The 63,877-nt window shown below is 42.2% G+C and overlaps 8 protein-coding genes and 1 pseudogene across 11 annotated transcripts; 5 read left to right on the top strand and 4 right to left on the bottom strand.

The window, feature by feature from the left end:
- Positions 1 to 20,319: 20,319 nt before the first annotated feature.
- On the top strand, positions 20,320 to 21,760 carry LOC108011415 (fatty acid--[acyl-carrier-protein] ligase ScoC-like; annotated as a pseudogene).
- Positions 21,761 to 29,186: 7,426 nt separating this feature from the next.
- LOC108011416 (B-cell lymphoma/leukemia 11B) lies at positions 29,187 to 30,980 on the top strand. The gene has a single exon (XM_036815071.3). The coding sequence runs from the start codon at positions 29,239 to 29,241 to the stop codon at positions 30,640 to 30,642; it is 1,404 nt and encodes a 467-aa protein (XP_036670966.3). The 5' UTR covers positions 29,187 to 29,238; the 3' UTR covers positions 30,643 to 30,980.
- A 14,014-nt stretch (positions 30,981 to 44,994) lies between these two features.
- On the bottom strand, positions 44,995 to 46,715 carry PolE2 (DNA polymerase epsilon subunit 2). Its single transcript, XM_017076557.4, has 2 exons — positions 45,970 to 46,715; positions 44,995 to 45,916 (listed from the first exon to the last, which is right to left on the bottom strand). The coding sequence occupies exons 1-2, from the start codon at positions 46,673 to 46,675 to the stop codon at positions 45,045 to 45,047; spliced, it is 1,578 nt and encodes a 525-aa protein (XP_016932046.3). The 5' UTR covers positions 46,676 to 46,715; the 3' UTR covers positions 44,995 to 45,044.
- Positions 46,716 to 46,912: 197 nt separating this feature from the next.
- Positions 46,913 to 48,919, top strand: LOC108011417 (solute carrier family 22 member 3). Its single transcript, XM_036814511.3, has 3 exons — positions 46,913 to 47,619; positions 47,669 to 47,861; positions 48,133 to 48,919. Exons 1-3 carry the CDS (start codon positions 46,977 to 46,979, stop codon positions 48,917 to 48,919), a joined length of 1,623 nt encoding a protein of 540 aa, XP_036670406.3. The 5' UTR covers positions 46,913 to 46,976.
- Positions 48,920 to 49,154: 235 nt separating this feature from the next.
- LOC108011422 (ribosome biogenesis regulatory protein homolog) lies at positions 49,155 to 50,538 on the top strand. The gene is made up of 4 exons (XM_017076547.4): positions 49,155 to 49,370; positions 49,430 to 49,682; positions 49,742 to 50,235; positions 50,298 to 50,538. Exons 1-4 carry the CDS (start codon positions 49,222 to 49,224, stop codon positions 50,449 to 50,451), a joined length of 1,050 nt encoding a protein of 349 aa, XP_016932036.3. The 5' UTR covers positions 49,155 to 49,221; the 3' UTR covers positions 50,452 to 50,538.
- QC (Glutaminyl cyclase) lies at positions 50,256 to 52,141 on the bottom strand. Its single transcript, XM_017076548.4, has 6 exons — positions 51,981 to 52,141; positions 51,772 to 51,867; positions 51,404 to 51,709; positions 51,044 to 51,199; positions 50,780 to 50,987; positions 50,256 to 50,720 (listed from the first exon to the last, which is right to left on the bottom strand). The coding sequence occupies exons 1-6, from the start codon at positions 52,065 to 52,067 to the stop codon at positions 50,539 to 50,541; spliced, it is 1,035 nt and encodes a 344-aa protein (XP_016932037.4). The 5' UTR covers positions 52,068 to 52,141; the 3' UTR covers positions 50,256 to 50,538.
- A 301-nt stretch (positions 52,142 to 52,442) lies between these two features.
- LOC108011439 (glutaminyl-peptide cyclotransferase) lies at positions 52,443 to 53,720 on the bottom strand. Its single transcript, XM_017076570.4, has 4 exons — positions 53,201 to 53,720; positions 53,035 to 53,145; positions 52,743 to 52,953; positions 52,443 to 52,680 (listed from the first exon to the last, which is right to left on the bottom strand). The coding sequence occupies exons 1-4, from the start codon at positions 53,669 to 53,671 to the stop codon at positions 52,475 to 52,477; spliced, it is 999 nt and encodes a 332-aa protein (XP_016932059.3). The 5' UTR covers positions 53,672 to 53,720; the 3' UTR covers positions 52,443 to 52,474.
- A 158-nt stretch (positions 53,721 to 53,878) lies between these two features.
- LOC108018324 (beta-alanine transporter) lies at positions 53,879 to 56,431 on the bottom strand. 2 transcript variants are annotated; one of them, XM_036815534.3, is made up of 4 exons: positions 56,222 to 56,431; positions 55,347 to 56,167; positions 55,073 to 55,265; positions 53,879 to 55,018 (listed from the first exon to the last, which is right to left on the bottom strand). In XM_036815534.3, exons 1-4 carry the CDS (start codon positions 56,320 to 56,322, stop codon positions 54,040 to 54,042), a joined length of 2,094 nt encoding a protein of 697 aa, XP_036671429.3. In that variant the 5' UTR covers positions 56,323 to 56,431; the 3' UTR covers positions 53,879 to 54,039. The 2 variants fall into 2 exon arrangements, with proteins under 2 accessions (XP_036671429.3, XP_065721020.2); XM_065864948.2 differs by having other exon boundaries at positions 55,347 to 56,151; positions 56,222 to 56,342.
- A 925-nt stretch (positions 56,432 to 57,356) lies between these two features.
- On the top strand, positions 57,357 to 60,649 carry LOC108011434 (uncharacterized). Of its 3 annotated transcripts, none has more exons than XM_017076564.4 (7): positions 57,358 to 57,849; positions 58,686 to 58,809; positions 58,927 to 59,012; positions 59,083 to 59,241; positions 59,939 to 60,025; positions 60,117 to 60,345; positions 60,418 to 60,649. In XM_017076564.4, the coding sequence occupies exons 1-7, from the start codon at positions 57,775 to 57,777 to the stop codon at positions 60,522 to 60,524; spliced, it is 867 nt and encodes a 288-aa protein (XP_016932053.4). In that variant the 5' UTR covers positions 57,358 to 57,774; the 3' UTR covers positions 60,525 to 60,649. The 3 variants fall into 3 exon arrangements, with proteins under 3 accessions (XP_065720884.2, XP_016932053.4, XP_036672109.3); XM_036816214.3 differs by lacking the exon at positions 57,358 to 57,849 and adding an exon at positions 58,551 to 58,625; XM_065864812.2 differs by lacking the exon at positions 60,418 to 60,649 and having other exon boundaries at positions 57,357 to 57,849; positions 60,136 to 60,293.
- The last annotated feature ends 3,228 nt before the right edge of the window (positions 60,650 to 63,877 follow it).

Below are 63,877 nucleotides of genomic sequence, written 5' to 3'. Positions count from 1 at the left end.
GGCATCGATGCTGGTGGCAAGTTTATCTAACGCTCGCGATCTCCACGCTCGGCTCTTCAGCCACCGTCACCGTCCCCAAGGCCCAGCGCCAAAGTGTGAGCCAATTGGTTGCGACTCCGAGGCAACAGTTTTCCTCGGTGGCAGACCTTGAACGTCTTAGAATCACAGTCCCACAGAATCTCCCTACCTCTCTATTTAGCCTGACCATTTCTTTGTTAGGGTACTCGGGGTATCCTAGTTAGGGTTACAAAGCTACGACTTTTCTTAATATTTCTCTAAAGATAGCTACCTCTAAAAACGTGAGTTAAAAACCTTTTACCAAACTACTCAACAATTTAAAAACAAATGTAAAGGTAAATATGTAACAATATCTTAATAAACTACCTTAAAATTGGATTAAAAAGAGGTGTTTTTTTCCAGATCCAGAAAATTTGAGAACGGAAAAAATTAGGTATCATGTGTTCTCAATTCAGCAATTCGTCTTCACACTTGTTCGAGAAGAAACGTTCTTGAAATCATGATGAAAGTTCACTTGAGTTTGTTTTTATAGATTAAGTAATCTTGAAATGGAGATGAAAGTAGTCTTGAATGTCTTTTTCAAGTAGCTTAGAACACTCTGTCTCGACTTTTAAGATCGATAAACGGGATCATCTACTTTCTATGCCAAAATCTATTTATCAATATGTGGAAGGGTATTTCTTCTTTGTGAATATCTCAATACTTTTCACTCTCCTCGATTCATTATAGGTATACCGGGCAGCAGGCACACTGGTGAGTCGGCAACCGGCCGGCAGAATCTCGGGGATGTGAGATACGATGGGACTGGAAGTGGACCCTGGCTTCTACAGTGGCTGCCTCGGAGGCAATAGAAATCATTAGCAGCAAACGGCGGCGCTATCTAATCTGCGGTTTCGGGGCGACAGTTGCCCCCAGAAGAGCCACGATTTCGTCGTGGGTTGCGGCTGAGTGCCTGCCTTGGCTGCCCCTTGATTTCTGTTGATTTAAGGCGCTGATTACTAATTTTATTAATTTTTCAACGATCGCCAGACAACACTCATTGTTGTTGCTTTTGTTTCTGTTTTTTTTGGTGCGCAGTTCTGGCCAAGAAATTATGGCCATGGAAGGCAAGAGGGCCTTAGGTGCTGTTGTCGCTTTTGATTTAGTTGATGTCTTTATGAAACATTTGAAATACGACACTTTTTTATAGCGATTTTGTGTGGTGTTCGTATTCTTTATTTTTTGGGAATCTGCGCCAGCCAAACTGAAATTAAAAGTGATTTCATTTAACGGTAAGACGAGGCGCCTTTTGAAGTGGCATCGAATGTTTCTCTTGATTTTGTGAGGACTCCTTTGGAATGCTAAAAAAAAAATAAGGAGCTGCCGATTTGGGCAGCTGTCTGTGATCTTAACCCCTTGATGGCCAGCCGAAAAACGGCGTTAATCAGATCATTTACACAAACGACACGCACACAAGCGCACACATCTGCCGGCAGCAGCTGACCAAAAGAGGAGAAAAGAAAGAGGTCCTGTGTGTCCTACAAGTGGGAGAGGAGACCACCACCACACATCGACATCCTAAGATGTCCTAATAGAGCCGAAACGTACGAACCGATCTGAACCAGTTGCCCCTGCCCATTCACATCCACTAAATATGAATCAATGTCAGTTTGAAGCGTGTGCTGGACAATGAAGCAGCTTGCCGAAGGTCCCGGCACGTCCTGCCAGCCAGGATATCTATCGTTCTTAGGCTACCGAAAACCAAGGTAAACCGAACCGAACGAAGGGAAGACAAATTGAATGCAAACAACAAGTCAACTAATTCCTGGAACAAACACACACTGGCAGGGGAAGCCTTAGTGAAAACAGCCGAGTGAATGAATGAAAAACGAGGCGAAATGCAATGAAAGGAAGCCAACTGAGATGAGATCGTGTACGCAATATCAGCGGATAATTGAGCCTAATAGGATTTTAAGTGCACACGCACACATAGAGTCCCTCTATATGGCCAGACGATCCATGGACATGGACAGCCAGACTACCAGATCTATGGGCGCATTGTGTGGCTCTGGCTCCCACTGTGCCATCCTACCGGGATGTTCGGCGGACAGAAAAGGACGGCAGGATAACGGCTGCCGGCTGGGGCGTTCTGAAATCCGTTCCGCTCATTAAACGCACCGCCCAGACTCCAGAGGTCCGATCCGAGGTTCCCATTTCCATTCCCATTCCCATTTCCACTTCCATTTCCGAAGGTATCTCGCATCCGAGGAGTTCCAGGTCGCCGTCAATTTCTACATGAGTCAGCTGACTTTGTTTTTGTTTGTGTTCGCTGGCCGAGGCAAATTGTGCGTGTTGCGGCATAAAAAATACTCATATCACAGGCAGAGGAAGCCAGCCAACTCTACACACGGGAAAATTTAGGGTAAATACATTTTTAAATAGTAAACAAACAAAAAACGAACCGATTTTTAATGCAGAACAAGAGGAACTCCTAATGAAATATAATTTCTAAACATTCGCGTCGGAGATCATGTCTTCAGTGGATTTTCACCAAATTTTATAAACAGCACGAACGAAAAAACCAAGAGAATTTGAGTACTCTTCTTTAAGACGAAACGTTCTTAATATCAAGATGAATTTATTTTGAGTTTTGTTTCGATTTGAAGATCAAAGAAGAGTCAACTTTATTTTTCGAGACGAAAGTAGACTTGCAATCCGATGACGTTTCAGATCTTGAGATTTGCTTGAGAGAAATGCTTTCAAGAAAATGATTTTTTCTTGAGAATATAATATTCTTAATTTGGCTTCAAAGGCTACAATAAGAACCAAAAAGTATAAATCTAATTCACCTTTTTAGGCACCTGAAAAACAACAATTTTCTGAATATCATTACTGGGATATCTATCTATCTATATCTATCTTAAAAAATGAGCTCTAAAAGGATTTGTTTAGGAATTTTCTAGAAGTTTAACAAAAAACTCAAAGAAAAATTTATAAATTGATCAATTTCTCCCTGTGCAGCTGAGATAAACAGGAAGAATGACCTGCTGCTTAGACAGACACAAAAGAACGAAGCACCGGGACCGGGGCAAGAAGTTGCTGCAGCAGCGGCGGCTTATGACGCGCACACAGGCCAGGGACAATTAGCGACACAATGAGATTGAGATGCCGGAGGAGACGGATGGGACGGAGGAGTCGGAGGTCGGCCTGTGTCCCAATGCGCCTTCCGGCAACGGAAGCAGACACCGGGCACCACACACACAGTTCGGCAATGGAACCATCGGCTAGATAAAGTTGTCAGCTGATCTGGGATTGCAGCAGCAACAGCAACAGCAATAGTCATTGCATCTCCGACAGCAACATCGGCTGATGAAAGGCAGAAAAAAAAGGGGGCGTGGCTAGCGACTACCGAATGATGCTGCACTTATGACGCATTCGATATTAATTGAGCCTCTGTCTAGGTCCCCGATCCTTGGATCCCGAGGAATTCTTGAGATCTGAGTACCCGGGCAATCAGAGGATTCGTAAGGCAGACAAAGCCCCCAAAGACCCAAAAACACCGAGACAATGGGGCAGCGCTGAGATTTATAAGTGGATATCGAGAATATATGGCCAGAGTCTCGCAGAAATTTCAGAAATTTCCGCACAAACCGAAAGACATTCAATCAACGCTGACTGGGACATGATGAACTGCCGCCAGGGAAACAAAACCGCATTTTTTGGCTCGGGCAAAACAAAAGAAATTCCATTCGAATTTATGCAGATGATTTATGCATTAAGCCGAATTAGAAACAAAGGATTATATCGATTAGGAAGGCTCTTCGAATGCAACTTGAAAATCGGATTGACTCAGATTTGCCGCCACTAATCGTTAAAATAGAAGTAAATTAGCTGCAGCTGCAGCAACAACTCAATTAGGTGCCGCCGTGGCAGGGCCGTAAAATTTAATGACAACGCTTAATTATAAAATCAATAATGGAATGCCGCACACGCTGGCTGGTTAAAAAGGCTGGCTAAAAAGGGGGAACGCGTTGCCATAAGTTTGTCAATTTATACGGCTGCGAAAAGGGCCAAGACTCCAACAGCCGGCAGAAATCACGTTAAGCGCAATAAAAAGCGCGAAACATTTTAACGCATCCCGGCGATAAAGTATCTGAAAACATTGCCCCAGACAATGTTCTCGGCGATTTCAAGGCGCTAAGCCTCGACGCGAATTATCTTATGTTGCCATATCCCTCCGATTCCATGTGAACACATATATATATATATATCTGTGTGCCCACCCCGAAAACCGATAAGTGAAAAGCGAGGAGGAGATGATTTGATGAAATGTCTCAATTAGCTCATCATCAACCTCAATCCGGATCTGAATGCAATTGCGTGTGAAAGACTCGTCTGGAGTGCGTTTCCAATTTCCAATTCCCAATATATATCCCCTTTGCACAGCCGAACCACCCCGTCGTTAAACTATTGGGAAAATATTTTGCCAATTCATTATCGGCGCGCTGTCCAAACACTATTGAATAATATCGAAGCAACCCCAAGGGGTTTCTCGAAAATTTCCATACATAAATCGTAATTAAATTAAAACGCACAAAGCGCTAAGGAGAGCGGGTCCAAACAAAGGGCCGAACAATAATAAATAATGACAACTCCTCGCCAAAGTAAATGAAATCAGAAACACGAAGGAAAAAAACTGAAGAAGGAAAACAGGAGTTGCAGAAGGAGCATACAAAGCCGGGCAAAATAGGGAATATTAATGGTATATAAGGAGCAGCTGCCACAAGGATTCAATAGCCGGGACACACTTCCCGAGTGACCTTTTTTTTTGGTTTTTCTTTTTTTTTTGGTTGTTGGTTTTTGGCAGGAGCCAGTGACGTTCGCTTCCCTTTTGCACCGAGGATTTGGGGAAGCGAACGCCACATGCGCCACGTGCTAAGTCGTTGATCCTGCCCAGGAAAACAGCTGCCATAAAAAAAAAAAACAGGACACAAAGGAACCGTCTGAATCGACTCGATCGCTCCCTCTCTTTTTGGCAGGACCTGCCTCGTCTCGAGATCTCCTTTTTTACTTTTTATTTAATTTTTTTTTCGGATGGTAGCACCTGCTTCTGTATCTGTATCTGTGTTTCGAATACTTTTTTTTTGGGGCGTGCTAAGTGAGGTGCTGGAATGGTAGTCGCTTAAGCGGAGCTGCTCAATCAGAATGTCACCGCAGTTGGCAACAAATGAGCAACAGGCCGAGTTCCCTAATTAATGAAGGTAGCCGCCTTATCGAGGACCACACACAAGCAGTTGGTTGTTCCCCATTCCCAGTTAATAAATAAATGCAATCGAATCGTGAGTCCTGTGGTTAACCCCTGGCTAAATGTTTCGACCACGTGGCTTGGTTTTTGGGTAGCCTAAGCTCTTCTCTTGGTAAATGGCAGCTGCGCCAGAGATGCACCTGCCCATTAGTCCTCGATCCTCCCCAACTTGTTGTTTATTCGCATTCAGAAAGCCGCTTTATAATTTGAAAGAGCTTCACCTCCTTCTGCCGGACTAACTGCATTTAACAGTTGCACAGCTGGTGGGTTTTAGTTAAAAAGTTAAAGAAGTGACATGCAATGGGCTTCGGGTTAAAGTCAAAGGCAGTGCTGACTAATTTGGAGGTATACGGTTCGGCCGTTAAGGGTGGATCCAATTGCTGAGGGGTTGGGCTCACCCTAATTTCATTAAGTTTGGCAAGATAATTATATTTTTACTTTGTATACTTGCACCATGTACATTGTACACATTCATAAAGGCTCTATAAAACTTTATAGGAACTTTAATTGTAACTTAACTTGTTATTAGCCCTGGAAGATTTTATAGAGGAAATATTCCAATATTTTTCAGTTTGTCGGAGGTTTCAGGAGTCTTTAAAAAATGTTTCCGTCAATTGGTTATCATAGAAGTTTTAGGGAATTATGCAACTTCTCAAAATATACAGTTTTATCTGTTAGGATATGAGTAACAAGCCTGTTTATTTCCTATATAGATATAAATATAATTGGATCTAAAGTGTTTAAATGTAATAAACCTATACATTTGATTAGTTTATCCTATAGCGGAAGTATTTTCCTCATCCAGCGGTATTTAACCAACCAGAAAACCCGCCCAGCATTCCTTAGCTTTCACCATCTTTCCCTTTCCTTTTGCCAACTTCTCACCTCGAATTCCTAAGCGGTGATGCTCCCCGGCCGACGACAAATTGTCTAATAGAAATGTCAGAACGAAATCTGTCCCAGAAACGTCGTGGGGCCCGTCATCTTTCTATTTGCCTAGCCCAGGTACAAGTAAGTGGGGTTAAGACGACGTCTGCGACTGTGGGGAACCGTGGCCAATGCCAATAAACAATAATTCCCATGACTGCCACATCGGCGAGACGAACACAGCGACTTCCCAGACACTGCGTCGACTTCGGGCACAACAAAGACGGTGGTCTACTAGACCCAGACCCACGGAGGCAGCAATGCCAGCAGCAACAGCGACGGCAGCAACATTACCACCACCAGCAGCAGCAGCAGCAGCATCAACAACCTAGGCAACAACAGGTGAGAGATCTTGGCTGTTTACTGCCCCACCGAAGCTGGTTTTTGTTTCTACTTTACTTTACTTTACTTTACGATCGTCATCATGAGCAACAGCAACAGCAAAAGCAACAGCAACTGCAACACCAGCAACATTTGCTGCACACTTTCGCGACTTTGAATCCTACTCTCTAGTTAGTAAACCCAAGTGAAGTGGACTGAACTGAGCTTGATCTTGTCATTAAACGTGGCTGGCAATGATGATGGTGCCTTTGGCTGATTGGCCGGGTCTACGAGCCACAAGTTGCATGACCGATTGCCACCTGTTCGCAGCAAGTTGCTTTATTGAAATTGCAGCTGTCGGCTACTGGTTTTTGCCTTGCATTTCCTAAATCAAATAGTTCACAATTTTTCCCGTCCTTGAGGCTGGCAGCCCTGTAGTAAGTAGCTCTCTGGCCAATTCGATCCAATCAAAGCTCGTCATAGTAAATAACTTGTTATGGTGGAATATCTCAGTACCAGTGCTTAGTCAAGTTGACAGGCCTGGAAGCCACGGACCTGGCCTGACTGGACTCGCTAAATATCTGTCTGCGGTATTTGTTGATAAGCATTCGCAGCCCAGGGAAGTCTGGAGCTCGGGATCTCGGAAACTCTGAGACTGGGCCTGAAACTGAAATGCCAGACAGAACAGCCGGCAGCGGAATATGGAACTGGTATGGGTATATGAGTATATGAGTACATCGTGATGCAGTTCGTCGCCTGGCTTTGTTATTACGCTCTAGACTGCACGGCGTCCCCCATTACGAGCCAGCTCTCTTTGGCATCTGGATTCTGGCTTACTTCACTTGGCTCTAGAAATGTCGCCAACTCGCCAGCTCGGTTATAGGCTTCAATATCGTACGGGTTATAAACCGAATCTGACGTTTGCCTTGGAAATTATTTGAATTAGTCGAATGCCTGGGCAATTACCGAGCGATTCGGTAGCTCTGAATTCCAGAAGAAGTCGCAGATTCAGGCAACAAAATCAATTGACTGGGCTTAGAAATGGGGGATTAAGCAAGTTCTTAACTTTTTTGGATTCCAAGCCAACAAAAAGTTTACAATTTTTAACTTAATCTTTTAACTACAACTTATTATTATTTTATTGTTCTTATTTTATTATTATTATTTTAATATTCTTTCGTATTAAACATATTTATCGCCTAAGAAACATTCTAGAAATCTTTATTTTCAACTAAGTTAATTTATTGCATTTAATGTCAATACTATATACCCTCTTTAATAACGTAACAATAAATTCAAGTTAGTTTAGAAACACTTTAAAAGTTAAGATCATTAATCTAGTTCCTTTAAGCCGACTTTAATTTTTTTGGCTTTGGAACAGAACGCTGGTTAATGTTTTCATGTGCCTAATATCGTTAAAACTATAAAAAAAAACCTCTTTTAATTATTCCGAAATTCTTAAAAATCCGAAAATCAAGTTCTTAAATGTTTTAATATAGAATGTTGGCCAATATACGAGTATGTAGGGCTAGAAGTCGTTCCAACCTAAAACGAATCTCTTCTTATTATTTCGAAGTTCTTTAAATCAGTTCCTCGTGTATAATGCCAGAACCTGAGTTCCATTTTCCTTTTCTTCGATCGCCCAGGCAAATCAACCAAAGCAGTATTGGTAAGAGGCCAGCCAAGATCGGAGCCCAATTGCCCACACACGCGCTGACTATTCAGGGTCTGTCCCGATGTCCCCCGGTCCGGAGCCCCAAATGCCCCTTCCTGAAGCCCCTGCGCTGTGCAGCTCGCTACCAAGATCACATAACAATCTCCAACGTCACGTTAAAGATTTCACTTGAAGCTCGCGAAAAATCACCTGATGACTAAATTAAAGTGGCGCTGGTATGCTCTGGGCCTCCAAGTTAACCAGCTCCCCGTTTGCCCCCGATCCTGGCCAGGTTGTGAACTAATTTCGTAAATTTTTCGAGCTGCTCTCATTCCATGGACAATGTTTCTTTCTTCTTTTTTTTTCTTGTGCTGTTCTCAGATGCTGGGCCATCGTTTTCAACCGGCTTTTTGGGCAGACGACTCACACACATACACTGGTGAATTTTTAATGAATTCCAATGAGAGCGGCGGCGGCGGCGGCGGCGTTGGCCAAAATCGCGGTGTGCGGTCGCCTTCTCATGGATGCGCGTTTGCGGACCCAATTGCAGCTCCCCAAGCTCCCAGTTTTCAGTTTCTTAGCTTCCAGCTCCCAGTCTCTGAGTCTCCCAGCCTCCCAAAGTCCATCCTTTGTGCCCCAAAAAGGGGCAGGCGGGCGGTCACTTCACTTAACTTGCTGCGACTGCGATTTGGTTAGTTAGTTGGACAACGCGGTGCGGTCGACGTCGACGGTGCTGCATTTTGTGCGCCTTGTTAAGAATTTCATTAAAAATGAAGACCTGAGACCCAGAAGAATGTCTCTTCCTCGATGTGTGTGTGTGTGAGTGTGCTTGCCCCAGCAGGCTGAGACCAAAAAATGTAGTTGTTGTCGCTTTTTGTTAGCCTGCCACCGTGTAGGTAGTGCGCCGGCGTTGAGCCACCCCTTTCCTTGCCGTACCTCATCCTCCAGCCAGCCTTCCCTCGCGAAGCCTGAACTTGCATATCTGCAAGACAATCAACAGCAGCAGCAACTCCACGTAGAACTCACCCAGTGGCGCTCAGTGGCCACAGAAACAGATACTCCTCTGGCAGTGCCACCAGCGCAGTCCCAGTCACAGTCACAACCACAGCCAGGCACTGAGAGAAAAAATGTGTCTTAGACATTGTAGGCCGCCCAAGAAAAAATAGTACAAAATTGAAGCAAATAAAGAGAAGTCTTAAAGATTAACTGGACTTTATAGGAGAGACTTAGAGATAAAAGGAAAACTGAGAGAAAATCCTCTTTTAAAGGTTTTGAAAAGAACAAAATAGAGGATAATTCCTATAGACTTAGTGGACTTTATAGGACTAAATCAGAATTAAAGTGAGAATGCTTGAAAAATGCACTCAAAGTGCTTGGATTTTCTAAAAAATAACAGATGAAAAGTTTTAGCAAGTGAGAACTTGTAGGATTTTACTAGGCAGAAATAAAATAACGTGAACATTTTGAAGAAGTTTTTAATTGCATATATTAGGGTTCTTCAAATGCTATCCTAAGACATGGGAGGTGAAAAATAATATCGCACAATTTTTAAATATTTTCCTCCTTTTATTTAAACTATGTATAAATTGATTGAGCTAGGACGATTCATTTAAACTCTTTTTGGATTTCACAAACGCCAAAATTACACAATTTTAAATTAATGTTGACTAAAACTTAGAAATAGTTATAGTTTTAAAAAATTACTACTTATTACAAAACATCCTATAAAAAGGCCTCCATAAAGGGTATTTTAAAATATCGTTTTTGTTACAAAATTTGATTATTCAAAATGTTTAGTAAAATTTACTTCTTGTCTTCTTTTATTCGGTATCCAAAAATGCCTTAATTTTTCACAGTGCTGAAAGTTCTCCCTCATGCACCGTTTCCCCACCCCCAAAACTCCCTGCCAGCGGCCAGCGAATCTTCGTTTTTGGGTGCAACGAAACATTTTTAATTGGTTTTGTTTCATTTTGCGCCGCCACAGTCCCGGACAGACTGCCCCGCCACAGTGGCTAGCGTTTTGCTGGGCTTTCAGCTTTCGGCCCGGCCATTGTCTCGCAACTTGGGCTAAAACTCAGATTCAGACTCGGGCTCAGACGGCAGAAATTGACGAACTGCCTTAAATAAGCAACTCAAGGTTGGCTGCCAGTTTTCCCTGAAGACTCCACGCAAACACGGACTGATACTCGTACTCGAACTCCGACTGCCAGTCGATCGGTGGCCACATCAAGTCAACAAAAGATTGAAAACTCAATATAGCACCGACGAATGGGGCAGGCCCAATGATGGGATGGATATGGGTATGGATGGGTATGGGTATTGGGATGGGATGGGCTTCGGGATGGGCATGGAGATGGGTATGGCTATGGGAATGGTAATGGTAATGGGGGAGAGACGCGCCAGGGACAGACACGCAAAACGTTGGCCAGTTCAAATCCCAAAATTGGCAATTTATCCTTTATGAACTTACAAAATAGCCGCCGTTTATACCAAAACAAGTTAATTCGTCCGGGAGTCGCAGCCGCCGCTTGGAAGTTGGCACTGGGAGCTGAAAGTTGGAGCTTGGGAGCATTTGCAGAAACAGAAACCGAAACAGTCACAGGCACACGAAGATGCCTTGGGAAGCAATGGGCACTGAAAAAAAGCTCAAAACTAACTCGATTTTAATCCTTATATTATTTAAATCAAAAAGTAAATGTTATAATTTTTTTTTTTTAGAAAATTAGATGTAATAATAAGTTTAAAAGGTTTCCATGTAGATAGGAGTACTGGTGACTAAGAAGTTCAACTTAAAAAACAAATGAATAATGATCAGAGTTCAACATCTGGACTAAAATCAAATTTTCTTTAAATGATATAAGCTTTAAAATTGTATTTATTTTCCCTTAAAATATTTGTTTAAGAAGGGATTTCACGAAATACATTTTTTATATATAAAAAATTTCAGATCACCTATTGAATGACTGAATAGTGTGATATCAGTGTGTCTAAATTAATACCACGAACATATGATATTTTTAAGTTCTGTAAGGAATTATTTATTTGTTCATTAGTACAAATTCTTTACTAGGCGAGGTAGAATTTTCAACAAAATATTTAGATCCTCGGATTAAGTTCATTAGTTGAGTGTGAGCAAACAAATCAACATGGAAAATGTAGAAGCTTGTTTTTCTCAGTGCTTAGACTGTGGTTACTGACGATGACGAAGGGCCGCCAAGAAAACAATGAAGCCAACACAGACGGACGAATTGCAAGGAGCTAGGTGGGCGAAGAGTGAAAGGAGGAGGTGGAGGTGGACCAGGAGCGGGCTGGCCAGGAGCTGCACAGGCGGCGATGGCGGCGCATTAAAGGCCAAACCGAAAATGCAACGCTCTATGGATCCGATCGCAGTTGGCTGCCGCCGCCGAGCATGGCTTTAAATAGATGTGCCCAAGTTTAGACAATAAAGCCATAATTGTGCATAAGTGCGCTACACGTAGACGTGAGCGAAAAGGACGACGCGTCGTCGGGGGAGGAAAGCCAAAGGGATGACGGTGCCAGCCAAATTTGTTAAGGTTCCCACAGTAGCCAAATAAAATTAAAGGGCAACATTTTGTAATGCTGTTGCATATTATTAACAGCTCCTTAAAAGCAGGCTACATTTTATTAGTGAAGTTCTTCTTCTTCTTCTTCTTCTGAAGTATGATAATCGTTTAAGAAATATGTTTATATACCGAATTCTATTTACATATTTCAAAAGAATCAAAATATTTATATATTGTATAATAACTATGAAAATAAATGATTAAGAATATTTAAAATGGTAACCAAACAAGGTAATTTGGAAACGCACTTCTCAAAAGTATGCTACAAAAATAATGCTATTTTTAAGACAACTACATAATATGTAAAAATAAGTAAATCGAATTCTTAGACAAACATATTAAAAAAGTATTATAAACGCCTTAATTTTATAGTATGAAATCACTGGCTATCTTTCTTGGAAACTTGGAATTGTAAATTAGGCTTTCAGCGGCCACGACTTAATAAAATTCTTGGGAGTGTTACTTTCAACTCCCCCTGTTTAGACTCACTCTCCATTTCATGTCGCCCCTACCCCCACGATCCCTCTTTTGGGGCGTCAAAATCAGTTGCAAGTTTATGGACACCGCCTAGCCGAACTATCGGTCCGCCCGATCTTTATTTGCCATTATGCTCGACTGCACTTGGCCGGCATGTCATTTGCCGAGTTCCAAGTTTCCAGGTTCCAAGTTTCGAGTTCCCAGTTCGCAGTTCCATGTGCCCCATCTCCGCACCGCATTCTTCCCTTTTATACCCCTGGGCAGCAGATGCTCCCATGGCGACTGCCTGGCTAATTGCACACAAATCTGTTAAGGCAATTGGCAAGACAGTAGGTAGAAGGTAGTTGGTAGTGGGTAATGCCAGTACCACCAGCTGATGATGATCGCTGCTGGTCTGGGGCCAATCAGCGGCGGCAGCGACAGGTGCCACACGAAAGCGCCAAAAAGGCAGACTAGAACACGACATGCTCCCAGCTACCAGTCGATCCTATCCAACTAGATCCCATCGAGATCCGCAGACTTATAACCAGACTGCGGGCAGACACAACATGAAACAGTCCGCACTGCGGCAGTCACAGCAAGAGTCGCGGTTTCAGCTATGATAATGTATATTTTATGAGTTAATTTCAAGTGCTGCCTGCTGCCTTTTGCCAACATGAAGTGAAGAGATCGCGTGTTGCACATACAGTAAAGCCTGGGCTGCCAACACTGCCGCATGTTGCCCATCCAGCTGGGATCCCAGAGCCATGCGCTCATCACGCTTCACAAATTCGCAGCTTGGGCAGACGCTCATAATTCTCAGGGCCTCCTAACAAGATCGGCGACTAAGAAGGGGTAAACCGTACCAGGTTTTAGGTCTCGGATCCCAGGTCCCACATCCACATCCACATCCTCAAACTGCCGCGGCTGCTTTGTTGCGGTCTGTTTTCGGTTTGTCTGGCCATTTCGCTTCGCTTTCGGCTCAACATCAGCTCCAACTGCGAATGCGACTGTGCAGCAGAAACTCACTGTGATTCCGATTGGGAAGACGACGACGACGACCAAGACGACTCCTCCAATTCGCACTTTGGTTAAATTAGTTGCGGTCTGGGAAGTTTGGCCACCATAATTTCCCGTGGCGTTTGCCGACCCGACAAACTCCAACACTCCACTTAACAAGCCGACAGACGCCGCAGTTTCTGCTGATTGAAGCCGCCTGCATCAACATCAACGCCATCTCCATCGCCATCTCAGATCTTCATCGGTGTGGGGATGTTGCTGGTGGTTGTGGATGTTGCTGGTGTGCCTTTGGTGTTGCTCACGTTTGGCTGGCCCCGAAAATTGCAGCAGCTAAAGGATTAACCTCAAATTTCTGCTGGCGGTGTTTGGCTTTCAACGCTTAATTGGTTGTGAAATCATCATTATCACATGGCCGACGGTTTGGCGTTGGCGTTGTTAGCCCACCTCTCATCTTCATCTTCATCTCGATCTCACTGCCAATGTTGTTGTTGTTGCTGATGATTGTTTATTAAGCAGCGCCAGCAAAAGCTGCGTGTCCTGCCATCTGTCCAGGTTCCATCTCCATCTCCTTGTCCATCGTTCAGACTCGAACCCCGACTCCAACTCCAGATCAGATCGGTCCACCAGTCTTGGCCATATAATTTGCGCATGATTCATTTATGATTGAGAGCTGACTTCGACTTGTTTATACAAAACCCGTCAGCGTCGGCATCAGATGTGATGATTTCTATCCCAGCAGCAGCAGGCAGGCAGGCAAGAGCAACGGCAGCAGAAGCAGCAAATTATAGGCCAAGACCACCAAAGCGTTAACTGAAATATTTAGCGAGTTTGTTTCTTTGATTTCCAGGAAGCCTCTCGGGCCCAGTCAAATGAGCGCCGCCGCTCTTTAATTAAGCTCCTCGGCACCGACTTGGCCGCCAGCAGGAAGTGCATTTTATCCATCCCATCCCACCCCGGCCCATTTCGCACACAAAAAGAAAATAAAATGCTAAAAAATAAAGAAATACAACTGAATTGCCCGGCGAACTCAGCGAAGCGTTGACATGAGTTCACCTCTGGGCAGCTACTCCTGCCGCCCACAAGTACACTGCAAACTATATGTTGTTACTAGCATTTACAAAAATCTTTTCTGGCAGATCCGGAAAAACTTCTATGGTTAAAATGAATATTATAAAATTGAAAAGTATTTGAGTATTAGAAATATCTTTATTAATTTCTTCCTTTTTAAAAATGTTAATAAAAATGTAAACGACATTACTTAAAGTGAACTGAAATTTTAATCAAAATTTAAGAGATCATTTTTAAATTAAATAAAAATTGCTTTTCAAAGATTTTCTTATTAAGATTTTAAACGAAATATTTCTTATCTATGTAAGTTCATAAATATCCTACATAATTTTGTTTAAATCGTCCGACCATATCCTAATTAAATATGTATAAAAACATACATTTTTTCAAAACAATAAAATAAATGGTGAATGGTTTAAGCTACCTTAAAAATAAACAACATTATGTGATTTTTGTAAGTCTCACTCAATCCCTAAGAACTAATTTTTGATATATTATTCCAAGTTTTTGCTATAAATCCCTGTATATATTTTTTCTAATTCCCAGGACAAACTGTCCATATATTTTTCTTAGTGTTTAAATGCACACAAGTACCTTTCTGGCATGCCAATCGCCCAATCGTAATAAGACACAACAGGAGGGTTGCCAAAAATGGTACGCTCCGATTTAGGCCCCAAAAAGCACTAGCAACAACAGCAACATTTTCGACGACAGCGGCTGCCCGGCATTAATCATAAATTACCAGGTCGTTGAGTTGGCCAAGAAGTCAAGTGGGGGGAGGGGGGTGGCAGGCGGGCAGGACGAGGAGGAGGGCCAACATCGAAGTAGAGACGCCCCAACGTGTGGCGAGGTGTTTGCTGTGCGCGTTTATAAATTTTGCCAAGCGCCAGGCCAACTTCTTTTTTTCGGCCCCAACCAGACAGACTCTGGCCAAAGAGCAACAGAAAGAGCCAGGGCAAAAGAAATGATCATCTTCATCATTGCCGACCCGGCCACGTACTAAAAAATGTGAGATATGGCGGCAGCAGGCCAAGGTTATAGTTATAATTGGCCCAAAGCGGGCCCAAAACGAACGAGAGGAGCAGCCCATAAAGCAGCGAGAGGAGGCGGTGACGTGCCAGCATCCCAAGAGCCACCAAGGAACCGAGAAACCGAGAAACCTGGTCCAAACCAAACCAGAGATGATGGCCAGGATGCCCAGTGGTTGGTGTCTGCCCTATGCCCACAGTGATGCGCACGTGCTTAACCTCTGACTTTGTGTTCGGCCATCATCATCATCAGCCAGCCAGCCAGTCAGCCAGCCAACTTCGGCGGCAGCTTCTTCAAGTGGTAGTAGTAGCCTGGCGATTAGCCGCGGATTGTTGGAACCGTCGAGGAGCAGAGGCCGTGAGAGGTTGTTTATGGCCCGCCCCGGGCACGCCCACTTGGTGGGGCGGAGGAGGGAGGCGGGGGGCGGCAGGCTGGAGTGCGATACCTTCACAGATGAAAGGCATATTGGGTATTACTTTCGGATGGGTTAAAGGGATGCAAGATGCAAACTGTGATGGGTTTGGTACAGATATGGACAGGCGGATTATTTGTCTAATTATTTGCAGAGAGTGATTTATCCAAGGAGTTTTAAGGGTGGTTATGATAAATTAAGCTGTATTCGGTAGATATCCTTTTTTAAGCACAAACTAAGCTAACAAGGTTTTAAATAAGATAATATCTTACTTAAGGAAGACCTCGTTTTAATCACAAATTAAGCTACCAATATTAAGAATCAAAGAAGAAAAAACATTTTTTTTAAATTAAGTTAGCTTAAAGTTAGCTTCTGGGACTAACCAAAATCTAAATTCATTAAGTATCTACTAGTTTAAAGGGTACAACTTAAAGAAACCTAACTTAAATACTGTAGGTTTTTCTTAAATAAGTATTGTAGGATAAATCAATTATTATTACAAAATGTTAAGCAGTAAAATATTTGTTTCTTTTCCAAAAGAATGATAATGATAGATTAATGCTAAGCTGATCCTAAAAGATAAAACCCAAAATTCATTTATTAAAGGACACCAAATAAAGAATTTTGCTACGATTTATTATGTTTTAGTTTTTTACTGCTAAAGAATACCGTAGTGCCATAAATATTTATCCACTTGATTGCACTGCCATATTTTACCATATTACTGAATCAATTTCTCATGGATTCTGATGAAGTAACTTGCATATGAAGCCACATTTAACTATTTGAGGCCGACGTGTGGCTGCACATTTTCCAAGTCAGTGAACCCCAAAGAGATTTTTTACTGGAGAAAAGGAGCTGAAAGGAGTCCACGTCCACCCACGCACCTCGAAAAAGGACATCTTGCAGCATCCATCCATTGGCAGACTAAGCAATCTATTTTGCGAACCGATGACAGGCATTTGTAATACCCATTCGAAGAGTGAAGAGCGACGGTCATGGCGCAGTGACCAGTGGCCGACAGCCAAAAGGACAATTCGCAGGACATCGACGCCTGGCTGGCTGCAAGCCAACTGTATTTACTGCATATTTACAGGGCAGCTCATAAAAAAAGGGAACAACTGAAGGCAATGTGATTGCTTTAATTGCGCCACAAACTGCACTGGAAATTCAATTTAAATGGGAATTGCTGACAAGGATTTCTTCTAGAGAAGATGGCAGGCACACAATTTCAATCTGTTCTTTTCATAAATACGCAAATTTGTCCACTGATGCGGATGCAAATATTTTGCCAAGACACTTCCATTTAGTCGTGCCATCCGTTCTTTGCAGCCGCATAAAAATGCCAGCATAGCCAAAGTGCAGGGAAAAATCACAGAAACTGTCTCCCAGCAGCAAGGATACAACATAATCATCATCATCAGCAGCAGCAGCAGCAAGGATAACCGGCAATGCTGCGTTTGTAGCCGACTTACAGGAACTGCGGCGCCAAAAACTACTAAAAATAAAGTTTGCATTTTGTCTATTTGTTTCCTGTCGCCTTGTCCCAGTCCCGTGTCCATGTCCTCATCCTTTGGCGACATTTCTCGCTTCCCGCCAGCAACATAAACACAGAAACTGCCATAAAAACAGGTTGATGTAGCATTGCAGCTGGCACAAATCCGAAATATAGCTTATCCATTCTGAGCGAGGTTAAATAAACCTGTTTTTTACGGATTCACTAGAATTTTATTAACAACAGAAAGGTAAGAATTTTAAAAATGGGGAACCCTAAAAACTGAGCTCTTTAACTAACCTTCCTCCTAACTGAAAATGTGGAGCAATCGGCATATTTAATTCATTAAAGTACTCTTCATTTAAAACCTGGTGCCACCCTGAGAAAATTGGTTAGTTATATTTGACCACCTATCTGGTCACTTTTTTCCCAATTCTTTTTCTATAATTATCTTTAACTTTTTGGAAAGAATTCCCCACGACTTGTAGAGTAGTTTTCGGTGAATGTAAGTTATTAATACAAGGAAATCCCTTAAAAACTATACATATTCAGGATCATGAGCCGAATCTCTTTGTAAGAACGTGAATATCTCGATAACTCGAACATTTTTCAAGATTTGTTCAGGAGTAATGCAATTAGTTTTCCAATAGAGTTGCCCAAGCGCCATCTATGTAAAAATATTTCCATATTAGTTTTCCAAGTGTCCAACAGAGTAGCGGATATCTGACTTTGAATAGCTGACCAAAGCTATGAAATATAAAACTCTGTCACAAATGTATGTATAATGATGTAAAAGCAACAAGTTCAGCCAACAGACACTAGATGTCGCTCAATAAATGTAAGTAAACTTTTATGTGGCGCCACCTTTACATGCCAAACTTAAAACATATTATGTAAGTAGAATGTAAAATGTAATATAAGGATTTCACATCGATATCGATTTAATCATCGATAGCCGCTCACTTGGTAGCTGAAATCGAAAAATGGCGCCAAAAATACAAAGGCGCCATTACATAAAATTTGAAAGATTTATTTAAAATTGTTTTATATGTAAAAAAAAACCAACTGACCAAACGCGGGTTGGCGCTAACATCCTTTCCGTACATATATGATTCTGAGCCCCATCTGTCCTAAAACGAAATGAGGTACATAAATGCTAATTCCATTGTTGGTTGATATTAATGATATATTTCTTTGTATATGTATGATAAATCCAATTTGCTCTTACTGCAAGATTATCTGGTCGTTAACTTCTTTTATTAACTAGCTGACCCCTTAAGTGGCAGTCTAGAAAGAAACTTAACTTTCTCCTTAACAACAGGAAAGTTAGTTGTGCCTATATACCCAGCATATCGGAAAACAGATTTCGGTAAATCCCCTAAACCACACACTCTGCGGCATTTCAGGTAAGTTTCAGCGAGCAAACTTGAGAATCCTTTACGGATGCAATTTCGAATTAATTATGCGACGCTTGCTTGCCACTTGGCCGGGAACTTTTGGGGGCAGGGCGGAGGAGACCAGCTTGTGCTGAGGTTACAGATTCTCATATGTCGCCACACACAGGACGAAAAGTGATGGACAGAAGGATACTCAGGGAGGGGTCGGGGGATTGGGGATTGGCAACAGTTGACACAAGAGCATTTAACGCTTCAGCACGTTTTCAATTCAATTTCCACTGGCACTACGAGTAGACCGCACCAAGGAAGCCGAGGCGTTGGAGCGTGCGAAAACTTAAGCAGACGCACCGAGCATGACAAACGAGGCTAAGGACAATGCCGGCAGGATAATGATAATGAAAGCGAATTATGGGCGCTGCAAGACGGTGGGTGGGTGTGTTTGGCCGAAAAAGAAACGGAAGCCAGTGCTTAATGAAGATGCCTTGCAATAAATCAACAAATTACGCGGAAAGGGCTGCCCGAAGCCTTTGTGTATCTTGCAGATACCAAGATACACGGCCATATTTGTGCGCAGAAACAATAAGTGAATCGCTTAAAAATGCATAAATCAAGGCGCAAAACGCAGCCAAGGGTACTGAAACAAAAGCGTAGCGAGAAGCAACTGTCAAAATGATAATCGCCAACAACTGTTGAGGCTGTCTTGGCCTTATGACAAATGTTGTCGACTCGAAAAGGGGGTGTGTTTCAGCACCCATCACGCATTACTAACCAGAATCAATGTACGGCTACAAGTTTGAAAAACACATTTTTCTTATTAGTTCGCTTTGTTTGAGGGGGACATGCCAGGGCTCATTTGATCCATCCATGTCGGTCATAATCGTAAAAGCAAATGCAAAACGCAAAAGCCAAATTCCTGACAGGACGTTCCCCCAATTGTCAACCCCTTAATCCACTTGTTTCCCGAGCCCATAATACTCTCTATGAGTGATGCCCATTATCATAATCTTATGAGTGGTGGTGGGTATTCCAATCAGCCCAGCTGACCATTTGCGGAAATACCTTCCGATATCTTTTTGAGTATTTTGTTTTGGGATGAAATCTCGCAATCGGATTATCAGAGGAACCCGAAAGCAGTCTTGGCAATTAATCATTGCTTAAGTAAACATAAATAAAGAATTGATTAGTATAGCAACCCAGTCAATTTATGTATCCATTGGGCGTTGGAAATTCGCACTTGTCTACAAGTTAGGGAATACTTTATGTCTAATATCTTTCTTAACAGAATTCAGAAGTTTTTATCGCATCATCATTCAAGTGGAAATCGTCACTAAAGCGGATATTTAAAAAGAAACGAGCCTTTCGGGTATGGTGAAGGTATCCAAATATCTTAGTCAAAAAAACGTAACTTCGATTTAGGGACCCTTTTGACGATCTTATTACATTTGGAAAAATATTTATACGGGAAAACATTGTTTCGAATTTCACTAATGATCAAAGTAAGACCTTACTTGGAGCTTTTAATTGGAGTTTTTCACCTATTCTCTTTCATCTTATGTTCTTAGGTAAACAAATAAGAAGAATAAACCTTGAGATTTAAGAAGCTACAAGAGATATGTAAAGAACGCTTAAAAATACAAATAAACTAATTTTTATAATGGAAGAACTACAAGCAGGCAAATCGTCGTTCAAGACAAAAAGCACTTACGATGATACCCTGAAAGTTTGGAGCGGTGGCGAAAAGGGGAGTTTATTTTCCGCCATCGGAGAGATTATTTTCCGGCAAATGGAGCGGCATCCAAAACTCTTTGCTCAGGTTTGTGTTACATTTGGCAAAACTCTTAGCTTTCCGAGGGCACTGTGCTCACTTAGGAAGAACTTCAGGCAAACTCAATTTGAGTGGCAAGTTATATGGGAAACTTGGGCTTAGAGCAAGGTGATTTTGTAGGGATCATAGGCAGACTCACCACACACTTGATGGCTCTGGCTTACGCCTGTTTCTTCACTGGAACTCCGTAACATGCTTTACACACTGAATACGATCAACCGACCATCGAAAGACTATTCGGAATTACCAAACCCCGTCTAATCTTTTGTGATGGAGACGAGAAAAGGGTCGAGAAGCTACTAAAGCCCTTCAAGTGAGGATAGTTACAATGCGAAATCATCCGACGGGACCACTACGGATCCAGGATATTTTAAACACTCCCGTGGAAAGGAATTTCCAGCCAACCCGTTTAAAACATGGTAATGACCACACACTGGCCATTCTTAGTTCTTCCGGCACCACGGAATTCCAAAGGCAGTTACCATCAGCAACAGTCAGCAGCTTATTGTGAACTTTCTGTAAGTATACCTCACTTTAGATGATTACCATTCAAATTCTTACCTTTTACAGCCCCATGAACAACTCGTTAATCCAGTATACATCAAGCACCCTGGACTGGTTCTCGGGTCTATTGATGACCATTGTTGCTGGTGTGTTCAGTACAACAAGTATTATTGCAGACAGTGACTTCGATCATAAACTTTTGTGTAGCATAATTCCGAAGTATAAGATCTCGTTGGTGCTATTAAGTTCCTCAAAAATGGGTTTGCAACTATAGAAACCCAGAGGAATCTAAAATAATTCGAAACTCCCATAACTGGCTTCACACTGAAGACCTGGGCTACATGGACGAGGACGGCTACCTATTTGTTATTGATCGCTTAAAGGACATGCTGAAGTATCAGAACATCATGTTCTATCGCAGCGAGATAGAAAATGTGAACGCTGAAATACCAAATGTGATCGAGGCTTGTGTCTTTGGCTGTCAAAAAACCGGGAACCCAACTGGAGGCCCAGGACCACGTTCGGAAACATATCACTATTAAGTACAAGCCGCTGAATGCAGGTGTTTTTATTGTGGATCAAATCGCAGGAAGTGGAAATAGAAAAGCAAACAGATCAGTAGCAAAGGTATACTTTTGACAACATTTCAACAATAATTAGAACGATACACATTATTATTATTTTATTTTGCCATTTACTAAGAGCTTTATTAAAATCAAATAGATACTTTATACATTCAATTCCAAACAATATATCAACTAATTCCTCACGCACTTATTATTTCATTAAATCTATACCAGAAATTCAATACAAGTCGAACCGCTCCCTTAGTTTCCTCCAACCAACCCCTTGTCGGAAAAACTCCAGTCCATTAAAATATGCGCATATGTAATAACTAAACCACTGAACAGACACCAAGGAGTCGCTACCAAAATCGAATCAACCACTTAGCACCCAATTGAAAAGTGTGACCCAGTTTTAAAGGGCTTTTAAAAGAAGATTTGGGAAACGCTTAATGTAATTGCCGAGGTCCATTTGCAGCGTCAACATTTCGACATATGAGGAATATTCGAATGCTTTTATAGGACCCAAGCACATATGGGAGAATCCTTCGTAATGGATGCCATAATTCCGCGCTAATGTTGCAAAAATCTGCCAAGCTGGAAGAGCAGCAGCAACAACAACACAGTCCCAATAGTGACAACAATAGAAACTAAGCTCATAAATTACCATGACAATGGAATTATGCTCTAATCCACCCCGAAAAGTTATTGAACTCTCCGGCAGAAATTGAAGCCACAAGCGTAAATCTTGCCTGCCTGTCATAAATTTCGCTGTTTTCGCATTCGATTTTGGTTTTTCGATTCGAATGGAATAGAATATTATTTATACGCATGAAGCAATGGCAAAAATGAAATCGCAATTTTAATTCAATTAGCCGGAGTAGAAATAACCAAAATGGATACCATTATTATTCCCTCTTCTTTTTTTTCAACAATTATTTCTCGTTTAAGGCAGGCTTCTAGAGGAAATCTAGAGTAAATTTATTCCGCATGATTAATTCAAGATTCGATTTTGAAAATCAACAGCAAATGAAGGTGGACTTGTGGGTGGTGTACAGCCCCAAAAAAGACGAGCATAGTAAAATATTTGTTCAAGGTGTTTGAGCTCGAAGCGCAGGCAAACGAAATCAAAGAAACGACGTCATTACATATGATAATGCAGCCAAATTGACAGCAGAGAGAACTAATGTTATGAAAATTCGATGAGCACTCAAGACACAAAAGTTATAGATTGTTTATTGGAGCGAAGGAAAACGTTAAAGTAAAATATTTAGTGATTTAAACCTAAAAGAATGGTGGAATGGAAATGAAAAATGTTGGAGAGGAAATCCTATGATTTGTGTCAGTTTCAAGTTTGGTAGTTAACAAGTTCAAACCCATTAATAGGATCAAATAAGAAAGTATGTGGTTTTGTAAATATATGAGGGAACAAATAATGCAAAACTTTAAAAACATAGAAACTCATTATTATTATCAAAGAATTTACCCTTTTAATAAGTTCTATATGTCATTAACTTTAAGTGTTAGAATTGCAGACTAGAATAATGAACCAAAGATAAGCCAAGCTTTCAGCTGATCTAAATGCGGTGCTTTACAAAGATGCCTATCAAATTAATGGCATCCCAACTGCAATTCGAGTAAAATCCAAAGCGTAGATCAATCTAAAGCGAAGTCAATTGGGAATTTAGCTACAACCGCAACTGATCGAAGCACGGATGGTTGGGTGTATATGCCCAAAGGGACCAGCATATGCTGATGCCACATTAGATCGACGACTCACTTGTCAGTCTGTGCGCCTTTGTGGCACCAGCTGGTGATGTTTATCACCCAACTATGGACCAGTTCCAATCAGAGAGTCAAAGGGCGAAGGATACTCGGGGGAACTGGGAACCGGGAACTCGTAACTCGCAACTGGGATCTCGAGAATCCCGCGGCGCAGCGCATTTTTCCGCGCATATGTCAGCATTTTTCTCAAATTGGAATCGAAAAATGCTGCACTAACAGCATTTTGTGGTTTTCAGGATAATTAAAGGCAGACGGAGAGAACCCCCGACAAACGCCCCGGACAGATCGTAAATGTCGAAAAACGTAAGGTGTCCTTGCGGACGGGGTTGCGAATGAAACGAGATTTGGGATTCATGAGGAGTTGTTGCGATTCGGGTGGCAGGGAGTGCAGTGTTCGACGAGTTAACAAAGCCATCAATGGACCATAAACTAAACACTTTTTAAATGCCGAGCGGGGGCTGGGCGAAGGACCTCGGAGAGTCCTTGTTACCATTGTCGAAATCGCACAGATGTTTGCTCAGCGCGAGTGTGATTTCGTTGCCCGGGATAACTAGCGACCCTCCCATTAAAGGGTAGTTTTCATCATTTTCGAACCGCTCACAGTGGGACTCCACTCCCGGCAATTGGAACTGTGCCGCATTCGACCCACTGTACCCAGTGCATTCCAAGCTGATTAGATCTGATTTCGCAAGCCGATTCCGCCCTGTCAGTTGGACAGACAGAGACAGTGAAACAGGTTCCGGGGCAGGGTCACAATTTATGGCACCAGAAAACGTATTGGGCAACTTTAAATGCGGGTCATCCCATCCATTCCGCAGTGGATATTCTGAGGTGGTGGCAACTGGTGGTAATGATGGTGTTCTCTGGTGGTGACTTGGTGGTCGCTTCATTTGTGCAGCTTGGCTGAGCATACGCTGCACATCCGACTCAAAACGCGAAATCCGCCAAATGTTGCATGTTTTTCTTATGAATATGTTTTACAAGTGGATGTGGGCTTTTGAGGACCGAAGCTGATATTTCCTTTAGGAATATAAAAAGAAAATAAAATATTAGTATTAAAAACTCTACATATAAAATATTTTATACTCTCTTGTCAGTTTTCCAACTTTATTCTTGATTCAGACTGATGAAGGCAGCAATGTGGTGATCATGAAGTTTTGGCCATCTGTAGTATTAGAATGGTGAATTATAATCTATTCATAATATGATTAATATAAGATATATTATTATAATTAAAAGACATAGAAGAATATTTGTTTTCAAAATATGTTTATTATATTTAAGAATTATGATACATGCATTTCTCTACCAAACTTAATACAAATGCTATTACGCCCGAACACACACCCTGCCAAGTTTCAGAACCCAAAGTGGATGTTCCGGTTCCGGTTCTTTGCCGCCTCTTCTGGCCCACTCGTAGAGCTCTTGACATTATGGTTATCCAGCAACCAAGTCCAACACTTGGCAACTGTTGCGAGTTCTGTTTGCGTTTCACGAGTTCGAATTGTGTGTTTTGGGCTGCGGAAAATATTGCCACATCGAGGCACATAAATATTTATGCCGCATTCGATTGAAAGCTTCTCAAGCGTAAGCATTTTAGATAAAGTTCCAGCCACCACCCACCACCCACTCAGGTGCAGTTGTGGCATCGTTGGCGTTTTGCATATGACAGCAGAAAATGTTTTTCCTGGCTTGATTGCGGGCGAATGTGCGTCTCGAACTGATTGGAACGCACAGGGAACAGGGCTGGAATCGAATCGCAATCGACATCGTCATCAGCCGATTTGTTAACCAAAACAAGGCCTCTAATCCGACTAAGACTAAACCGGAGGCAACCACAAGATCCACCACCAACCAATGCACTGGCCCTCGGGCCTTGTTAGAACCAAACGAGCGACCCTCGTTCGCGCATTTTTAATCCGTTTAAATGAATGACAGTCTAATTGGAGGATTTGGCAAACTGAAGGACGAGCCGGAGCCAGACGGCTCCTTAATAGTGACAAAGTCCTTGCCATATGCTTGGAAAAAACCACATGTTATTCACGGTATTTAAACAAACAGCAACAGGGACGTTCGAGGTAGAGGACAACTACCCTCTAAATACTCCAGTTCTAGATCCAGATCCAGCCCTCAAAACGCATAGTCCTCCAACCCTCATACAATTAGGTTCTCGCCCTGCTCACGTGAAATCCAATTCGAATTTTTATTTAATGCGCGAAAAGCACTTGATTGGATGAAGAACAGGACTCGGGTTTTAGTTTACTCCGTACTCCAGGGACGTTCCGAGCTCTGAGGGGTGGCAAGTGCAGGATGCAATCCGTGTCTGTGTACCAAAACTACTAGGAAACTTTACCATCAGCACAGCAATCTTACTGAGAAAAAAACTATGAATATTATATTTCACATTTCAAAAACCTGTTTATATTATATGGGTTAAGTTAAGAACTTTACACTCGATAATATCAAAATATTAAGTCAGGTTTGAAAAAGTTGTACAATTATTGTTTCAAGGTTAGATATTTCTATGTGCAGGCCAAGATAAAACCAGATTGCTTAAAACTATTTTAAACTTAAGGTTAATCCATACAGCAAAATGATTAAACATAACCCATAGAACAGAGACCAATAAAAATTTAAAGCTTAGACACCTCTAACTTATCTTAATAATATAGAATACCATTTTATTTTCTGTGCAGAGTGAGTTTAGAGTTCCAGGCGGCAAGAAGCTGTTTCCTCCAGGAGTTCCACACAAACCACTAAGATTACAGGAGACAGGCAGCACATTAACATCAACCAAGGCCACAATCTCCACGGAAAAGGTGTCTGCTGTCTCCGGAATAAACGTAGCCAGTTCTACGCTAAAGTTGAAGCAATTAGCATTTACATTTCGCTATCTTACCAGGGATAATTGAAACCCGCCGAGGATGCCATGCCCCGGCATAAGGAGCACGTAGCTGTGTGTAAACTCTAGTCGGAAGATTGTCATCTTAGTTTTTAATTCGTTTCCTGGGAAATTTCCTTTCCTTCCTTCCCATTGTCCCCGGGCTTGACTTAATCACACAAAGGCAATTTCACGCCTTTTTGCGCTTTGTCTCAGCCTGACAGCGGGGGAATCACTTTGTCACTTGGCAGTTTGATGTATCGACAGTTGCTAGACCAAACAGCCATCCCACCTAAAAGTCCATCCCCTGCCACAATGACAAGCCAAAATCTTTTAGTTAGCAATAGAGGGAGATCAGCAGGGGTAGATAAGCCTTTGGGTTTAGTGGAAATTTTGTGCTCGATTTGTATATCTGAGATTTTCGTTAATTTCTGAAAGAAATAAATACATCAATGGGCCAAGAATGTATTAGGGATTTTCACTTGACTTCAATTGTGGACACGTGTCACATATGAGGAAGTGTAATTGAAATGGGGGCAATTCTTGGTAATTCATGGTGAAAATACGTAATATATTGAGACAGTTTAGATAAGATATCTAGTCAAAAAGAGAGCAATTAAGAACTATAAAAATTTTGTCATAGTAGAATCTATTTTTAATAGTTTTTATAATATATTTGGTTTAATAAATATGTAATTCTTTTATTAGAAACCCCAAAGTAGTTTATAAAACAGCTAAAAAGGCAGAGACATTTCACACCAATTTAAAATCGCATCAGCTTATGGGCTGAGCCTGGATTGTTCGATCGGCAATTAATTAAATACAAACTAAACAATATTTTTAATGAAACGGCCATGGTCGAAGGCAATCATGTGTTTAATATTAATTTGGTCGACAGCCAACATGGCGGCAAAGCGAATTATAGGCTCCAGCACACAGATACTCATTCGAACCCACACACATGTGGCGCTGGTGGCTATAAATATTAATTAAAAATGCAACTCATATGGCAAGTGGAACAATTAGCACCTGAAAATATGCAAACATTAAATTGCCGCTGCAGCAGACTCACAGGACACACAGTCGCACACAAAAACTGCAACAAAAGAAGTGAAATTTAAATAATATATACGGATAACATATATATAGATTCGGGGTAGCTCCAAACCTGGTCCACGACTGACCATAACAGACACATATTTTGTCCTGGCAATGGCCACATCCTCACATCCGGTCTGCCAGGATCTAGGGTCTAGCCGGGAAAAAAAGGGATATGAGGGGGGAACAGAACGAGACGGAAAACGAACGGAAAACATTGCACAATTTGCTATTGTTGCATGTGTATATTTACGGGGCAGTTGGCACTTTTTCCACATAGAGCCAACGTAACTGACAAATAAATATTTCAGTCCGTTGAAATCTTTCGGCGCTCAACAGTCGCCCACAAAACGGGGGAACCCCTCTTCGCTGAGAGTGTGTGTGTGTGGTGCTCGCAATATGTAAAAGCTACGCGCAGCATATACTCAAAATCCAGAGCAGAAACAACAAGTGCAACAAATACAGCAACACAAAACATGGCCACATATTCACACAATCTCGCTGGCGCTGCTAAAAAATCGACAAAAACAACCTGTTCGGAAACACTTGCAACAAGGATATCAACGCCAGCAGAGACGGGGATAGAGCTAGAAAGAGAGGGCAGGTCCTGCCATATTTTTGGGGTGGCGAGGCAAAGAGAGAGAGCTAGAGAGAGATAGAGAGAGAGAGAGCTACCAGGACCAAGCGCCGCCTCTTTTCGAAAAGTTATCTGCACAGAAATAGTTCACAGTGGGATAAAACTAGGATATTTTGGAAGTAAAATCCTTTGGGTAAAATATTTTATAAAATTCCCCAGCAAAAAAATTCCTAATTAAAAATGGTATATTGTCTTAATAAATATTTTGCGATAGTTATAATCAAAGTGCTATGAAAGTAATCTTTTCAATTTGTGGTTTAAATTCTTTTTATTCTAATTTTATGTTTCTATAATGGTTCTTTAAGGTTTTCGCATTTTATATTATTTATTTTTATTATGTTGGTATTACTTACTTAGACAAACAAGAAGACTTTAAGCATAAGCTGCCAGGACCATCGATTGTTCATTTCTATTATATTTCAATGATGTACAAAGAAACATTAGAAGAAATCGATAAAACATACATTATTTAATAGCATAATCGCTTTTTGATCTAAGCTTCATAAAATTGAAATTCTTTGTTGGATTTTCAGCGGCTAAGTGCTATATATATAAATATAGCACTTAATTAATTTTAAATAAATAGTTTTAATTTTGAGAAAATAGTATTTTAGACAGCCTATACCATTTGTTTAATATAAAACACTTAACCATAGAGTGCCTATCATTAATTTCTAGTAAGTTCCATTAAAATTTATTTTCAAAATCAAAAAAATTTAAAACCACACTTAAAATTTGAAAATATACAACTGCTTACATCCCACTGTACCTGCATCTCACACAATTCAGCCAGGCTTTCGAATGGGCCAACCAGGACTCGTCCTGGCCTGGCCCGCACAATAAAACCACAGAATATGTTCGCCAACTGGCAAAGCAGATGGACCGCCAAGAGACAGACAGAGTGGGCCAGAGAGAGAGAGGGAAGACCGCTGGAGAAAGAGAGGGCAAGCGAGAAAGCGAAAGAGCAGGAACATAAGGGTGGTGACCACCGCTCTCTGCAGGACCTGAATCTGAACAGACTCCGAGCAGAATCAGGACAGATGGGCCAAGTGCCGCGAGTGCGGAGAGTTGCTTTTCCCATTTGAATGGGACAATATGAGAATACGAGAATTCCAACTGGACGCGGTGGTGGCAGCGGGTACTTAAAGAGGAACAGATTGCGGGCGGCCAGCAGTCGAAACTGGAATTTCGAAACGCAAGGAACAAGAGAACCCAAGACCCCAGAACACAAAGCCCAAGACCAAAGGCCAGTGAAAGTCGAAAAGTGTTTTGAAGTGAAAATGAATCTGCTCATGGATAGCCTGCCGTCGCATGCGAATCCTGGCCAGCGTCGCTCCACGCCACCCCAGCACGCCGAGCTGAGGATCTCCACATCACCGCAGCAATCGCCGCAGCAAAATCAAACAACTAATCACAACAATAATAATGAGTCACACACATCGCCAGCCGGTGGAAAGACCACTCTGAAACGAGCCTTTGATGTGGCCTTTCTGATGATGCCCGATGAGCGGATCAAGCAGAAGCAGGCGGAGAAGCAGGCCCGTCTCCAGGAGGCACTGCAGCATCATCACCACCAGCAGCAGCAGCAGCAGCAACAGCAGCATCAGATGAGCCACTATCCCACGGATTTGTCTCCCCGAGGAGCTTCCTCGCAGCCACCTTCACCGGCGGCCTTGGAGTACATCAGTCTGTTGGAGGCACGCCAGAGGTATCCACAGATCAGCATCCGTTCCCCGAGGGTTTATGATGATCCCAGTGTGATCATACCCCTGGTGGATTCTCCAGAGGCTCCTTCAACTTCCTCGCCACCACCTCCCATGCGCAGTGCTTTCACCAAGGTGGCCTCCTCATCGCTGTCCACTGCATCATCCTCACCCTCAACCACCTCCCGTTTGGAGTCACCCGTGGATGTGGGAGCTCCTCCCCTGAGTCCCGACCAGCTGAGCTGTCACTCGATGAGTCCGCCTTTGGTAACGCCACCGCCCAGGACCAACAGTGGTGGCCAGAACCCAAATCCCCTGCCGGCTAATCCCATTGTGTACCACAACTTCCGGCCGGAGTATCAGTTTAATGGAGCCTTCCAGGCGGTCAATCCCATGCAGGCTTTGCAGGCACAGCAGCGACTTAAGCAGCAATTGCTGTACACCCGTCCTCCAGGACCAGGAAATCCCAATGGAGGCGGAGTACCCATGCCGGGAAATTCCCCACCAGGTCCACCGTCGGAGTTTCTGCATGGCTATCCCGGATTTGCTCCGCCACCACATCCATTCGCCGTATCCCAACCTCTGCAGAATCCCGCTGCTGCGGCCATACTCTCCACACTGATTCCACCCACCTTGGCATCCACTTTCACCCTGACCGCCCAGAATGTCTGCGCCAAGTGCAATATAAGCTTCCGGATGACCAGCGATCTGGTGTACCACATGCGATCCCATCACAAAAGTGAGGTAGCCTGCGATCCCAATCGCCGCAAGAGGGAGGAGAAACTGCGATGTCCCGTCTGCCAGGAGACCTTTAGGGAGCGACACCACTTGACCCGACACATGACCGCCCACCAGGACAAGGCCAGTGATCACCAGCCGCAGCTGGAGGACTCGTCCTCCTCAGCCGGCGGAGATAACGAGATCATCAACGTAGTTGGAGGCACACCACCAGGTCGCCGAATGGGCGGCATGTCCAAATGATCGAAGCATTTCTTCGGATATTTTTAAGGCATCTCCCCACTACCCCCATCCGTTGGTTTAACCCATAACGCCCGTTTTCGATTGTGATATTAATTTTAGTTTCCCTCACGCTCCGATTTCATTTCCCTTAGCCTTAAATGTAGTGCAATTTGTATCTTAAATATGTAACTGGATCTCCCTGTATGTCTATTAATTCTATAACTTATCCAGGGACCCGCAAGGATCCCGAGTTTGATCATTGTAAAATATTATAGTTAAGTTGCAGATCTGCTAATATTAGCATTCAATGTGTGGCTGAATGTTTCAATAAAAATCTAATTGTTATGCCAATCCAATAATTATGATGTGTTATTAAAAAAATTGGGGTTAAAGAGCTGCCCAAGTTTGGGTTCGGGATCTATACATTCTTCAGATAACAAGTAGAGACAACTAATTTCTAAATATTCTTCAGACATTTTATAAAAAAAAGTTTACATTCAAACATACATACAAACCCTTATAACGAATCTTTATTAACAATAAAAAAAAATATTAAAAATTAAATTTTTTTGAAACAAGATGATTTTTGGCCTTAATAAAGAAAGCATTTGTCTTACAAAAGATCCGACTACAAATAAAAGTTTTGAATATCTACCTTCCGGGAAAAAGTTCAAGAAAGTCATGATCCATATAAAATCGTTATCAATTTAAACACTCTTGGCAAAAAATCTGAAATTCATTGAATTTAATTTTATATTTTTTGCCATAAACGGGCAACGGGCATAAACGAGATGGTCCTGTTCTTAGGCACAGAAGAGATTGCATTTTAAGCGGTTAGTACGCTTTTATTTCCTTGGTATGTGGGTTGATATTTAAATACAAACCTTTTATGAAGCAAAATGTAAGTCTAGGGACAAGAAAATAAATTAAACCAGACAGCTATCTTTCAACAGAATACCTACATGGATATTATAAAAGTCCTTTTACAATGACCTGTAAGCATATGGAGTTCTTGAAAGTCTTTTTCGACCCGGAGACCCATTCATATTGTAAAAACAGACCAAAAACATAGGTTCCCAGGCTTAGAAAAACCACCAGAAATCCGCGGGCACATGCCTTCCAACGAGAGTAACATACGCCATGTAAGTAGAGTGAAGAATATGTTCAACTTGTTAGCGCAGTGAAGCCGAATCCTACAGTTGCGATTCTCCAGGATTCATTTTGGCTGCATGCAGCAATTAGATGCGCACACAAAAACTGCGACGCCGACGCTAATGAGCTGGGAACCGAAATGGTAACAAGATGAAAGGATACTCCAGGGTTGTCCCGGTCCCAAAAGGCAGTCATTTGCCCAGACGGCGCGACGAATATGCGGAGCTTCCAGAGTAACCCATCTTCATGGAGTGTTCGTGCAGTTTTTGGCAAAAATGTAATTCGAATTTCAATATTTCCACACTTGCCAACCCCCCTGAATTCAGTTCCCATGAGCCTCGAATTTGTAGCATGGCAAATTCCTACAAAGCGCAACGAATTCCTTGGGTGGTGGTGGTGCTGCTCCCCCTGCGTTTTCCTTGGCTCGTTGCTGCACTCAAATGAGCCACAGCGAATTGCGTTGATTTAGCGTGGCCAAATCCTGTTAGCCCCGTGCCACAAAAGCCAAGCCGCCAGCCAGGATTCTCACAGGACGTCTTGCCGCCTTATCGACTGATGTATCAATTGACGGCATCACTAAACGGCAAACGTTCTGCTCCGATCCGCTCTGCTCATTGTTCCCATGATGGGATTAGCATTTTATGGCTTTGTGTTCGCTGCTTGCCACTTGATAAAGACATTTTCCCTAGCTTCTTTCTCATGGTTTGAAGGGTGGGGTGAAAACAATTGCTGGAAAAGTTAATGTAACCAAATTGGTGGGGAGCATAAAGGTAAAATGATAAAGAGAAGGTGGTTTACCAGCCCTATGATAACCTCGGGTTCAATGTGGGATGCCTACACATCATTATAAAGTGCGGGATAGGAATCTCAATGTTAAACCGGCTATTAAAAAAAACAATTAACTGAAAAGTGATTTTTTGGAAATACAATTTTGGTTCAATACTTATTATAGATTGATTTGAAATATATTTATATTTTTGGAACCCTTGAATAATAATGGCAATGCTTTAAAGAAATAAAAGTTTAAGACACTCCACATTTAGTTCTATTTCATTGCCCATTCCCAGACATCCCGTTTATAGTCACTCCGTCTGATTTATTTCAAGCATTTCCCCAATGAGCAATTCAGGCTTCCTTTAAAAAACAATTACAACTTCCGACACCCTCGAAAACAAACAAGAGCCACCCACATGAGCTTCCACAGCCGTAAAGCGAACACATCGTCAAAATCACATTTCCTCATTTCATTTACCAGAGGCCACCACATCCAGGATGGAAAGACAGTCCCATGGCAGCCACTCACTCAAAACGACGCCCAAGGCAACCGCAGATTCGAGACCAAGGCGAAGGCAACTTCATAATAAGCCCCATCATTATCCTGGGTTGGGTGCTACATAATAGCAGCCATAATCACATTTCATATTTATCACATTTTTACGCCCACCATGGAGCAATACGGATCCGGGGAACTGGCAGTATGGGGGGATCCCATTGCGACGCTTTGTTTGCCTTGCCTAACCTCGCAATTTGACCGTAAATAAATTGCCTGCTCATTTGCTAGAAGCGGTGCTGCGGTCCTCCCCCCCGTTAACCATCCAATCCTCATCCAATCCCCTTGACTCAAAAGCCGTGTTCAAATACGTTTAAGCACAATGCAAATACCGTCATAATAGTAGGAGCAAGAAAATCCGACAGCTGGAGTAAGCCTGAGCCCTGGGCCTTGGCTCCGCCCCATCATGGCCATCATCCCCCCTTAATGGCCCCCCGTGCGTATGAGTGATTTCTGCTCATCTGCGCTTAAAAGTATGCAAATTCCAGGGCGGAGTTGTTGTTTTCGACGGGATTGGGGGGGATTGGTAACATCGCCGGCGGAGGCGTGGGCGTGTCAGGAGATGACTTTTATTACATTGTTGTTACTGGTGGACTGGTGCCTGGCCAAAGTGTTTTTTAACTGCAGGCAATTTAATTTCCACTTGCTCCCGGTCGCTTTTAATTTCCACCACAGCCACTGCAATCAATGTGGTTTGAGTGTTTGCCCACTGATTAGCCCTGTGGTTCGGGGCACTTAATTCCCTGCCACACGGAGAAAAACCAAATAACTACTCTATTTCGTGCTTAATCAATTTTTAATTTTTAATTTATTTAAAGTGGAATTTCTTGTCACATTACGAACAAAGCTTATTTTAGTGATGCTTCTACTTTAAAATATATTATATTTATTTCATCTGAGTGAACAAAGCGATTGTTCTATTTTCGAGGTTTATGTTAAAGTTCTCGTTTATGATTAAACTTATATTGAGACTTAAGGCTTACATTTAAATGCATATACTATTTTTAAAACAAAATGAATGGGATAGTAAATATAGCTATTATTTTTAACCTTATTGGTTTCAAGTTCTCTCATAAAATATTATTATACATTTCTTTATTGATCATATAAATATTTATCTACGTTTATTTTATGGATTTAAAAACTCAAAAAAGTGTTAATTAGCCCTTTTACTTAAATATTCTCCATATTATATGGAATTGATTTTAAAGGTATCTTTTTTCAAAAAAACTTTGGATCTTTTCATATGTATGGAATATTTTTTGAAGGTGATCTTGAAAAATATAACATATTTTTGTGAAAAACAAATAATAATACTATATTAAAAACATGGTTTTATGCTTCATTTTATGTTGAAAATTTAAAAACTACCGAAGCTATCGTGAAATATTTTCTCTGCACCGAGCGCGGCACTATAAGAGTCCCTGAAAAACTGACAGCCAAGCCGCTTAAACTTTGAACTTTGTCATTTCAATTTTCGCCAAACGGATGCGCTTTGTTTCAGGCCACATCCACAACCACATCCAGAGCCAGGGAATGAAGGAGACTGAGACTCAGACACTGTGGATGCAGGATGGCTGGTTGGCTGAGAAGGAGAACGAGAACGAGGATGAGGATGGGACTGAAACTCGGGCCGAGGACATCCATGAGCCGACCGGAAACATTGAGCCTGACAATGCGACTTTCATTTGCCGAAACTGCGGAGGAGCTCAGCCATTGTTTTGGCCACGGACAGGACAGGCTGAAGGCCTTTTGGCCAAGCCACTCCCGTTGCAGGAAGTTTTTCATGCGCCATGACACTTTTTGTGCGCTCTGCGGTGGCCATTTTGTGCCGTGGCAGGATACCTTTGTGCCAGGAGGTTCCAGCTTCAGCTCCAGCTCCTTTTCCCGCTCCTGTGTTCCATAGAAATTTTCGAATATTTTTTGGATGCATGGAAGCTGTTTGCCATGGCCAAAAGACAGGCGGCGGCTTACCGCACATACATATTCATCCAGGAGCAGGAGCAGGAGCAGGCACATCCTTGCTCTCCATGGCCGTGTCCTGGCCGTAATTTATGATGTGCGCTTCCCTTTGCTCGCTGGCAGTTGGCAGTTTTTAGTTTCGCTGTTCGCTCTTCGAGTTCTGCGGCTGTTTTCTGCTGTCATAACTTTGGGCCGCATAATTAATAGTTGTAAGCCGCAGCGACTGACTTTTTAGTTGGACCGATGCACAACTTTCGTGGCAGCGGATCCTGCGAGTCCTGCGGCCGTTGTTTGCTCAATTAACTTAGCAGGTAGTTAATTTTCCGAAAAAGCCGCAAGGCAACAGGAGTTTGGTGGTTGGTTCTTTTTTTTGGGTACTTGTTGTGGGTGCTAATTGATTTACGAGTGAATGTTTCTGTGGTCGCCATTTAAGCTGACTTTAAGTGTTGTTCTCCATCACTCGAAGGTTGTTCCGCATTCTACTTAATGTTGTGTCATTCATTCATTGATTTACTGAAGCATGAAAGGCATTTGCAACGCAGTGAAGTTAAAGTGACTGGAAATACGCAATCAGTTTGCCACGCATTCGATATTTCGACACTTGTTTGTTTCAACAAGATATTTATATGTTGCTGGTCAGGGATGAAAATAGCACTAAAATCAACCCCAGTTCCACTGTCTATAAAATATAAATAAACTATCCGCATTCAAAGCTGTCAAGAAGGAATACAAATACAAAAGGTATTAAGCACATATGATCATTATTAAGATCATTTAATTAAATATGGTTCTTATTGTAAGAGTCATTAAGTACTAATAAAGTTAAATGCTTCATTTATTTCGATAAATAATCATTAAGTCAATAAAAATCTGAAAAAGACTATCCACATTCGAAGCAGACTACCCACATTCAAAAGTGAAGTTTTAACGTTCTTTAGAATTATTCAATTAAATACAGTTCCAATTGTTAGAATTTTCTAACCATCATGGGTACTATAACTTTTAATTAACAAATATTCTTTTTTTTCGTGCGTACAACAATCTATTTTCTATTTAATTTAAGTACGGATCCTAGCTCCTAGAAGATAACAATATTTCCAAAACGTTTGCCATAACTTTCTGCGACACATTGAAGTCCTGTCCCCATAAATATTCAACGAACGCCAAAAACCATTTAATTAAGTTAACTTTTATGGCTCGTAAATCAGAGAAACAACGTGGAAAAAACACATATTCGGTCTCTCCACTAGCCTGTTCCATATTCATGTGAGTTCGTACCCCCGAAATGGGGGGTTCCCCGGGATCCCAGAGATCCCTTTAACATTCGCATTCATGGCAAGGTGGCGCTGGACTAGCAAAAACAAAAACTCTCGCCAAATAAAATAAATGGCATAACCAAGGCACGACGCTGACCATGTTGTTTGCTCCCAGCTCTTAATGCACGATTTTAATTTGGAATATTCTACGGATCGGGGTGGGGGTTGCATATGGGTGTACACATTATGAAATTATGAGCATTAAAATGAAGAATGGCCACTTATCTAAATTACACCATGTGTGGAATGGGCGATGGCGCCGTGGGGTTGCTTGTCATCGAACAAGTGACACACTGCCCGGGGATAAACGATCCCTGGCTGGGTTAAGCACTCTGCTACTCTGGCAGCCATATATCATGGCAAATATGCTGAGTATATGGAAATCCCGCCGCCAAGTGATAAATGAAGCACGAAACGGCAAAAATGGCAGCGATACAGGGCAAACGGAGCACACATATGTCAGGTAAAAACCACGGAAAGAGAGCAAAAACTGGTTGGGGGAAACCAAGTAAGACACTTACATCCTTGGCCAAATCGCGGTTGTCCTTACCCTCCCAAAAAAAAGGAATGGCAACCCGCAAATATGTCATTTGACATGCTAAATATTTTTCCTGCGACTTTGGCAATACAAGGTAAGTCGCAAAAAATCCAACAGCAAAGCAACATCAGGCAAATCGCGTATACGCCAAGTAAGCCAAAAGTTGGTTGCCAACTAGAGTGGAAGTTATGGTTCAATTTATGAGTCAATTTAAATGACTCTTTAAAATAAGGTAATGATTTGATTTACAAATAATAAAATAAGGTGGTGAAGTTATTTTTAACTACTGCATTACTAGGTATTTCCACAAATTTAATAAAAATACATCTTGTTATATTTTATTCGAAAGTCTTAGGATATGAATATTTTAATTTTACGTTGAAGTCAATAAAAATAAATTTCTAGATACTTGTTTGTACCCTTAACTTGCAGTCTAGACAAAGCGAATTCAGACCACATATTAATTGATTTGCCTTCCCTTTCAGACAGTTAATGGGCTACTATTATTTGTCTATCTAAATTATTTACGATGACAACATTTCTTGATACAGCCAAAGAGAACAAGTTTCCATTTTAATAGTTTAAAGATGCAAATTTTAAATAGCGGCTGAGATAAGAAACAGGTTCGCCAATAAATATTGACACCATTTTGTGTGTTTATAGAACTGGAATCGGAAGAGCGAAAGAGGGGGAAAGTTGGCCAGATAACGGTGGCTATAATGTCTTTCCCCAGACAAAACACAAATTGAAACTGAAAAGTTTTATTTTTCTTCCCTTTCATAAGGGCCAAAAACGGGGGGGCGAGGGGGTGGTAAAGAGTGTGGCATGCGTATCGTAAAAAATAAAATTATGCAAATTTTTATTATTTGATTATGCAAATGTTCGCGCTTGACGACCCTTGGCATAAGGACGACAATATAGCCCCATCCCTTGGTTTTAGCCCTTCACCATATCGCGGTCTCGGAACTTCCGCTGAAAGCATGCGAAAGCGAAAAAAGCGCGACAGTTAGTTGGCCACTCCGCTCTTCTGACCCACTACTTGGAGTAAATTTGAATTTTTTGCCGGCGATTCCACGCGAGGATCCTGAAAATGCGCGGGGTATACGAAGGAGCACGGAGGGGCGGTCTCCTGTGGAGCACTGTCATATGTGGTTGGAAATTTTGAATCTGTTTGCGACCTCTTCGAGCGTATCCGTTTCCTTCTGTCGCGTGCGTTTCCCATCCCAGCACGCTTTTCCATTTCCCTTTTCCCCTTTTTGTCGCACTTGTCGTATGCGTATTTATATTTTCCCTTGCCATGCTTTATGCCCATTGTTGTCTCTTTCCCGCTTCTCGCGCGATTTGAATCTTTTAAGTGAAATATTGTTGAAATCATTTATGCTTGACTGGGCCAGCTCTTTTGGGGTCTCGGTTTGCAGTCTTCTGGTTTTGGTGGAAGTACGTGGTTCCACCTCGAACTCCCTAATTGATAAACACGACTTTCTCGCGGAAAAGTCACGGAAAATGAGTTTAAATCAGGGGACAGATAAAAAACGCCAGGAAAAGCCAAAAAGTAGATAAGACTTGAGCATAAAGTTTTACGAGTCCTGGCTGTAATCAGTTTGAATAATTACCAAAACGTGCTTATTGTCTTGAGACAAAATAAAGGAAAGAAATGGTTAGCCATGAAATTATAAATTTAACTAGAAAAATAAAGGATATAAAATAAATGAATCTAGAAGTTTAAGTTATAGTTAAAATACCTGTATTAAGCACAATAAAATATTGTTATACAACTTATTTTCGATAATCCTATCCCATAAGGTTTTTATTTTTGACCATATGACTAGTTCTATAAGTACGTCGAGCTGTCTTTATCTTTTAAATATTCAAAGAATTTATGTAAATTAACAAATCCAGTCAGCTAGTTGAAATGTAAGCAAGTTTTAATACTTTTACTTCATTTGAAAACACCTAAACATATCCAAAATCTTCAAATGAATGGCAAAACTTTCCCAAAATCAAAGTGTCAAAAATGTAAGCTGTCAGGCAAACAACCTCCACGACTAAGTCCCACTTGTGGACAAAAAAGTGCGAGCCAAGTTAAGAGGAAAGCCATCAATCATCTGGACAGCACAACATAAATCAAGCTGAGAGTCAAAGGAAGAGGTTTAGTTTGGCCGCCAGGCAACTATTGATAGGCAGGTCCATCAGCCTGATGGACACTTCACCGATTTAGGGCTTAAGCGCCATTTCCGGCGTTTGCCATAACCGAAATTCAGAAATTCAGATATCCAGAAACCCAAACCAGCTCCAATAATAATAAAACAAAATGCTTAGAGCAAAAGAAGAAGGAACGAGGAAGTCGCTTTTGTGGTGGCAGTCTGTTTATTTACGCCGCATTGTATGTAGAAACTTACATATGGGTGTGCCTGGAGGGCAGCGAGGAGGAGTAGGAGTCCGGAGGAGGATCCGCAGAGAAAGGGGCTTCCATACGGCGGGGCACACATCACACATGTTGTTGCGAGTACACACGTATGTTGCCTGCAAGCGATAGCGTCGGGACGTCGCCATTTTTTTTGGCAGCCGCTCCCTTTTCCACTCGCAATCTTGGCCAGCAATCGCAGCCGGCACATATGTGCACTCATGTGCAGGCCACCCGTACTCCGGACTCTTCTGCTGGCCCCCAATCAATTTCCTGTCCCGCTTCAACAGCGCTGTGGCGACTCCATTTTGGCATTTTCCATTGGCGCTTCACCGAAACACGCCCCCTGGTAACTTGGGCGCATGCTCTGGATTTTCCACAAAAGAAAACTCTCTGCTGAAAATCCTGTCGAGCTCGAATATCGAAAGAGATAGAGAGAGAGAGTACGGCACATGGGGCATTCTCAGACGCATCTGCTTAGTGTCAAATGGGAGCGCCAGCGGATGGCGGATGCTTTTTCAATCAAAAAATGCCCAGATAAGATAGAGCTGCCAGTGCAAGCTGCACTTGTCAAAACTCACATGTCCAGGAAATCCCAACAGGAAATCATGAGAGCGTTAAATTGAAACTTGGGATTTTACGCAGCTTAAGTTTTTTAGCAATTACAATAGAGATCCCGGTGGATGCGGGACGTCGAGGGCGAAATAATACACAAAACAGGCGTTAACACTTGTCATTCGGCCGGCAGGAATATGTCACCTGTGCCGGTCGCATCCTATCCCAAACCAAAATCAAAATCCCAACCAACCATGGGCAAATTCAATCAACAGACTGGACATATACATAGCATCCCTCATCTATAAATCTCGTTGGTCCGTTCTAAAAAAACAATCTCGCATAAATTCCTATTTATGGCCCGACCATTTGAACCTTTTTGTGCGACCCACCTCATACCGCCGGCAAGCACACACAATCAAAAGTCGATTAGCATTCAGGACGGGGCGGACAGCTCCCATTCCAATTTTGGAGGACCGAACAACAAGCTACAAATAGGCAAGCGCAGGTAATCGCATTTCGAATTTCAGCTACCCACTTTTCCAACCCCCTTCTCGTGCGGAAAATCTGCTGAAACACAATGAAAATATTTTGCCATGTTCGCAGGGGGGGTGGGAAATGGGTTTGGTATGGGGTCTCTTCGTAACTCCGACTCACCAATGCCGTTCTGTGTGTGACAAGTACAAGCCACTTGTGCGTTGATGATAATTTTCGAACCAGTTTTTGGGGGCTGCGAGGTGGGACGTGGGTCGTGGGAACTGGGAAGTGGGAACTGGAGCCCGGCAGAGATATCCCTGAAATCGGCTTATGTCGCCTGTGCCATTGTGCTGACACGGCTGCAGAATTGGGGCTTTTGTCTTAACGCCAACGGCCAGTGAGTCGGGGTCCAGTCGAGAGTCCTGCCCGCTCAGGTGATTTATGCTGAGTTTTAATTTAAATGCAATCAATTTGAAATATATAACCGAAAATAGTTAGCAGCAGAACAAAAATTCAAGATTAGATTCCGGTTGAAAATTGGGGAACTATTCAAAATTATATTTGAGACCATTTCCCATCGGCTATCATTTCATTTTTCTGAAAGTTTCTGTGAATAGAAAAGGGATTTAAAAGAATACGCAAAATTAAAATATTTGATAAATAATAATATTTGGTTAAATTAAACTACTTAACGATATAAGAAAGCAATGTTGGTCACCTTTACGTAACTTTATCGATATTCGTACCAGCTATTCAGTTATGTGGTGCGTTGCGATGATGTATTTTTGTTTGATAAAAGAACGATTAATTTATATTAATTTATTTTTGTGCATTTAAGTTTTGATTTAAATCTATCTATCTACCTTTTTATCTGACTATTTACCATACTAGGGGATGCAACACAAATCACAACGGGTTTAGAATCACTTTTAAAAGACATTTTAGGTGCCTAAAAGTATGCAGTGAATAAAAGATAGTCGTGTTTCTGAAAGAATTCATTGTACTTCTGAGTACTAAAAATATTGAAGCGTGCTTTTAGACACCTGACTTGTTTTTGTAACGTAATTTTAAAAACTTAGTTATTTCTGCACTATTCTAATTCTTATTTATTCATTTATTAGTTAATATCATACATTTTGAATTAAGGAACCCCCATTAACCAGTGTTTAATAAAATAATCCCTGCCAAGTGAGTGGCTTTGACTAGAAGAAAACATCATTAGCATCATTAGCTGGAGAGCTTAAAAAGCCAAATTCAATTATGTCAAACATCGCGGTGTTATCTAGATGCATTATCCTTGGCTAATGAGCCGCGCTTAGCCGCGGATCCTTATCGCAAGACAAGGAGTCCGGGCAAGGGCCACACAAACTTAAATGAAATCAATTAAAATTTATCACATGCCAGTCGCTTCATTAAGACACAAAGGAAGCAGCCAGCAGCCGTGTCCCCAAGGTGCAATTCGTTATCCATTCCAGGGACAATGGCGGTCAGGATGCGGCTGCCTTGTAATTTGTCCTGCCACCGACTGACTCCCATAGACAGTTGTTATCGGCTTAAGGAAGACAATAAAACGGCGTCGCTTTAAATAATAAAAACATTTGATTTGCCAACTTTGGCACGTGGCAGGTCCTTCGAAGTCAGCCGATTTATCCCAGGACTGGCTGAGAATGCGCAAGCAAATCGCAGATAAAGCCAACGCGTAAATTAATGGGCGGCACGTGTCACTTGCTGCTCCGGGATTGAATTGGATTGGATGGTTTGGGATTGGTTTGGCTTTGGATTGAATAGATTGAATGGCTGGACACGCTGGGTGGTCGGTGGTCCAGGGTCTACTGTTACAGCATGTGTGGGAGCAGCTTATGGCTGGCAAATTATCGCCTCTATATGATGCCAAGTGGTGACCCCCAGTGTGTGTTTGCTGTGCGGCTGATAATTGTGGCGTAAATGTCGGCACACGTCCGGACTCCAGGACGCCGCTCGTCCGGGGCTTAAGTTGATACATTGTTGTCATACCCACAGTGGAGTTTATGGAGCGGATTTATTCGCAATCCCAGCAACGATTACTCCTTCCTCAAGTGCACTTCCCCCGGAGTTTTAGTGGCCTGCCACAGCACACAATGTTGATGATAACCCTATCAAATTTTGAATACCGACAGCAGCTATAAGGATGCAGCTCATTGTCGAGTCCGTAAAAAGTTAATAAACCCTCCAAGTATCAATGGCTGCGAACAAAAGAAGGCGTCCATAAACAAAGGCGAGCTTTTGATTTTCCAGTTGACGTTGTGGTTTCAAAGCGCCGGGCCAAACCTTTGACCATATGCGCCAAAAATATTGCTGTATTTATACCGCAGAGGAGTTTTTTAAATGGTATTATATATTCATAGAACATACAAAAGAATACCCTTTAATACTCTGTATTATTTAAAAACTTGTGACTTAGTTAAAATAGTATAAACTCTTTTAAATTTAGAAATCAATGGTTTTTTGACATGTTTATTATAAATATACCATCAGAAGGAAATTTCAATTTAAAATCCTAATTTTATTCAAAACATCTCTTCATAAAGCTAAGGTTTTAGTTTTCTATAATTGTTTTACGTCTAGTAACTTGAGCCTCTACAAAATTACAGTTTACATTCCTTTAACAAAACCACAATTAGGCATATATTCATACCTCCCCGAAGGTTATCAACAGCAAACGCTTGAAGCCACCCTAGTCAAGAATATTTATACAAATCAAAATCACACCACCAAGTCAGGGATTACTGGATGGATTTGCAGGGGACGCCTGGCATATGGCCACTTGGCAGCACCAAAGAATCGGTCTAACAAAGCCAAAAGATGGGTTAACAATTGTTAAATAACCGCAGGACATGCACATGAGTGCATCGCCGTTTGATTGCCAAGCATGTGTGTGCGAAAGGATAACCAAAGGTGGGATATGATGGGCAGTTGCTTTGATCCTTGATTGGACTGGGTCCACTTGGGGGCGCATCTGGTCGAGTGATTGATGGCCAAGACACAGATTCCCGCATTCCGCATCAGCGATTGCTTTAATCGAGTCCCCCGTCCGAAATGTGGGGAACGGGAAGAGCTCCAGCTCCAAATTAAATGGTGTCAACTTTGCGGGGAGGACACCATAAAAACTGATGACCATAGCAGATAAAATGTTTTTTTATGTTATTGCCCTGCGCTGCGGCCAATCCGCAGAGAAGCCGCAAAACAATATTTAAATTTCAAAAGTTGCCACTGTGTACCAGTTAAATGAAGCAGAAGCAAGATTGTTGTCACAGAGAAAACATTTCGAATCTGGGTTTTGCATAAAGGAGCTGGATGGAGGGCCAGCATAAAAAATCTACAAATACAGGGGAAATATAAATGTTTAAGTTGGCAAGGGGGATGGCACACAAATATATAGTTAGCACTCAGGGCCGACCACGCCTCCCAAATCGAATTGACACCCATGGCGGGCACATTTTGGAAATTGATCCCAGGGACGTGCGGCACACAACTCTCCAAGTTGCACTCATAAATCATAAATCAATAGGAGAGAAAACCCTCGAAGGCAAAGGAAAAACCTCCCCCCTTCTGCGAATGACCCGGCTAATGATGTCTTAAAAAACGATTCGGCAACTGGTCATGTGACAGCAAATGGGGGCCATCGATGTCCTCAGGTCAAACGCATTATCAAAATTGCCGTTTCAGCTACCGAGGAGCTGCGCGCCAGTCTGGGAAATTGAATTTCCACGACCCAAAGCGGGCAGCATTGGGCAGAGTAACAATATTTTTCCAAATCGGCTTTAAGTCATGAAAAGTAATAGACAACCCTCGGTCGCCGTAAAAAGCAGATTGCGAGGAGCGTCAGCCGGAGAGCCAGGAGACGATTGTGGAACACATGCTGTGCGCATATGATGACTGACGATGGCGATGATGAGGCTGGGCCGCTTATCACAAGGGAACAGGCACACGCACGGGTGGCGCAAATCCGGGAGGAGCTGGCGGGCCAAGCAACATGTGAAGCCGGAGGATACTAAGCCCCCGAAACATGTTTATACTCAAGTCATTAAATGTTCAGGTTAGGCTTCAAATTGAATAGGAGGTTTGGTTGGAAGAGTCGTCAATGGACATGGCTTTGCTAACAAGAATTTATAATAACAATGTTTTTATAAAATATTTTATGAGGCTTTGAATAATACTTGTGGTCACCCATTATAAAAACACAACCTTTTCAAAAAATATTTCTTTTTAAGGCATCGGTTTATGTTTAAAAACCAAGTTCAAGCCTAGACAAGGATAGATTTCTAAGCACCCGCCGGACTTAACCTAGTTACTAAAAACACTAGGGCTCTGCGAAGAACGAATATTATGGTTTTTTTTATGACTTTAAATGTAATAAAATAAATAAATTTAATAAATAAAATAATTCTTATTCACCTTGATCAAAAATGTTACGAAAAAAGTTTCTATACGAAAGTGACCAACATTTACATGGAATTCTCCATTTTAAATATTATGATTGAAGAATTTCAAAAGCGTCCTGTGAAACGTCAAACATTTTTCTTCAAAATACGCAAGAGAAGAACAATTTTCGTGTACCTTTTCCTTCCCAAATAGCCCAAACAAGTAGAATAATCAACGATTGAATTTTAAATAATTATTTAACTTACGTTTAGGTTAACTATATCATAACTACTCCACATCGTCCGGTATCTCCGAGTCCTCAATCGTTCGCGTGGCTGGTATGTACACTTTGAAGGCGAACTTGGACTTGACAAAGGAGCCGGTATTGAGGACAGTGCACCCGTGTTGATTGCTGCTAAAACTCTGGCACGAGTCCCCCATAACTATTAGATCTGGCAGTGGATACAGCCACAGGGCTGGATCGTAGTCCCAATGCACGGGCATGGCAATGGGATGAATAGGCACCAAATGGCCCTGGCACACAATGGTTCTGGCAAAGTGCTGCTCTATCTGCGACGTATCTTCGGGGAAATGCAAGGTGTTTCGGCAAAACTTGGCCATCAAGTCCAGCCGGCAAACAACTATCTGCTGGGTGCAGTACTGCAGGCGGCAGGGATTCGTAGCCAGCTGGGTTCGTGGCCAGGCCTTCAGCAGTCCCGCTGCCAGGCATTCAGGAATAGGGGCACGAGGCAGAATATTTGGAGCCGTGGGATCTTCTGATGAAGGAACAAGTATCAGATCTGTTTGCTTCTTCAGCTGCTCGCAGCCGGCTGCCAGGCCACCCAATGCATCTAGGTGATGCCTAAGCTCGTGATGATTCCTTGTGCTGGCCGTGAAAGGTCCCATGAGTACTATAGCCTGCGGCGGGCAGGAGTCGTATCCCACAAACAGCTGCCGCAGCTTGTCCATGACCACGGGCAGATCCAAACGGACATCGGATAGGAAAACTATGGTTGTTTCGGTATTGGTGCGTTCTAGTTCCTGCAGACGGGGTGAGTACTTCAGCAGCTTGCTGGACTCACCGCCCCAGGTGTTGGCGGTACCGAAAAAGGCTCGACTGCTGGTGGCGGGTTCCGCGGGTGGAAAGCACAGGCCATCAACTGGGGAGAATATATATGCTAAATAGCCGTTTTATATATTTCTGTATACACACCTTTAAGTATTCCATCTTTATAGTTCCCCTCAGCCAGGACAAAGCAGCCCTCGCAGAAAAAGCCGGCATGGAAGCGGGCACCAGTCAGATCTAATTGGACACAGCCGGTGGGATCCTCCACATAGAACTTGCCCTCCTTCAGTTGAGTGAGCAGTCCCAAAACGACGGCCTCCTTTACCGACGAGGTGGCCAACAGGTTCTCCGCAAACTGGAGCTTGAATTTCTTGGCCTGGGCCTCGGCGCCAACGCCATCCTGGATGACAGCGGGAGCGAATAGGTCATGTCGAAGGGTTTTCTGGAGCAACATGGCATACCGCTGTTGCATGTAGTCCGATTTCATGCGAGGAGCGGTCAGCAGCTGGCGCGGCTGAGTGTCCAGTTCAAACTTCTTGACCCGCTGATTGTACCGATATCGAGGCACCGTGAAGGCATCTATCAGGGCGAATACCGTCTCCCCTTCGTCCAATCCAACCCGGTTCAGTTCATTGATGGCCTTTTCCAAGGCTGCCCGCTCCACATGCGGCGTCAGTAGTTTCTGGCTTTGCAAATTCTCGGTGATCACCGTAAGCCATTTATCCCGTTCGGCGGGGTCGAAGGGCAGCAGCTGCTCCGCCAAGTAGGAACTGTTCTCCGATCGGATCAGGAAGCCACATAGCTTAAAGGTGTTTGTTATTCGCTTCCTCAGCGGCAGCAAATCTGCATCCATTGTTATTGAAGAAATTCGCGCGCAAATTAGAGATGAGACTTAACGGGTAAATCAAATATTCGATATATCTTTGAGATTAGTGTGACCGAACGGAGTTGACAGCAAAAATACCGTACTGAAATAAAGATTTTGTCGGAAACTATCGATATATTTGGCGGGAAAAGGAATTGGTTTAAAAAATGGCGGGTTTTAATTTTGAATTATTCTGACAAATCTCTAATTTTATTAAGGTGTATGCAAAGTTGGCGTTCAACGAATTCCTTTTTTGTTTGATAAATTATTTTTCTGACTCGACGATAAAATGCCGACACAAGATTGTGAAAAGTATGAGGACTTCCTGCAGGTTATCGGAGAATTCGGAACCTTTCAGAAGCGACTGCTCCTTTGGATGATGCCCGTCGCCTTTATTTTTTCATTCACCTACTTTGGGCAGATATTCATGATTCTCGTGCCTAAGAAACACTGGTGCAGGATTCGAGAACTGGAGGATCTGCCCATGAAGGAGCAAATCGATCGGGGCATACCCAAAAAAGAAGATGGCGATTTTGAAAGGTGTTTCATGTATAATGTCCCCTTGGAGTCGGATACGACTAACATGACCAACCAGACTAGGACCAAGATACCATGCAACAACGGTTGGATTTACGATCGTGAAGAGATTCCCTACGAGTCCATTGGAACTGAGTGCAATTGGGTGTGCGATAAAAAGAAGCTTGGCACCTACACCCTCATCGGCTTTTTCTTAGGATCCGTTGTGGGTTGTCTTTGGCTAGGATACGTCGCTGATCACTATGGTCGCTTGGTGGCCTTATTCCTGGCAAATTGCTGCGCCTTGATTGGCGGTCTCGTTAGTGTGGTGTGCAAGAACTTTTACTGCTTTGTTTCCAGTAGATTTGTGGCGGGAATGGCAATGCTAAACTGCTTTATGTGTTTTTATATTCTAGGTGAGTACTTTAATTTTCGTGCCTTTCTCAATCACTTTTATTTAAACAGTTCTGGAGAATGTTGGCGTTAGATATCGTACTCTGATTGGAAATTTATCCTTGGCAATTTTCTTCACTTTGGGCGCCTGCATTCTTCCTTGGCTGGCCTATGCCATCAAGAATTGGAGACACTATGCGTTGGTCGTTTCACTGCCAGTGGCCTTGGTGATATTATTGTGTTTCCTGCTTCCCGAATCACCCAGGTTAGTTCTTAACTACCTAGCCTAAGCTGGCTTAAAAAATGAATGATTTAAAAAAGCAGAGCTGAAATTATCTCAATTTAGGAATTGGAAAGAAGTTCTTGAAATCAAGAACAAAATGGTCTTGATTTTGTTTTCGAGACGAAAAAAGTCTGGCAAATCGAGAACACTTCATCTCCATTTGGAGAATGTTTAGCATTTTTGACATCAACAAATCGGCTATGAGAATATCTTATTTCTTAGTGTATACCTTTAACTTGTACTTTCATTGCAGTTGGCTCATATCGGTGGGTAAGGTGGAAAGAGCAATGAAGGTCCTGAGAAAGGCGGCCAGGACAAACGGAAAAACCATTTCCGAAGAAGAATGGACAGAGATGAAGCAATGCTTTGAGCTCAAATTCACCGATGGGCGATCGACCAAAAAATACACCTGCCTGGATCTCTTCAAGAACTTTCGCAGGTTGGTCGTGACTACGATTTTGATCATAAGTTGGATGATCGTGGCTTTGGTGTACGATGCTCATGTGCGGGTGGTCGAACTATTCCACACCGATGTCTTTATTACCTTTTCTCTGGCCTCGCTTGTGGAAGCCCCGGCAGGAATTTTGCCAATCTTCCTGGTAGATCGAATTGGTCGCAAACCCATAGTGACCGCTTCGTTGCTGCTGTGTGCGGTATCAAGTCTCTGCACTGGACTACTGAAAAGCCAATGGGATGTCACGATAGCGGCAATTGTAGCCAGATTTTTCGTCACAGTTGCGCTCAACGTGTGCCAACAGTGGGCCTCTGAAATCCTTCCCACTGTAGTGCGCGGACAGGGACTGTCTGTCGTCAATGTTATGGGTCAGGCTGGTGTCATGATATCCCCAGTTGTTATTTACACCCACCACTATTATCGTTCTTTGCCTATGTTTATAGTCACATTACTTTTGGTGATCGGCGCTTTAGCAATCCTAGTTCTGCCAGAGACCATGAATGCTACGCTGCCTGAAACTCTGGAAGAAGCGGAAAAACGGTGGATATTAAGTTGTAGAAAACGAAAAATTAAAAATGATCAATAAAATAACAACTTATTTTTTTCAATTATTTGAGGTCTCGAAACTTCTCAATATTTATGTTGTGATTTCCCAATTTTTTGAATTAGAAAACTTAAATATAAATTGAAAAAATTCATAATTTCGAAAATAGCGCTGATTTTTCGATAAGTGAGCATCAAAGTTTCACCCCATGGTTCGAGTCTGCGGAAGACATGTAGTATTTTTTGTTCGGTAATTCGATGGTTTTTTTTACTGCATACACTACGGTCACATCGCGCAGCACGTGTAAAAAATTGAAACCGAATTTTGCTGTTTATCCCCACAAAATGGATGTTGTTAAGGAAGTTTTAGCCAAACACCAAAAGGAATTGGACAAATACAAGCCGATCACAGTAGAAAAACATCTAGAATGTCGCCTGGACGTGGGCACCCTGCTGATCACAGATCCCAACGACTTCGATGACCGGGAACTAAGGTAAGCAATGAGGATCTGGCGAGGATCATAGATTTTTCACTGATTATGGTTGTTTTCAGGGACAACAAGGAGGAGTACCTGACCGCACTGACACGGGAGAACACCCAACTCCTGGTTAACGCCATCTGGGAACTACCCACGGAGCGGGTAGACGAGAGCATTGTGGCCAAGCTGCCGGAACCCACGACCGTGTTGCCCCGTCTCCGGAAACCTCCAGGTCCCCGTCCCCTCACCAAGTGGGAGAAGTTCGCCAAGGAGAAGGGCATCAGCAAGAAGAAGAAGGACAAGAAGACCTACGACGAGACCATGGATGCAAGTTTAACCCCTTTAAACCTTAGAGTAACGCAAACTAATCCCTTGAATCTCTACAGAAATGGGTTCCCACATATGGTTTCAAGCGTGCCGAGGCTGAGAAGGCCAAGGATTGGGTGCTTGAGGTGCCACAGAACGCCGATCCCAATACGGACATGTTCCAGAAGAAGATCGACCTGCGCAACGAGAAGGTGGCCAAGAACGAGATCCAGCGCATGAAGAACATTGTGCGGGCCAAGAGGATCGACATGCCGCGCAGCGGTTACCTGGGACCTGAGGCTGCCTCCTCTAGCCAGCTCTTGACCGCCGTGACTGTGGCAAAATCCTCGACAGCCTCTGTAGGTAAATTCCAAAACAAACTGCCCAAGGAGAAGGAGGCTCGTGGTCTGGGCATCAAGGAGCTGATCCCGGGCGGCAAACGCAAGCAGTCGCATATCACAGAGACGCCCGAGAAGGAGGCCAACCTGGATCTCATCAAGAGCGTACTGAACAAGAAGCCCAAGCTGGACGTGAGCAAAGCGATATCGATGGAAAAGCGCGACAATCGTTTGGCGTAAGTAAAACACCTGGCTATTATTGAATCCAGTATAATTAAGACCTTTATTTGCTCAACAGACGCGAGGCAGAGGGTGAAAACGAGCCTGTCAAGAAGGGCAACAAGAAGCCCAAAGGCAAGGGCAGTCGCAAGGCGGTGGGCAAGAAGTCCAAGGGCAATCACGGACAAAGGGCTCCGGGAAAGAAGGCTCAGGCCGGTCGCAAACGTCGCTAGAACGTCTATTTTACATGCCTTAGGACATTTTAATTAACGGAAAACACTTTACACTTATGCTTAATAAATCTTAGACATAAGACAAAACTATGTTCGATAAAAACGTAAATTCACTGGAGACGTGTGCCGTTTTAGGTATTGGTAAGCAAAGTTACGGAAAACACGGTTGAAATTGCGTATGGAAGGCCAGTGCAGATTGGCTGCATTGTCCCGAGGTGTGTGCCAAACGTCTGGGAAGGGAGTGGCCACCAAGTGCAGCACAGGAACATCTGCGTGGGAATGCACTTGATAATTATGGTCAATTAGATGGAAAGCTAATAAAACTTACTCTCATCCAAGAACGGACGGTGATCGTCATCGACCAGACCGCCGCTAACCCGATTTAGGAACATATTGTTATTGCCCTCTAGCTGACCGGCGGAGCGCAGGGATTTCTCAATCTGCACAAGACTGGAATGCAATCCATGGGTGTTTTCATAAAAACTGGAGAATTTTGGATTCTTCGCCCCAATAAGATCCAGCAGCACTAGCACTTCCTGTTATTAAATTAATTTTAGCAAGCTGATAATTCTTATTAAGGTCATTGACTCACAATTCGATCTATGTTTCGTGGGGCCAGTTGAACTTGGCTGGCACTCTGAGAGCCACTGCGTGTTTTAGCCAGTTTCGATGCCAGATGCTTTGAGCCATATACGGAATCAGCATTGGTCCATTCCTTAAAGGCTTCCTCGCCATCGAAGAATATGAGCTGAAATTCGATATTTATCATTCAACATGAAAAGAAGGAAAGGTCTATGTCCCAGTTCTCGGACGACTAACTCCCAAACTTGATCATACAATTTGATACAAAGAAAAAACTTGTTTTCGCATACAGTTTTTATGTAGGGAGTTCCATGGAAAATTTTTGAACTGTCAAGGTCTATTATAACAGCCGCTAATGCAAGCTACTTACCATAAGTCCCACGTCGTTGCGATTGAGAAACTCTTTCTGCAAATACCCGCTCAGGGTCTTGGCGGTGTTCAGCAGAATTGCACAGGGCACTGCGGAATCCGTGGCCCCCACAAATCCCGGATCATTGGGGAAGTACTTGCTGTCGTAGTGGCAGGCCAGAGCCAGGAAGTTCTGAGCTTGGGGATTTATGGTACCCACAACATTGGCGAACGTAAGCTCTCCGAGAACTGGAACTCGCTGCTTAAACTCATCCACTTCCGTTTGAAAGCCAAGGCCGCTCAGCGATTGTACCAGGTACTCGCGCACCTGCTCGTAATTTTAATTTTATAATACCAACTGTATGATGTTTTTCAAACTTTATCACCCACCTGTTGATGCCCCCGACTGCCAACGACGCGTGGCACCAAAATTGAGTCCAGGGTGCGATTGAAATGGACCTCATCGTCGCGCCACTGGGATCCAATCTGAAATGTTGGTTAGAGATATAGGTGGGTTTTTTTTCTTGGAAACTTTACCATCTGTGATTTCCCAAGTGAGTCACAATGGTTATGATTGTTTTTAAGGGGGGAAGACTTACGTTCCCCGATGGAGCTTGTTGCTTCGAGGGCGTTACGAGGAGGAGCAGCAGGCCGGCTGCGGAAAAAACTACGGAACCGATCCCCATCTATACACTTTGGAGCTTGGCGACGCACTAAAGCGCGAACGACGCCAGAAAAATCGATCTTTACCGTAGTTTTTTTTGTGATTACGATGCTGATGGCTTTTGTTTTCGTTTTCCGTTGCCTCTTTGGCGGGCAAAATTATTTCGAAAGCTTTGGACCTTGTTTTGAGAGAGTTTTCGAAGAGTCGATAATGTTGCGAGAGTCCATACAGCTTTTAAGCCAACGGTCGTTGCGGAAAAGTGTGCCTGCAATCGCAGCGATCGCGATTAATTGCCACTGATAATAATAATTAACTTAATTATTATACACTACGATCACATAATGTTTTAATAATGACTAGCTTAATTTAACACTAGAAAGAGCCACCAGTGAACACAAACATTTCTATAAAAATATAATTTCGACCATTTTAATTATCATCTGAATCGGAATACGGAACAAAATTATTATTTCCAGATATGTAGGAATCCCAGTGTTCCAAGAAGTCATACACAAATATGCGCATAATCTTTATCATATTACGAATGGTAGGATAGTGTAAATTTTCTTGATTATCAGCAGCTGTGTAAAGGACTTTTGGAAATTCGTGTGGAGCCACATGCATGACTGGAACACCTGAAGAGTATAATAATATATTATAATATCGGTTTAAAAAAAGCATGTGATATTACTCTTACCAAGTTCATGGAACAAAACATGATCGTCAAGCAGATCATTGTCGAATTCTTTTATTTTGTGGAACAGCACATGGCAGTCGGTTAGTTGTCCCGATTTTCGAAGATCCAGTTCTATGTCAGTAACAAGATCGTGCAGATCCTCGCTAACTTCAAAGTAGTTGTAGTAAGTTTGATTCGGAGCTCCAATATAGCTAAAAGTTAGTGCAAGAGCCTGCATAAAAGAGTTGACATAAATTATTCTTTTTAATTATAAGTTAATACTACAGATTTTTTTTTAGTCTTTTATACTTACAATCTTTTTCAAAGGTATAATATCATCTTCTATGAAGCGACTTGAACCAATGAGTTCGTCTTCATCTTCATTATCCGAAGTCACAGGATAGTGGCCATCAAAGAAGATAAGCTTTAAAAATCGTATCATTAATTATAAATTTAAATATCTTCACATAACCTCTTACAGCCAGACCCATTCCACCCTTTTTGGACAACTTCTCCGCCAAGAACAATCCCAAAGTTTTGGCCAGGTTTAGGAGAATGGCACAAGAAACAGCGCCTTCAGTGGCTGAGAGAAGAATGTCCTTGTCCCATTCCTTTGGCTTTCTGCTATCATAGTGACAGGTTAGCATTAGAATATGCTCCGCCTCCTTATTCCAATAACCCGCCAAATTGCTGAAATTGGCGCCTTCTTTGAAGTCAAACCGTTGAACGGTAAAGTCCAAACTCTGCAGCTCCTTCTCGATAAAGTCCCGAACCTCAGAATGTCCGGGGCTGCCCACATATCGAGGCTTTAATAGATTCCCCAACGTTGCGTTAAAGTGCTCCTCATCGTCAAAGAAAGTGAAAGGGAGCTGTTCAGCAGCCCATCGAAGTAACATTGTATTAAGTACCACATATACCACGCTCACGAAAAAGGCAATCCTACCGAGCATTGGAAAAAAGTCTTCCTAGTACGACTGGCAGTAGCTGGTGAGTAAATGTCTGGCCCAGAACTAAGTCTTCCCAGATTTTTTCCCGTAACGAAAGCATTCGTCATGAAGGTTGGCAAACTGTTTTTTATTTAACAAGGTTAGACAAAACAAATGTTGCCAGTAGCTTCCGTTTAAAAAGCTTGTCTACTAGGAATGGAGTTTATCTCAGTTTTGATTTAACACACAAGTAAACATGAAAGTAATCCATATTAAATATTGATAGAAATGTTTTTTTGACTTAAAAAAAGAAATTTCCCATTGCAAGTACCTAAATGATAAACCTACAAAATAACTTAAAGATAAGCTCCGTCCATATCTTCTGGGAACACTTATCCGTTTCCATATTTATAGGTTCGGATTTCCCTTTCTTCGCTTTTATTTTCGCTGGGCGACGGACTTGGGTCCTCGGGCACAGATCTTGACTTGCGAATCATCCTGCTGGATCGAAACTCTTCCTTTGATAAGGTCCTTAAGCTGGAGCCCTGGTGCCAAGTATGCCGGGCACGGGACTTCCTTGATCCTGGGCCACAGCAGGGCATATGCCAGATCCTTTGATTCCGTCCGAACTCAGCTCCATCACTGAGAGTTTGCGGTAGTTCGTGATTCAGAGTTTCCGGCAAAAGAAGGGCCAGAAGACCGCCCATAATTCCCAGAACACCCAAAACGATTAGCATTTTGGACAAGGACACTTGGGCAAGGTAAACCACTGGTGGGGACATCAGCATCGACACAAAGCCCATTGTATGGATAAAGGCCACTCCTTGGGCTCTCACCACTGTGGGCAGTATCTCCGCAGCCCACTGTAGCCCTATGTTATAGCACATGTTGGCGAAGAATCTCCCGGCTAGCGCTGATATCCTCATATGCGATGGATTCTTCAAGCAGGCCCCGACCAGACTGAAAATTCCACTCAACGAGGTGTAAGCAAAGGAGCACCAGCGACGTCCACAGCGATCCAGAGTAAGGATCACCAGAATATTACCCGGCAGCTCCGTGGCACAAGCGATGGTAAAGAACACAAAGATGTTATCAGTGTCCAGGACACTGGCCGCCCGCACATGTCCATCGTAAACCAGAGACATGGCCATCCAAATAAGGATCAACAGGACCATATGGAGGGCCGTTCGCTTCCGCTTAAATATTGAAAACACGGTAAAATCACGTCCGTAGAGTTCCTCCTTATAGAACTGCGTGCAGCTCGACTCGAAGAGTTCCAAGACATGCTGGGACACATTCTTTTTATTAACCCTGATCATCTTTTTCAATATCTCCATGGCCTTGTCGATATCACCGGTGGAGACCAGCCAACTGTAATGGATAATATGGTTTTCTGGTTTTCATATGGCTTTAGGCAAAACGTACCGTGCAGATTCGGATAGCACACAGAAGGAAAACATCGCCAACACAATTGGTAAGGATGCCCATGCGGAGAACCTTCTCCAATTTCCTGCTGCAAGGGCTATCCAGGGCATCAACATCGTGAAGGGGGAATAAAACAGGGCCAGTGACAAATTGGCCACCAGGGTGCGGTACTTGGGACCCACATACTCGAGAACTGAAAATTTCAGAACATATAAAATAAATGTATTCATAATTTCTACAATTTCTAATTTATAAATTTAATTCACTAGCTTACCTAAAATATATACCATTGTAAAGCAGGTATCGTAAGAAAGTCCAACTAAAAATCTTGACATTGCAAAGGAGAAGAAGTCCGTGGACATCGAGGTTGCAAAGCTGCCGATCAAGGCCAGGAAGCAGCTGCTAACCAGTGCCGCCACCCGACCGCAGTGATCGGCAAAGTGTCCGTAGGCCAGACCTCCCAGAATCGAGCCCAAGAAGAAGATGATCTGGGCATAGGTGGAGTACTTGTCGTTCTCGCACAACCAGCCAAACTCCATGGTGGCCGATTCGAAGGGTGGGCCCTCCTGCTCGAAGACATATCCCTTCCGGCACGGAATCGTCGGCAGGGAGGTGTTGATATAAACACTCTGGTCCACTGCGAAGTGGATCTCAGTGTAGTTGGTGTCGTACATCCTGCAGCGACTATACGATCCATCTTTTTCCCTCGGAATGGACAACTGCATGCGCAGCTCCACACTCTGCGTATGCTCAAGTTCCGGCACTAAGCAGTAGTATTTGGATGGAGTTAGGGACATGAATATCTGGCCCAGATACACAAAGGCGGTGATGAAGCAGAAGGGGATCATGAACAGGAACAGCATCACCTGGAAACGACCGAATTGGCCAATCATTGGCAGGATGTCATCGAAATCTATATAATCCTCCGTCTCCCACGATCGGCGTGGTAATGAAGTGATCGATCTTTTTCTTTCCCAAACCGAGATATGGGAACTATCTTCATCTTGCGGCTCGACATATCTTACTTTAATCTGATCAAATGAATCAGTGGCTTGAATTCCAATGTCCCTTTTCTCCGGCTGAATGTAAAATGATCTGTTTGAATTCACATATGGGTGGCAAATTCCTAGTTATATCACTTGTACTTACGGCTTCTTGGGCTCTGACTGCTGTCCCTGATCCTTTTTTCCATTTTTCCTACGCCGGTCATTATCTTCTGATGATCCATTTCGATTTTCGTCATTTGCCATATTAAAGCACCAGATAACATCAAAAATATGACTAACAAATCTTGGCTTCTTTTCTAAAGAAAATGCCCTAATAAATGTATGGTAAGATAGGAAAATAAATATAATACAGAAATGTGTTCAGATTTATTATAAATAATCATTAAAGAAAACATTGCACACAAGTTTTAGTAAAAATAAGAACTATGTAAAAAAAATTGTAAACCTGTTAATTTTTTTCATCAGGAAGGTAAAACGACATTAATATCGAAAATCACTTTGTTTTTTCTTTGGATTTGAACTTAAGAATACGGATTACTAAGAAAATTTACCAATACCTGGGTTATTAAATTTACTGAGTTTGTTACCAGATAAAGTCCGGATTTCCAAAGTTATTTAGATAAGTTATTTTTATTTAAAGTGTATTCGAATATTTGAAGCTTGAGATGTATTGAACAACTTGATTTTGTAGATTGACAATGTATTAATGGATTAGGAATCCTCACTATCATTGCTCGAACATTAATCCCCTTTAATCCCATTTAATCAGCACTGACTTGTTAAATTCTTGATATTCTTTTACCAGGATGACTTGATGTTTTTCCATGCCAGTGCTCTGGCTACTTTCGCCTTCATTTCCGATTCGGTGGCAGCAACTGAAGCACGAAATGGGCATTGTCATTGAACTCAGTACGACTCCACGGCGCCATCATTCCTTCTCTGGGGCTGGTCCAGCTCAAAGGCCGCCCGCCGAGCACTTTCCACGTTAATTAAAGGCTTACGCAAATCCAATCGAGAACTAATCCGAAGCAGTAATTTGTGGTATTGGCAAAGCCAACACAGTTTGCGGCTAATTGCATGAAAATTCGGTCAACCGCAGTCAGGATGCAGGAATCCCTAAACCGCCTGTTGCTGTTGTTTTCCTGCAAATGGCGCATGCGTGGAACCCCAGAATCCCGTACCCCCCGAACATTTTCGAACTTTCATTCATAAAAAGTATGCGTACTGCGAACGTTTCGAAGTTGAAACCAATGTGGTTGCCTTCGAGTGCTTTACTAAGCCAGTCTCGATGCGACTTTCAATGACGGCGGTTCTTTGCGGAGTAGTTAGTCCTCGGATCCCACACTTCGGTCCACATAAATATGCCCGGTCATGCCACATAAATCAGTGTCATAAATCTGCGCGTCTTGTGTATGGAATTATGTGTCAGTGTCCCGCAAGCAGCCACAAAATATCCTAGATATTTATCTGCTGAGTGGCAAGTAAAAACTTGGCTTAAGAAAAAAACAACTAAGGCAAGCAAATTAACCGTTTGGCGGGAAACGAGATAAAGTGAAAACCCCGCGGGTGAAAGTGTATAAAGTCAAGTGAAAGTGGCGGCTGCCGTCCCCCCAAAAAATAACATATATATATCCAAAATCCTTCTTGAGCCAGCGTGCTGGGAATGTACATCTGCGAGGCGTGAGCTGGTGAAAGATGGCCATCCTGGAGTCTTGTTGCTTTTGGAAGGATGTGCGTAGTGGCAGCTTTGCCTGCGCCATCTATACGTTGGTGGGTTATTCCTCATATATGAATAATTTGTGAGGATAAGATGTGGCCTGAAGCAAGGAAAATATATCAACATTTTCCTGAACTTTTTCTGCCAAACGGCAAGCACTTGCGCAAAGTTTCTTGGTCTTTCCAAACTTTTTAAGCAGAAGCATTCGAAAGTAATTTTTTTTGAATACCCAGCTGAGCACCTACACCAATGTATAATTTGTGGAATTAAGAATTAATTCAAAAAAGTTTTAATAACCCTTGCAATTGACTTTGTCAACGTTTTCTTTATAAAAAACGAAAGTGTCCTTCAAACAAATTAAAAAAATTAAACCTCGGGTAGTTCTTTAATAGGCATCTTAAAGTTTTTTATTCCTGCTGGATTTGGTTGTAATTTTTGAAAGGTTTTATTTTGATGGCGACTTAGGATTGAGTCACAAATTAACCCAAAATGTTTATTCCCTTTTGCCCATTAAATTGTCTAACTCAGAAATTATCTTTGAAATCAACTAAGTAATTTTGACATTTCTTTAACAATGAATTTCAAGCTTTATGTCACACAATAATTTCCTGTCTCATAAATAAGCTTGTTATATTACATTTTCTTAATTAAGAGCTGTCGAAAAGCACTAAATTAGAATGATTTATTACAATAATGAAGGAAATACCTCAGCAAACATATTACCAAGTCGAGTTGCATGCCTCTTTAACAATTACGGCACTCAATTGTCACTCGTTTTGTTTGGAAGGGGGACCGCTTCTAAGGCTTTTACCACACATAACAAACGTTTGTCGGTATTTCCGTGTTCCCCTAAACATTTCCTGTAATTTTCCACAATTTTTCCATACAGGTTTACTTTGGCTTCTCGACGCTGATGTTTTTGTTCTACCTGTTCGAGGAGCAGGATTTTCTGCTGGGAAACCGTGCTCAGCCGATGGGTGAGAGTTTGTTGGAGAAGGGCGATGTGACTGTAGGTGAGGAAACTGAAGGATACTGTGGTACTGAAAGATACTGTAGTTCCGAAGGATACTCCATGCAACGTATGGTTCCCTGGAAGCGACTCAATTACGTGTGATTTATGCCTTTTGCAGTGACTGTGATATTCAACATTTTGTTACTGTTTTGCTCCATACTGATGGTCCTGTCGTCGGTTCTCTTGATATTGGGTCTCCGGCAGGTGAGTGTGTTGAAGCGTACTTTGTCCACCTCAATTACCGACGGAAGCTCCATTCCGGCTGAATTCGCAGAGCAAGCGGCATCTGCTGATACCCTGGATCTTCTTCATGCTGGGCGACCTGCTCATCGAGGTCTGCCACCTGGTGCACTTGTCCCTCTCCCGTCGCGTCAAATTCGATCCGATTGTGGGTTTCATCTTCACCATGGACTTCTTCCTCCTGTGCCTCAACGTGAGTTCAAAAGGCTTCCAAGAGCAATCATAGCTTAAATGAATTGACGATTCGCATTGCGTTTGTTATTTATATGCTAATTTGTCCTGTTAGCCTTCAAATTATATTCACATTATAAATATTATTATAAACATTTTCAGTGCCAACTTAAATGCATTTTAAAGCGAACAAAAAATCAGAACAAAAAAATTGTATCTTAAATCTGTTTATTTATATTTATTATTTATTTAAAAGCATTAAAGAAGAAAGAAACAGAAAAATGTGTAAAGTTGTATTTTAGGTAAAGTTATTTTTAATCTTTAAAAAATTAGATTTTTTCAAAAACCTTAAAGCGTCTTTTGTTTTTTTTTAAATATGGTAATGTTCTTATAACATATTAATATATTGGTAATATTTACTTAAATTTTAAAATGTAACTTATGATTTTTAACCATCAAAAATGTTTCTATGCTCTTAACACTTTCGGGACAGAGTTTTATTTCTAAGCAAAGACAATTATATCAAACGTTTTAGAAAATTCTGAAAAGTAGCTGGTCCTGGGACTTATAATCCCAATCCGTACATTCAGTGCAACAACATAAAATTCAAAAGTCGTTTTTGGATCTATTATTCCAAAAGTCCCGAAAGTGCTAAATACTTTTTTAGGTGTAGGATAGGCGTGTTCGAACACCTATTAACTCATAACTTGCCCTTTCAGCTCTACTGTCTGCTGTGCGTCATCTCGCAGTACCAGACCTTCCGCTCCCAGCGAGCGGAGCTGCGACAAGCGGACTCGGCGGCCTCGGTAGGTATTCGGTGAATGTGTTGTGCCACTCCCAAGTATGCTTACCTGCCCTCCCCCCTTGAAACAACGTGTGCCTCCCGTCCAACCCAAGCCTATTGTGGTCTTCACAGCGGCCGAGAAGCTAGCCAAATCGCAACAGCAACTGCAGCAAACGCATCAGCAGCAGCATCAGCACAATAGTTTGCTGCAGCAGCTGGAGACCGGAAACGGAAATGGGAAGCGGCGACGTATGTTGGGGGCAGCCAGCCCGCTGATAACCTCGCAGCGGCTGACCAACTTCTCCACCATCACCGAGGAGGAGGAGCAGCAGTCCCGGTCAGGTAGGGTTCGGCCTGGCCCCATCAGGGGCATTTTTAATTAAGCAAAAATTAAAAAAAATAAATTCCAACTAGGCACCCATTCGGAGCAGTCGAATGGAGAGCAACTGGCCCGAATTCCAATTATCAGTCTGGCTGCCAGCCCAGCTCATTGCAGTGATGCAAGTGAAACTCATCACTGAGCCAACGTTACGTGTCCCCAATACCAATCCCAGCAGAGATTTAAGCAAGAGCTCAGATATTTTTACAAACTGATTGACCCGAGACAGCTGAATAAAAGGAAATAAGAATTTCAGTAGGCATACTATTCTTTGACGACAAGCCTTCATCGCCTAGATACACACACATTTCATTCATTTACATGCCAGCTCCATGGCAACGGAGCACCTAAAAGTAACTTGGGGGCGCATCCAGACCTTAGGAAGTCCTAAATGTCCTAGGAAGTTCAACAACCAAACAATACTGCCCTGCACGACCTAGCTTACTGTTAAATAAAGTACGGGCTTAGTGATATAAACGAAACGGGGGAAATTTTGTGCAACGAATTCTTAGAAAGATTTTTATAGGTCGTGTTGAGATTTCAATAACATTTAAACTCTTCTTCTCATTAAAAAACCGAAAAATAATAAACCTTATCAAAATGTTGGTACATAACATTTTTCGCTTGAAATTCTTGTGTGGCAGTTTTTTAAAATATGCTTGATGGGTGGAAATGTAGAACTTTTTAAATCGATTTGAAATTAATTGCCTTTACTAGCTTTTATGATTGTTCTACAAACGCCAAAAAGTAGGCCATACATTTTATTAACTACTGAACTGACGGTGGAAGAGGGAGTTTACAAAAAACCTTGAAATAAGGTCAAATAGCTAGCTCTAGAAAGTTTGTCGCAGAAAAGGTTGAGTTATTGAAGTTTGCCTATACCCCTTGAGTAAATTCCGTTTCTTCACAATGGCAACAGGATGAAGCCCAGTTTAAGCTCGAGTGCTTCCCCAAGCCAAACTATTCAGTCACTGGTCCAGCTGGCCATGTCTGACATTTTAAAATAATTATTCAAATGCTTAAGCTTCACCCGGTCAGACGACCGCAGGTCAAAATAACCCTAAAACAACAAGAGACCAAGGGTAAATGAGATTTTAAAACTTAATTAGCTTTTTAAAAGAGCTGACAGACCCAAGAAAGGTCAGGTTAAGTGGTTTTAGTTGTCGTCTAATAATACTCAAATTATACTATAAGGCCCTAATTAAAAAACCTTCGGATGGCAAAGCAAACTTGTATCCACTGCAATCCGTTACCACTGATGGTACGAAGGATTGCGGACGTCATCAGGCCAAAACAGAAGCTTCATTAAATGGCACTTAATCACTGGGCTAAATTGGCCCTGTTAATTAAACCCCCAGGTGAAGTTGCAGGGACACATGACACCGGTCCGCTGCCCTGAAGCGGATGGATGGTTTAGGGACTGAGCTGCTCATCCTGCCCGCCAGCTGTCGATGACAAAGAGTCGCTGGTGGAGAAGCCACACAATCCGCAAACTGTCGTCCAGCTTCCTAATGGTGAAATGGTACTGCTGACGTTACACTGACAAAAAACCAATGCAATTGCAAGTTATTTGTTGCTAAAAATTAGCCTACCAGTTTATTATTAAAACTTTATGCTCAACCCAAGTATTTTCATATTTTCAACATGGATACATACCTTTGAAGCACCTTAAAAAAATATGAAAAGTTACTTTATAGAAGTATCAATACTTTTTTTAAATAGTTTAAATGTTTTTTGTTTATTAATATTTGAAAAATATTTCTATTCATACGAAACACTTTAAAATTATTATAGAATCTTCCCACGAAAGTTTAATGTACCTTAACATATTTTTGTATATATTTTTTTGCAATCGAGGACTTTTTCATATTATCAACAAGGCTTCATGTTTCTGAACCACCTTCTATAAAACGTAGGAAACTAAATATTTTTATTAGTCAATTTAGGAAATCTTTCTTGACATTCCAAAAAATGTAATGAAGTCATCTAATTTTGTTTCAGTAATTTTTTTTGCTTTGCCGAGTGGACTGGGTAAAAAGATATGTAAACATGGACGCTATGGAAACTCCCACATAAAGAGTCAGCAGAACTCTTATTACTTTTGTGAAAAGTCGCCCAAATATTGACATAGCCCCAGGCAGCGAGATTCCACAAATTTCTGTGACATGCTCTTTGAAACCTACTAACCAAAAATATGTGGACTTTGGTCAAAGCTTCAAGTTATACAAAAAAAACAAAACATAATGGATTCCTAAGTGGAGGAATGCAGTGGAAAAGCACTTGGATAAATATCGTATTTCCAAGATAATTTTTGTGCAAACATAAATGATTTAATCTTTAAATGATTTTTGATCAATTGTTGAACAAAAGCTCCCTCCCCGGCAGCCAAAAAATAAATGTTTGCAACTGCAATCTTTACGCTTGGCAGCCCTTTTCAGCCTTTGATAAATGCATTTCTAGCCCAGCATGAAATTGATTTAGAAGCCATGGAATGCAGGTGTAATTACTCTTGTATACGGATTTTTGTGGATTAAAACGAATATTTTGTACAACACGCACTATAGCCCAATATTTGTTGGGAAATATTAAAAATATGTAGATAACCATGGGTATTGAAAATCGTGTGTATAATTGTTTGTTATACATATAGATTGTTTCAACGCGTTGCATTCCTGGAATTACTCGCTGTTTTCACGATAAACAAGTGCAGCACTCGCGCTGCAAATCCCTGGAAATACTTTTGGCTTTATCAACAGCAGTCAGCAGTTGGCTCTTTAAAGTTCCCATTATGTGGCACTTAAGGGATATACTTTGTACACCACAATCCCAGATACCACTCACCAGATTCTTGCAGCGCACACACCATTGACAATAAGCTCACTTTCACGAGGCTGAAGCGCGCACGCTTTCTATCTAATTGCTTAGATGGCTCCTTTCCCTAGCTCCTGATGCCAGGATAATGAGTTTTCCATTAGCGCTTGAGTGCGGCGGGCAGTGGCAATATTTGCCAAGCGTCTTGACTGCTTAAGTGAAAATTCAATTAAAGCATGAGAGAAATCAAATAAAATTCCTGTCGCTCTCAGTACCCGCAACTTTGGACACTTTGACTTTCGTGCAGTGGTGGCCATCGAACTTAGATTGGAGTATATTTCAATAAATATATATATATATATATACATACATGCATGTTTGATGGAACTGAAAATCCAGGAAAGATGTAAAGTTTTGACAAGCACCGCTGGCTCACCACAGAAACAACAGGAAACCGGAAGTGTAACAAAGGATGTCCAACTTTTCTGAGCATGCATCGAGCCAAGTTTCCCCACACAATGGTAATCTAAAACTTTTGTGTGTCAAACTCAAAAGATTGAGCTTCCCGGATTAAATTAAATGTTACATTTTAAAGCAATTTAATAACATCTCCCCTTACTCACGAGGAAAATTGACAGTTGTGAGGCAACTTGAGGCCCAAGGACATTTTGTGACTTCCACAGA

This window comes from Drosophila suzukii, chromosome 3 (assembly GCF_043229965.1).
Source record: "Drosophila suzukii chromosome 3, CBGP_Dsuzu_IsoJpt1.0, whole genome shotgun sequence".
Lineage (NCBI taxonomy): Eukaryota > Metazoa > Arthropoda > Insecta > Diptera > Drosophilidae > Drosophila > Drosophila suzukii.
Note: the sequence above shows the minus strand (reverse complement) of the source record. Positions and strands in the feature narration are given on the sequence as shown.

Bases quoted from the DNA above. Each gene is read 5' to 3' on its own strand.
- LOC108011416 (XM_036815071.3), top strand. From the start codon at position 29,239: ATGAATCTGCTCATGGATAGCCTGCCGTCGCATGCGAATCCTGGCCAG.
- PolE2 (XM_017076557.4), bottom strand. From the start codon at position 46,675: ATGGATGCAGATTTGCTGCCGCTGAGGAAGCGAATAACAAACACCTTT. The intron at 45,917-45,969 runs GTGTGTATACAG...TATTCTCCCCAG, and splicing joins TAAAGATGGAATACTTAAAG to TTGATGGCCTGTGCTTTCCA.
- LOC108011417 (XM_036814511.3), top strand. From the start codon at position 46,977: ATGCCGACACAAGATTGTGAAAAGTATGAGGACTTCCTGCAGGTTATC. The intron at 47,620-47,668 runs GTGAGTACTTTA...TTATTTAAACAG, and splicing joins TATGTGTTTTTATATTCTAG to TTCTGGAGAATGTTGGCGTT. The intron at 47,862-48,132 runs GTTAGTTCTTAA...CTTTCATTGCAG, and splicing joins CTGCTTCCCGAATCACCCAG to TTGGCTCATATCGGTGGGTA.
- LOC108011422 (XM_017076547.4), top strand. From the start codon at position 49,222: ATGGATGTTGTTAAGGAAGTTTTAGCCAAACACCAAAAGGAATTGGAC. The intron at 49,371-49,429 runs GTAAGCAATGAG...GGTTGTTTTCAG, and splicing joins TTCGATGACCGGGAACTAAG to GGACAACAAGGAGGAGTACC. The intron at 50,236-50,297 runs GTAAGTAAAACA...TTTGCTCAACAG, and splicing joins AAGCGCGACAATCGTTTGGC to ACGCGAGGCAGAGGGTGAAA.
- QC (XM_017076548.4), bottom strand. From the start codon at position 52,067: ATGGGGATCGGTTCCGTAGTTTTTTCCGCAGCCGGCCTGCTGCTCCTC. The intron at 51,868-51,980 runs GTAAGTCTTCCC...CCAACATTTCAG, and splicing joins AACAAGCTCCATCGGGGAAC to ATTGGATCCCAGTGGCGCGA. The intron at 50,721-50,779 runs GTAAGTTTTATT...ATTCCCACGCAG, and splicing joins CCGTCCGTTCTTGGATGAGA to ATGTTCCTGTGCTGCACTTG.
- LOC108011439 (XM_017076570.4), bottom strand. From the start codon at position 53,671: ATGCTCGGTAGGATTGCCTTTTTCGTGAGCGTGGTATATGTGGTACTT. The intron at 53,146-53,200 runs GTAAGAGGTTAT...CGATTTTTAAAG, and splicing joins AGGGTGGAATGGGTCTGGCT to CTTATCTTCTTTGATGGCCA. The intron at 52,681-52,742 runs GTAAGAGTAATA...TATACTCTTCAG, and splicing joins TGTTTTGTTCCATGAACTTG to GTGTTCCAGTCATGCATGTG.
- LOC108018324 (XM_036815534.3), bottom strand. From the start codon at position 56,322: ATGGCAAATGACGAAAATCGAAATGGATCATCAGAAGATAATGACCGG. The intron at 56,168-56,221 runs GTAAGTACAAGT...GAATTCAAACAG, and splicing joins CAGTCAGAGCCCAAGAAGCC to ATCATTTTACATTCAGCCGG. The intron at 55,266-55,346 runs GTAAGCTAGTGA...TGAAATTTTCAG, and splicing joins TACAATGGTATATATTTTAG to TTCTCGAGTATGTGGGTCCC.
- LOC108011434 (XM_017076564.4), top strand. From the start codon at position 57,775: ATGGCCATCCTGGAGTCTTGTTGCTTTTGGAAGGATGTGCGTAGTGGC. The intron at 57,850-58,685 runs GTGGGTTATTCC...TTTTCCATACAG, and splicing joins CCTGCGCCATCTATACGTTG to GTTTACTTTGGCTTCTCGAC. The intron at 60,346-60,417 runs GTAGGGTTCGGC...AATTCCAACTAG, and splicing joins GGAGCAGCAGTCCCGGTCAG to GCACCCATTCGGAGCAGTCG.